At 34.3% G+C, this 69,424-nt stretch overlaps 3 protein-coding genes and 3 pseudogenes across 3 annotated transcripts; 4 read left to right on the forward strand and 2 right to left on the reverse strand.

Moving 5' to 3' along the window:
* Positions 1-1,332: 1,332 nt before the first annotated feature.
* LOC113893503 lies at positions 1,333-8,167 on the forward strand (annotated as a pseudogene).
* Positions 8,168-13,341: 5,174 nt separating this feature from the next.
* LOC113893504 (olfactory receptor 6C68-like) lies at positions 13,342-18,945 on the forward strand. The gene is made up of 2 exons (XM_027543457.1): positions 13,342-13,350; positions 17,971-18,945. Exons 1-2 carry the CDS (start codon positions 13,342-13,344, stop codon positions 18,943-18,945), a joined length of 984 nt encoding a protein of 327 aa, XP_027399258.1.
* Positions 18,946-24,813: 5,868 nt separating this feature from the next.
* LOC113893712 (olfactory receptor 6C1-like) lies at positions 24,814-25,752 on the reverse strand. Its single transcript, XM_027543586.1, has one exon. The coding sequence runs from the start codon at positions 25,750-25,752 to the stop codon at positions 24,814-24,816; it is 939 nt and encodes a 312-aa protein (XP_027399387.1).
* Positions 25,753-31,679: 5,927 nt separating this feature from the next.
* LOC113893505 lies at positions 31,680-32,587 on the forward strand (annotated as a pseudogene).
* A 5,101-nt stretch (positions 32,588-37,688) lies between these two features.
* LOC113893506 lies at positions 37,689-39,829 on the forward strand (annotated as a pseudogene).
* Positions 39,830-51,058: 11,229 nt separating this feature from the next.
* Positions 51,059-51,996, reverse strand: LOC113893713 (olfactory receptor 6C70-like). Its single transcript, XM_027543588.1, is given in 2 exon segments — positions 51,059-51,294; positions 51,297-51,996. Coding segments are annotated over 2 exon segments (936 nt in total).
* Positions 51,997-69,424: the final 17,428 nt, after the last annotated feature.

The raw sequence follows: 69,424 nt of genomic DNA on the forward strand, positions 1-69,424 counted from the left end.
GCAACGCAGGAGACCCAGGTTCAATCCCTGCGTTGGGAAGATCCCCTGGAAAAGGAATTGGCAACTCACTCCAGTACTGTTGCCTGGAGAATTCCATGGATAGAGGAGCAGGAGAGTTTACATTCCATGGGATCACAAAGTGTCAGACACAACTGTGTGACTTTCTTTTTTTTCTTTCAGACTATGAATATAAATCAAGGACCAAACATGGATGCCTAATTTCATCACACAATGAGGACCGGCAGTGGGACAGCCAGGGCACCCGGCATGTCATCTGGCTACATTGAGTGGCTGAAGGTCATGTCCCTGATAGTTAGGGCCTGGCAAAATGTGGTCCACTGGAGACGAGGATGGCAAACCACTTCAGTATTCTTACCTTGAGAACCTCATGAACAGTATGAAAAGGCAAAAAGATATAACACTGAAAGTTGAACCCCCCAGGTAGGTAGGTGTCCAATATACTACTGGGGAAGAGCAGAGAAATGACTACAGAAAGAATGAAGAGGCTGAGCCAAAGTGGGAAAGAAGCCCAGTCATAACAAACACTCTCTTCCAACAACACAAGAGATGACAACAATAATTTCATCCTTGTTATTCAACATTGTTTTATGGTCTTGAAACATCATAAGAAAATAGACGAACTATAAATAGAATTTGTTATAAATGCTATGCAGAAGATATAAAATATAGCTTTTAACAATTTAAATATGCATATTTTATGCATCATTAACCTGAATATAAAATTTTATAATGTGTGATAGCTAATCATTTACATCATAATATATTTAATAGGCAGCATTTTTTTCTGTATAGCAGTAAAATAAACCATGTCTGTGAATTAATGTTGTTTTAAGTTCATATAAAGAGGTACATAGTAAAAGAAAAAATATCATATATTACACATATATATGAAATCTAGAAAAATGGTACTGATGAACATATTTGTAACTCAAGACATAGATAATGGACTTGTGGACACAATGAGGGAAAGAGAGGATAGGATGAATTGAGAGAGTAGCACTGACATATACACTACCAGATGTAAAATATTAGCTAGATAAAATAGATAGCTAGTGGGAAACTGTTGTGCAGCACAGGGTGCTCAAATCTGCTTTGTGATGACCTGGACGAGTGGGAATGCGGTATGGGAGGGAGGCTCAAGTGGGAGGGGATATATGTATGTTTATAGCTGATTCATATTGTTCTTCAGCAGAAACTAACACAACATTGCAAAGCAACTATTCTCCAATTTAAAAAAAAATTTTAAAAGAAGTACACACTCTTCCACTAAAGTTATTGAAAGAGGTATGAATTCAAGAAACTTATAGAGAAATGATAGGATTTAGACAAGAATTTAAGATGGGTAAGGATATTTTTTTAAAAAATCAGAGGTATATTTTGTATAAGAATAAATATTTAAAAAGCATAATAAGAAACCAATTTCAATCTAAACAATAAAGAAAGGATGCCATTAAGGAATAAAGCAGTTTTCTAAATGAGGAAAGAGACACAATCAATTTAAAGATATACAATCATGGAAACACATAATTTTTAAAGTTATGTTATTCTTGGCTGCAAAGCAACACACCAAAAGTGTAATAATTCACCTAAAACTAACATATAAAATTTAATATAATTATCATTAAAATTCCAACAATTATGCTATTCATCACACAAAATTATTTGTAGATGCACCTGGAAGACTAAAACTCACAAACTTCCCACGAATGTATAAGTAAGAGCCATTGAAATAAATTTAAAATGTGTATTGGCCTAGAAATAATTAATGCATAGAACAAAAATATAGAAATGGTTTTGTGTAAATAAACTAATGTATTCAATTACAAAAATGGAATTTGCGTTCAGTATGAAAAGAATTAATGAATGAATGTTGTGACTAAAACTTATTCTTCTGCAAGTAAATATGTTAGACCTATTTTTCACAACATAAACAATGGATTCAATGACTTAGATATTACTTATTGATCTGTTAGTAGATTGGTAGGTTGATTGATGAATGATTATACACACATGTTCAGTGTGCATATGAATTTCTCATAAAAAAAAAAAAACATTTAATGCTGTGGTTAAGACATCACAATGAAAAAAGAAAAAAAAGAACATTAAATAAAGGAAAGAGATGTCATACTTTTGAAAATACTGAATTTAAAACATTATAATACACAATGGACTATGTCAATTTATCTCAATCAAATTGGGGATAAAAAAAATCTTTTTCTAACCTAGAGGTAATACAGCAAACAAATGCATAGAAAAAATTGTTTATCTTTCAGAGTAATCAAGGAACTGCAAGAGAAAAAGTTTTAAAATAGCTTTTTATATCTACTGCAACAGCAAAATTATAGCTTTTTATTACAGTAACTGTCAATGTTGAAATGAAACTATGTATTCATCAGTTCAGTTCAGTTCAGCCGCTCAGTCGTGTCTGACTCTTTGCGACCCCATGAATCGCAGCACGCCAGGCCTCCCTGTCCATCACCAACTCCCGGAGTTCACTCAGACTCACGTCCATCGAGTCAGTGATGCCATCCAGCCATCTCATCCTCTGTCGTCCCCTTCTCCTCCTGCCCCCAATCCCTCCCAGCCTCAGAGTCTTTTCCAATGAGTCAACTCTTCGCGTGAGGTGGCCAAAGTACTGGAGTTTCAGCTTCAGCATCATTGCCTCCAAAGAAATCCCAGGGCTGATCTCCTTCAGAATGGACTGGTTGGATCTCCTTGCAGTTGATCACAATTATTAATGCAATACTTTTAGAAAAGAATATGGCAATAAAGAACAGTAGCCATAAATATATTTTAAGTAAAAATAAAATATTTTATAAATAAAATTATACCATAAACTAAGTTTAAAAAAAAGCATATGCTAGATTAATATCTAAATTATAAGAGAGCTCTTACATATACAAACAGAAAGTATAAGTAATTAAATAAAGAATAGGAATACATAATTGCCTATGGGTAAATCAAATTTAGAGGCAAATAGTAAAGGAAAAAAAAAATAATAATAATGAAAAAAATAAAAAATAAATATATGGAAATTTGCTTAAACTCATTCATAGTCTAATACAAAATTAAGCGACATTGAGATACTGGGGATGTTGAAAACAGTTTTTATCCTCTTTCTTCTTTTTTATTATTTTTTATTTTTTTTTAACTTTACAATATTGTATTGGTTTTACCTCTTTCTTATTACAACCATTGGGAAATGACTACTCTCACAGTGTCTATCGAAATGTAAATTGCTATGTAAATGTAATTTATTTATAATTGTAAAATAAATGTAATTTTAAATGAAATATAAATTACAATATTGCATTACTATATTTACTTAAGCTGCTAAAGGAAACAAACTAGTCCATAGTGACAATTTATCAATGGTTGCCTGAGGAATAGGGAGGTGCAGAAAGACTAGGGCACAGGAGATAATAAAAATCCATCAACACTTAAGGATGATGGACATGTTCAATTTTTTTATTATGTAAATGTTTTCACTGGAGTGTACATATGTCAAAACTTTAAAAATGTGCAGTTTATTGTATTATGATTTTCCTTTGATAAAGCTCTTAAGAGAAATAAGAAAATGAACAGAATAACCTGATACTTGTCATCCTCTTTTCTCCAAGGACACTAGAGCCAAAACACTTTTTTGTATTTTGCTTTTGCCAAACAGAATTACTCCAAAGATTCATTAGTGACTTTTCAGCACAAGTCATCAAGGACCTTTTTTAAAGGCATTTATTTGCAAGGAGAACAAATTTAAAAAGAAGAAAAAAAAGGCAAAGCTGATATTCAAACCTTTGCCTCTGTTCAAAGATTCTGAAATACCAGCTCTTGCAAAAGAGGAGGGAGTCTAAGGCATTTCACTGCCATTAGGATCATTTTTTCCCCACCTTTTAAAAGTTAATCTATATACAAAACAATTTCTTAGGCTTTTCCTGGGAAAGTCAAACCAATTTTTAGAGACAGCAATTTCAGAGAGCTTTCTATATGTTCAAACACCCTGTGAGAGTGATAAACAATGCATGAGCCAAGCAGAAGTTTCTATGAAAATCTTCATCGAACTTTCCATTTTCAATTAAATGCCTTTAGGAATTTTAATCAACTTAAGGAAGTTATGATTGACTGACACAAAAGTAAGTGTGATGTTTTGCACCATTAGTAATATTTCTGTTTGTTTAATTTCAGCTGTAATTTTCTCAGACAAAAAGGAAATTCATGTGCTTGCATTAACCTAAGATCTATGAGATATAATTTCTGTATTTTACAAAGTCTTCAAAAATATGTATTAAATAACTTAATAGAAATAGGTGGATATATAAATGAAAATCCAAATGTAGTATATATGCAGAAATAGCATCAGCTATACCATCAATCTCAAGTTGGAAAATATATGTACGTGGGTGTGGTGTGTCTGTGTACTTCTTCCTTCATCACTCTAAGAGATTAGTTGCAGTAACATCACTCACTGGAAATCCCTCCTTGTGAATATTTATTGAAAGATAAATGAACCAAAATGTTTGTTGTATGTCAGTGTCAATTAGCTTATGGAATTATCTTTTTTTATTTTTATTTTTTTACAGTCGGCCTTTCTTGATTATCCATTTTAAATAATCAGTGTGTATATGTCAACCCTAAAATCCCAGTCATTCCCTCCCCCTGCCATCATTTCCGTCTGGGATGGTAAATTTATTCTCTAAGTCTATGAGGTATGTCTTATAAGACTATTTCAAAAAAATATAGTTTTTGAACATTGAGTAACGTCCATAATACATTGAATAAGGTTACATAGTGATACATATGCAGTTTGACAGATTAAAAAAAAAATTACAAGAAGTAGATAGATGGCAATAATCATTCCCTACTACTTCTGAATTAAATCTAATATATATATTGTATACAACCCAAATTCTATGGGAGGGTCCTAGTTTTCAAAACTATAAGCCTAGGTCAGCACTTCATCCCCATACTGGTGGCTGCCAACACATGGATTTAATGTTATTAATTGGTCAAACCATCAGATACAGCTCTTCTCCTACCTCAGTACGAATAAAATGCAATTTAAAAACAATGAAGAGAAACTCTTCAAAGACACATAAACTATGATTTCAAAGGGAAATTTTTTCACTCATTGATGTAGTATTACAATCTTTGAGACACTTATTCTATATTGAAAATGATCAATTACCCCACTTCAGTAATTAAATCGGGATGCCTGAAAAAATAACGATGCAGTAGCTTTTAGTATAAACTCAGCATCAATAAAACCCTTGATTTCTGGAATCAACATTGCATTTCTAGATAACTGAGCATAGAAACACAGAATCAATGAAAATACAATTACTTATTTGAAAAACCAGGGTTAGAGGAGAATGACCCTATAGCTTTTCCCACAGTTGCAAATATCACAGTACATCTAAATTATTTTTTTTAAATAGCTCTTCTTTAAAAAGGAAAAGCAAAATAACCAGAAAATGTCTAGCTATCAACTATTATACAAAAAATTGAATAAAAATACTGAGTATCAGAATTTTAGCCCAAATATGAAGAAACACTTTTGTTGTTTTGTTGTTGTGCTTGTTAAATATAGACACATAAATTTATTAAGAAAATAGTCTTAGGCATTGACAATACATGTAAGACTACATTAGTTGTTGTTGCTATAAGGGTGAGGAAGTTATGATCTCAGCAAACATATTCTCTAGCTAAGTACTAACATAGTGGCAAGTTTTGCTGTTTGTGGGAACACAGAAGTAGGTATGTAGGATAAGGCATCTAGTACAATTGCACAAAACTTTTCAGAGGAAATTTTACTTCAACTGAAAATCAATTATTAGATCTACTCAGTTAAGTTGCTGAATATAGGACAGAGTATATAAGCACGTACAATAATACCATGCACAGATTGGGTGGTTAATAAATGGAATCTGTGAGTACACAGGAAGGGTGATGAAAGTGACAAACCATGTGGATGATCATGACCTGTGATTTAGTCACACTGAAATTGACATGAATGGTTTGGTTGTAGGTTCAATACAGATGTAGATATGCTTGGTGTTCAAGCCAATATATTAAGTCATAAAAAATCCATTAGTAGAAGTAGAAACATGTGTTTATTAACTGAAAAGTGCTATATAAAATTATAGCAATTGTGGAGAAAAAAGGGAGAGGTATGCAATCAGAAGTGAAGCGGATTTAAATATGCCCAAGCAATCAAAACAAACAGATAATACAGGAAAACCACGTGTAATTTTAAAGTTCCTTTATCAAAGCACTTCTTTTAAAAATATAATAAAATTGTGTTTAAAATCCTGTATGTTGCACAGCAGTTTTTACAATGATACTATTGTTCATGGGAGAAAACACACTTATCCACAACAGGAAAAACAAATGAACAAAAAAAAAAAAAAGAGAGAGAAAACTCAGAGATTCCACATTCTGGTCAAGACTCTAGAGGGAGTCCAAATTGCAAATCATGTGTTAGTATTTTGGGGGCTTCCCAGGTGGTTCAGTGGGTAAAGAATACCCCTACAATGCAGAAGACTCAGGAGGGGCAAGTTCGATCCCTGGGTAAGGAAGATCCCCTGGAGGAGAGCCTGGCAACCCACTCTAGTATTCTTTTTTTTTTTTTTAATTTTATTTTATTTTTAAACTTTACATAATTGTATTAGTTTTGCCAAACATCAAAATGAGTCCGCCACAGGTATACATATGTTCCCCATCCTGAACCCTCCTCCCTCCTCCCTCCCCATACCATCCTGGGCAGAGAAGTCTGGTGGGCAACAGTCCATAGGGTCGCAAAGAGTTGGAAACAACTGAAGAGACAGCGTTCACGTTTTAGCATTTTGACAAGAATGGAATTGTTAAGCAAATGCACACTTTGATGATGTGTTTTTTCTTTCACTTAACTCTGAATATGGAAGATTTAGGGGAGTCAAATGACATTTTCCTACTCATGAAATTACACTATTTTAGCAATGTATTCAATCATATGCCTATTGTTATTGTTTTTTAGTAGCAAAGTCTGCCCAACTCTTTTGCAACCCCGTAGATTGTAGCCCACCAGGTTCCTCAGTTCGTGGGATTTCCCAGGCAAGAATCTTGAAGGGTGCTGCCATTTCCTTCTATAGGGGATCTTCCCCACTCAGGCATTAAACCCCTGTCTCTTGCATCTCGTGCATTAGTAGGTGGATATTTTTATCACTGAGCCACCAGGTAAGCCAATCATATGCATATTATGATTTAAAATATAATATGAAAATATAATGAAGATAGAGCTGCTTAAATTAGTATTTATACAGGGAATATGTTCTACATAATAATCTCTGAATAACTGTGAATACTGTTTGGAAAAAAGTCATCGGTGATGAAAAACTACCATAGCAACCTTTATTCTGCTGGGGTTGACAGATGACCCTGCGCTGAAGGTTTTGATTTTTATCTTTCTATCTCTCACATACATGCTGGGTGTCACTGGGAATCTGACCATCATCACATTCATCTTTGTGGATTCTTACCTGTGCCAGCCAAGTGTTTTTTACTGACCTCTTTGCAATAACAGATTTCTTTCTCCTGGCTACCATGTCTTATGACTGCTATGTGGCCATCTGCAAACCTCTGCATTATGTGACCATTATGAGCAGCAAAATCTGCCAGAGACTTGTTTTTTTGCTCTTGATTGGCTGGACTATTGGTCATAATATCCCCACTTAGTCTGGGGCTAAATCTGAAATTCTGTGACTCCAATGGCATTGATAATTTTCTCTGCAATGTCTCTCCCCTCCTGTAGTTATCCTGTTCAGACACATGGTTCATGGAACAAAGTGTTTTAATCTGTGTGGTGCTGACCCTCATTTTGACTCTTAAATATGTAGTTTTATCCTATACTTAAATTGTGAAGACAATTTTAGGATTCCCTTCAGCCCAGCAAAGAAAAAAGACTTCTTCCACCTGTTCTTCTCACATGATTGTGGTTTCCACCACATATGGCACATGCATTTTCATCTATATGAATCCTAGAGCCAAGGAAGAAGTGCCTATTAATAGAGTGGTTTCACTACTCATGTCTTCCATTTCACCTATGTTAAATCCATTTATTTATGCACTGAGAAATAAGCAAGTGAAAAAATCCTTCAATAACTTGATCAAATGAATTGCATCATTATTAAAGAAGTAAAATAAAATAGCAGTCATTAAATAAAGTTAACATAGAATATGAGTGGCTACCAAACCTTTCTATTGAAGCTTATAATTTTCTTTACCTTTTAATAATCTACATTTCAGTTTCATTTCTCTGTTTCTCTTAGATTTACTTATATTACACCTTAATCAAGTTAATTATTTGCTTTATTTTTTCTCAACTTCATGACAATTTGTCTTGGTAAAGAAAATGAAAATATATTTCTCATCAATTTATCTGTAGATAAATATGTTGTTGTGTTAAGTTTCTTCAGTTGTAGCCAACTATTTGCTACCCTGTGGACTCTCACCCACTAGGCTCCTCTGTCCATGGGATTCTCCGGGCAGGAATACTGGAGGGGGTTGCCATTTTCTTCTCCATGGAATCTTCTGACCCAGGAATCAAACCTGTGTCTCTTTTGTCTCCTGCATTGCCAGGCTGGTTCTTTACCACTAGTGCTACCTGGGAGGCCCAGGTAATATAATCCCATATAATTAAGTTTTATGGTATAATAAAAACAATTCATGAATATTCCATAAAACTGGTAGCATAATACCACTGATTGCTGTACTCAAATATGGATAAAATTCTACAAAAATTCCAGTGAGAACTGAAATTGTGTGATAAGATATTGAATAGAATGAATGAGGGCATGATGTAAAAGTACAACGAACCACTGAGAAAGATAGTTGTAACATTTCTAATGTTCTAGGAAAACACATTAAAAACAAAAATGTGTTGGATAAAATCTCTCAAATACTTTTTTTAATATTGGTAAAAGAGAAAGTTAAATGTGAACAATTATAATGCATCAAAGGCACAAAATAATCACAAAGGAAGATAAATAATCCCATTTATGACCCAGGAAAGGAAAATCCCATTTATGACCCAGGAAAGGAAAAAATGAAGAATGGAAAGGACAAGCTATTGGATTATGAATTAGAGGCTGGAGTTTAAAAGCCCATTTGGTGGCAGGAGTTGAAGAGTCAGAATCCAAATGGTGAAAATACTTACAGTGACAGAGCAGCATAAAGTCAAGACTTCAAAATTGTGATTTAAGAGGAAAACATTGGCCTCCCACGTAAAAAGACAGCAATTTTCTCTAAGAAATTTTTCTGTCTCTTCTTGAGTTATGAGCTACAAATGAAGACATGGAGACCATTATTATGTTTCTCTTTCTATCTGAGAAAGACTTTACAGCCCAAATTTTATATATATATATATATATATATATATATAGCTACTAATACTATATATAAAAAATGCAGTAGTGAATTCAATGCATGCAGTGAGATAGAGACACTTCATAAGAATTCATAGAAATCATATAAAAGCTACCCTCAGAAGAAATCAAATAATTCTTCAAACATAAATTATTCATTATTAAAAAAACAAATGGAACAAAAATAACATTTTACTGCTCATTATAAAATTTAGATTAGAATACTTAGCTATTCTAATTGCAAATTAGAATAACTTCACAGATGTACTATAGCAACACCACAACAACAAAAAATACGTGAAGATATAGTGCTAATGAACAAAGTTTTAGCAAGCCAGAATTTTAAAAATTAATTCAAGGTGTGGAAGACCAATCTATCAGTCTCCATAAAACATTTAAGAAGGCAAATAAAATGCATGTTTAAGAAGATAAAAGGATCAGATTACTTTAAAACCACAATAAATCACTATATAAACTTGTTATGATTGCAATTATACAAACAATATCTCTCCATATTGAATTTTATTAAAATGTCTTAATATTTGACAAAAATATGATTATGAAGTTATAAGATAAGCTATAAAATTCACTGATGAATATAGGTAGGCTATTTCAAATATCACCAAAAAATAGTCCAAATTATGCTATGATCAAGGTGTATTTCCATAATACAAGAGTAGAGATAGATAATAGAGATATAAAGAAATGTATACAGAAATAGGAATATATATCAATACATACACACATATATATTAAATATAGACCAATTTTGCTATAACAACAAAATAAAGAAAGAACATTATATTTAGGTTTTGATTAATTGATCAAATGATCACTGGATACAAATCACTAATCTCTCCTAATACACTTAAAGTAAAATGAGAATATAATAAACTACCAAAATAAAATAATTTCTAAAGAAATAAAAGTTACATACTTTTACTGTGCTGTGTACTCATCTTAATTAAAATCAAGAACAAATGAGAAAAAAGAAACAAGTGAGGGATGCTCACCTTCATCCCTGATAATCAGAATTTCATTGCCAGCTTGAAAATGCCATAAGATAAATAGTATAATAGTTGGAATTATTAGAATATAAGTTATGAAACTACTGTAGTTAGAAATTATGAAAACCATGTTTTTTCAAGTGTTTACCTGTTTGAGAAGTGAATGGACCTTACCGTAATTGCCATTTTAATATTTTACATGTTTTATTCATTACTTTGTCATTAAAGTACATAAAATAATGACATATTTAATTAGAATTGATGAAATCTAATTGAAAACTTACAAACATAATAAGAACATTTAGTTATTTGGATGAAGAAAGGATGAATGCAATCAAAAAGTTAGTTTTGACAACATTTATAGCGGCAATGAGCTCCTCCATCAAAGCAATCAATCTGACTGCTAAAGAATAGATTCTATCAGGGATTCAACGTGTTACAAAATAAAATACTAATTTTCCCACTCAATAGACAAATTTAACACAACTCCAGTTGGAATCAACTTTTTAAAAATTTTGAATTGCACAAATTATCTCAGTATGAAACAGTTAAATCTCATGAATGTGGAGCACATAAATGAAAAATGATTATTAGTGAATAGAAACTTACTTTAAATAGTATCAAACATATTATAGATCAGTAAAACCAAATTAATATGGTACTTGCATTAAAAAAGATAAAGCATTCAGTAGAACCTTTGAGAGCATGAAAGTATACACTAAAAAATAGCCTTTATTTTTATATAAAGTTTTACTTTACTTGTTAAATAAAAGTGGGATATTTTCAGTTCGTTAAGAAAATCATTGTTTATATAATAATTGCTTCAGTCACAAGAAAAGCTCAAATGAAAAATTTATTTTTTATTCACACAAACGGGTTGCATTCTAAATGATTTAAAATTTTAAGTGTGAAAATAAGCCATGAAAACAAGACAAAACAAAGCAGCAGTAACTGTTTCAGGTAATGAATGCTAATGAGCTTCATTGTGGTGGTTATTTCTCAATGTATATTTATAAGAAACTATCAGATTTTATACCTTACACATACATGTATATTCTCATTCGTACCTCAGTAAAGGTGAAAAAAATATGTTATAGAGAAATAAAAAAATGAATAAGACTATATGATTCCATTTACATAATAGTTTAGAAAATGCAAACTAAACTATAATTATAGAGACGGATAGGTATTTGAGAGCAGCAGCAGGGATGAGTGGGATAGAGAGAGTAAACAGGAGCACATGGAAACTGGAAAATGAAGGATTAGCATGATGGGCTGATACTTGGGAGTACACATATGTCAGAATATCAAATTGTACACTTTAAATAGTGAAGTTTATTGTATGTCAATTATATCTCAATAATGTAGTTAAAAATTAAAGAGCAAAAAACACTTCATAGTCTTGACTGTATAAAACTATACCAGAGGGATGGTATGGGGAGGGAGGCGGGAGGGGGGTTCAGGACTGGGAACATGTGTACACCCGTGGCGCATTCATGTTGATGTATGGCAAAACCAATACAATATTGTAAAGTAACTAGCCTCCAGTTAAAATAAATAAATTTAAATTAAAAAAAAACCTATGAACTATAAGGCAAAACTCAATATCAACACTTAAAGACTCAAAATCTTGAAATACATATATAATAACTATAAAAGAACAAGACATAAATCAATATAAAAATTAATTTACCAAATCTAATTATAGTGGCAAATATTTGCTATAAACTGATCTCATGATTTCTATAATATTATATAAATTTTCTAAAAGCAAAATATTTTTATTGAGAAATTTCACTTCTATAAATTATTCTCACACATTAAAATACATTTGCAAGAGCATCCTTTTGATAGAATAATTAGCAGCTTTGGACAATAAAAATAATTTTACACTTAGTTCAGGTATTGTTTTAAAACTGGCCAAAATTGCCATTGAGGTGACATTACTAAGCAAAAAAAAAAAAAATTAATACTCTGAGGTAAACAAGTTATGTTTAAATATATAAAATTGTGTTATTGTTTTCATGAAATACACATAACAAAATTTATCATTTTGACCATTTTTAAGTGTAAAATTCAGTGGCATTAAATCCATTCATATTGCTGTGCATACATGCGTGATTCTCAGTTGCTCAGTCTAGTTCGACTCTTGGCGACCCCATGGACTGCAACCCATCAGGCTTCTTTGTCCATGGGGTTTCCCAGGCAAGAATACTGTGGTGGGTTGCCATTACTTTCTCCAGAGGATCTTCCTAAACCAGGGATCAAATCCATGTCTCCTGCATCTCCTGCACTGCAGGCAGAGTCTTTACCACTGAGCCACCTGGGGAGCCCATATTGTTGTACAATCATAAAAAAATATTTTGCATCCAATTACAAGATATTGTGGCAAATTTTTAAGTATTCACAGGTAGTCTGTGCCAAGACAGAAATATCTAAGTATAAGTTCTATAATGTAAACATTAAACTAGTATAATTTTATAAACTTTTCCTTTCTCTTATCTGATTGGAATTGTCCAAAAATAAAACATTCATATAATTACGGATTTCATTCATATAATTAAACAGTTAATTTTTTCAAGATTTTTGTAATGATTTATGTAAGTGAAATGATACCGCTTTCCTGCTGATCTGGGTCAAACGCTGCTGTAGCATCCTCCTGTCTCCAAAGACACAGTGTTATGTGTTTTTTTGCCAAACTTCATTACTCAGAAGATTAAGTAATGACTCTTGATTGTAGATCAGCAAGGACCATTTGTTTGTGTTACTTAGTTGTATTTTCTGCAAATTAAAAAGAAAAGTGACATTTGACATTGACTGTAATAGCATTTCTCTCTGTCCTGCTGATTTAACATATATCCCCTCTAGCAGAGGGGAGAGTTCCTCAGCTCTTACTGTCATTTATTTTTGTTTCAATAATGGAGATAGTAAGAAAATATTTGGAGGTTTGGCTGGAAGATGTAGAAGGGAAGGGAAGGTGATTATCATATGTATCAGCAGTAGAGGTTACATACATATTCAGTAAAGGTAATGCAGGAACAAAAATGTGGACTATGTAGCAGGAGATGGTGGGCAAGCAGCAGGGCTTTGTTTGTTTGTAATAATTAAGCACACTTAACCTAAAAAATGAGTTTGAGCAAGCTCCGGGAGTTGGTGATGGACAGGGAAGCCTGGCGTGCTGCAGTCCATGGGTTAGCAAAGAGTCAGACACGACCAAGCAACTGAAGTGAACAGAACTAAGCTTAAGAAGAAACTAGCACACAAAATTTTCTTTTGGAGCAAAGACCTTACATTTTGCTCTAGAGTCTATAAAGTAAACCCCAGTTATCATAGCACTGGTTTAAAAAGATTCAAGGTGTCAAGAAAAGATATGAATTCAAGCCAAAAGACATCATTGCAACCCATAAAACTTCTCAGCATCTACTTAGTTACAGTGGAAAATCTTAAATACAAGATAGACATATGTGTGTGGATTTATCTCTGGGCTTTCTATTTTGTTCCACTGATCTATATTTCTGTCTTTGTGCCAGTACCACACTGTCTTGATAACTGTGGCTTTATAGTAGAGCCTGAAGTCAGGTAGGTTGATTCCTCCAGTTCCATTCTTCTTTCTCAAGATCGCTTGGCTATTCAAGGTTTTTTGTATTTCCATACAAATTGTGAAATTATTTGTTCTAGCTCTGTGAAGAATACTGTTGGTAGCTTGATAGGGATTGCATTGAATCTATAAATTGCTTTGGGTAGTATACTCATTTTCACTATATTGATTCTTCCAATCCATGAACATGGTATATTTCTCCATCTATTAGTGTCCTCTTTGATTTCTTTCACCAGTGTTTTATAGTTTTCTATATATAGGTCTTTAGTTTCTTTAGGTAGATATATTCCTAAGTATTTCTCCAAAGAAGACATACAGATGGCTAACAAACACATGAAAAGATGCTCAACATCACTCATTATCAGAGAAATGCAAATCCAAACCACTATGAGCTACCATTTCACACCAGTCAGAATGGCTGCGATCCAAAAGTCTACAAATAATAAATGCTGGAGAGGGTGTGGAGAAAAGGGAACCCTCTTACACTGTTGGTGGGAATGCAAACTAGTACAGCCACTATGGAGAACAGTGTGGAGATTCCTTAAAAAACTAGAAATAGAACTGCCTTATGATCCAGCAATCCCACTGCTGGGCATACACACTGAGGAAACCAGAAGGGAAAGAGACACGTGTACCCCAATGTTCATCGCAGCACTGTTTATAATAGCCAGGACATGGAAGCAACCTAGATGTCCATCAGCAGATGAATGGATAAGAAAGCTATGGTACATATATACAATGGAGTATTACTCAGCCATTAAAAAGAATACATTTGAATCAGTTCTAATGAGGTGGATGAAACTGGAGCCTATTATACAGACTGAAGTAAGCCAGAAGGAAAAACACCAATACAGTATACTAACACATATATATGGAATTTAGAAAGATGGTAACAATAACCCTGTGTACGAGACAGCAAAAGAGACACTGATGTATAGAACAGTCTTATGCACTCTGTGGGAGAAGAAGAGGGTGGGAATATTTGGGAGAATGGCATTGAAACATGTAAAATATCATGTATGAAACGAGATGCCAGTCCAGGTTCGATGCACGATACTGGATGCTTGGGGCTAGTGCACCGGGACGACCCAGAGGGATGGTATGGGGAGGGAGGAGGGAGGAGGGTTCAGGATGGGGAACACATGTATACCTGTGGCAGATTCATTTTGATATTTGGCAAAACTAATACAATTATGTACAGTTTAAAAGTAAAATAAAATTAAAAAAATAAACAGAGAGAACCATAAAAAAAAAAGATAGACATAAAACATGTTGGTGTATATACATATATATATATATATATATACATCAGATCAGATCAGATCAGATAAGTCGCTCAGTTGTGTCCGACTCTTTGCGACCCCATGAATCGCAGCACGCCAGGCCTCCCTGTCCATCACCAACTCCCAGAGTTCACTCAGACTCACGTCCATCGAGTCAGTGATGCCATCCAGCCATCTCATCCTCTGTCGTCCTCTTCTCCTCCTGCCCCCAATACCTCCCAGCATGAGTCTTTTCCAATGAGTCAACTCTTCGCATGAGGTGGCCAAAGTACTGGAGTTTCAGCTTTAGCATCATTCCTTCCAAAGAAATCTCAGGGCTGATCTCCTTCAGAATGGATTGGTTGGATCTCCTTGCAGTCCAAGGGACTCTCAAGAGTCTTCTCCAACACCACAGTTCAAAAGCATCAATTCTTCAGCATTCAGCTTTCTTCGGAGTCCAACTCTCACATACATACATGACCGCAGGAAAAACCATAGCCTTGACTAGACGACCCTTTGTTAGCAAAGTAGTGTCTCTGCTTTTCAATATGCTATCTAGGTTGGTCATAACTTCCCTTGTTAAGAGTAACCGTCTTTTAATTTCATGGCTGCAGTCAATATCTGTAGTAATTTTGGGGCCCAGAAAAATACAGTCCGACACTGTTTCCACTGTTTCCCCATCTATTTCCCATGAAGTGGTGGGACCGGATGCCATGATTTTCGTTTTCTGAATGTTGAGCTTTAAGCCAACTTTTTCACTCTCCACTTTCGCTTTCATCAAGAGGTTTTTTAGTTCCTCTTCACTTTCTGCCATAAGGGTGGTGTCATCTGCATATCTGAGGTTACTGATGTTTCTCCAGGCAATCTTGATTCCAACTTGTGTTTCTCCCAGCCCAGCATTTCTCATGATGTACACTGCATATAAGTTAAATAAACAGGGTGACAACATACAGCCTTGATTTACTCCTTTTCCTATTTGGAACCAGTCTGTTGTTCCATGTCCAGTTCCAACTGGTGCTTCCTGACCTGCATATACGTTTCTCAAGAGGCAGATCAGGTGGTCTGGTATTCCCATCTCTTTCAGAATTTTCTACAGTTTATTGTGATCCACATAGTCAAAGGCTTTGGCATAGTCAATAAAGCAGATATAGATGTTTTTCTGGAACTCTCTTGCTTTTTCAATGATCCAGCGGATGTTGGCAATTTGATCTCTGGTTCTTCTGCCTTTTCTAAAATCAGCTTGAACATCAGGAAGTTCACGGTTCACATATTGCTGAAGCCTATCTTGGAGAATTTTGAGCATTACTTTACTAGCGTGTGAGATGAGTGCAATTGTGTGGTAGTTTGAGCATTCTTTGGCATTGCCTTTCTTGGGATTGGAATGAAAACTGACCTTTTCCTGTCCTGTGGCCACTGCTGAGTTTTCTAAATGTGCTGGCATGTTGAGTGCAGCACTTTCACAGCATCATCTTTCAGGATTTGGAATAGCTCAACTGGAATGCCATCACCTCCACTAGCTTTGTTCGTAGTGATGCTTTCTAAGGCCCACTTGACTTCACATTCCAGGATGTCTGGCTCCAGGTCAGTGATTACACCATTGTGATTATCTGGGTTGTGAAGATCTTTTTTGTACAGTTCTTCTGTGTATTCTTGCCATCTCTTCTTAATATCTTCTGCTTCTGTTAGGTCCATACCATTTCTGTCCTTTATTGAGCTCATCTTTGCATGAAATGTTCCTTTGGTATCTGTGATTTTCTTGAAGAGATCCCTGGTCTTTCCCATTCTGTTGTTTTCCTCTATTTCTTTGCATTGATCGCTGAAGAAGGCTTTCTTATCTCTTCTTGCTATTCTTTGGAACTCTGCATTCAGATGTTTATATCTTTCCTTTTCTCCTTTGCTGTTTGCTTCTCTTTTTTTCACAGCTATTTGTAAGGCCTCCCCAGGCAGCCATTTTGTTTTTTTGCATTTCTTTTCTATGCGAATAGTCTTGATCCCTGTCTCCTGTACAATGTTATGAAACTCATTCCATAGTTCATCAGGCACTCTATCTATCAGATCTAGGCCCTTAAATCTATTTCTCACTTCCACTGTAAAATCATAAGGGATTTGATTTAGATCATACCTGAATGGTCTAGTGGTTTTCCCTACTTTCTTCAATTTAAGTCTGAATAATTTGGAAATAAGGAGTTCATGGTCTGAGCCATAGTCAGCTCCTGGTCTTGTTTTTGCTGACTGTATAGAGCTTCTTCATCTTTGGCTGCAAAGAATATAATCAATCTGATTTTGGTGTTGACCATCTGGTGATGTCCATGTATAGAGTCTTCTCTTGTGTTATTCGAAGAGGATGTTTGTTATGACCAGTGCATTTTCTTTGCAAAACTCTATTCGTCTTTGCCCTGCTTCATCCCGTATTCTAAGGCCAAATTTGCCTATTACTCCAGGTGTTTCTTGACTTCCTACTTCTGCATTCCAGTTCCCTATAATGGTAAGGACATCTTTTTTGTGTGTTAGTTCTAAAAGATCTTGTAGGTCTTCATAGAACCATTCTACTTCAGCTTCTTCAGCATTACACAGACATTATTAACACATAGAACACATTGTATATAATAAAATAAAAGATTAAATAAAAAATTATAAATCAGTTAAATAGTATATAACAAAAATATTTCTCTAAATATCACATACAGATTGGAGAGAAGTCAGAAGTCTGTGATGAGAAACAGAGAACAACTCTCATTCTGTTGGGACTGACAGATGACCCAGAGCTGCAGGTTCAAATTATCTTTTTATTCCTCACCTACACACTGAGTTTAACTGGAAACATGACCATCATCACACTCACATTTGTGGATTCCCACCTGAAAACACCAGTGTACTTTTTCTTTAAAAATGTGTCCTTGGAGATCTCCTTCACATCTTCTTGTATCCCCAGATACCTGTATAGCATAGCTACAGGTGACAGGGTCATTGCCTATAATGCTTCTGTAATTCAAGTATCTTTTACTGACCTCTGCGGATTAACAGAATTTTTTCTGCTGGCCACCATGTCCTATGACTGTTACGTGGCCATCTGCAAAAGCTTGCACTCTGTGACCATCATGAGCAACAGAGTCTGCAGGATTCTCATCATCTTTTGTTGGATGGCTGGTTTGTGTGTATTAATCCCACCACTTAGCCTTGGTTTAAATCTAAAATTTTGTGACTCTAACAAGATTGATCATTTTGGCTGTGATGCATTTCCTTTATTGAAAATTTCATGCTCAGATACATGGTTGAAGGAACAGATGGTTATAATCTGTGCTGTGCTGACCCTAAATATGACTCTTATTTGTGTAGTTCTGTCATATGCCTGCATCATCAAGACAATTTTGAGATTCCGTTCTGCTCAGCAAAGGAAAAAGCCCTTTTTGACCTGTTCTTCTCACATGAGAGTGGTTTCCATCACCTATGGCACATGTATTTTCATCTACATGAATCCTACAGCAAAGGGAGAAGTGACCATTAAAAAAGTGGTTTCACTCCTCATTTTTTCTGTTTCATCTACGTTGAACTCATTTATTTATACCTTCAGAAACAACCAAGTTAAGAAAGCCTTTAAGGACTCAATGAAAAAAATTGCCTTGCTCTCATCTAAGTATGAAAGAATATATTTTTTTTTCTAATTTTATTTTATTTTTAAACTTTACATAATTGTATTAGTTTTGCCAAATATCAAAGTGAATCCGCCACAGGTATACATGTGTTCCCCATCCCGAACCCTCCTCCCTCCTCCCTCCCCATACCATCCCTCTGGGTCGTGCCAGTGCACCAACCCCAAGCATCCAGCATCGTGCATCGAACCTGGACTGGCAACTCGTTTCCTACATGATATTTTACATGTTTCATTGCCATTCTCCCAAATCTTCCCACCCTCTCCCTCTCCCACAGAGTCCATAAGACTGTTCTATACATCAGTGTCTCTTTAAAGAATATTTTTAAAATATCATCTCAAAAGGATAGGAAGGAGACTTTTTAGAAGCTTATAGTTTACTATTAGCAAAATACATATTATTACACTGAACACACATATATATTAGATAAAATTTAATATTCTTTTGAAACTGTGGTAAAAGTTGTCAATAGAATGTATCAGAAATAATGATTTAACTGGTTAGAGCAATAATCTATAAAAACATGTGGATAATCAGGAGAATATAGGCAGGCATATGGGAGGAGACGTTGCACTATAGATCACAGAGACTTAAGGCTGAAGTCTCAGGATTACTGCAGTAAGAGCACTTGTGACACAATAGATGCACATTTAATGAAAGTTTAAATTAGTAAATCATACTTATTTTCATGGAAAGATTACATTTTTTCCTGAGAAGTATTATCTGCAGCTTACACAGCTGTGAGTCAAGGGAAAAACATTCCCCAGTATATTTGAACCTATGCCAACAGCTGACACCAATTAAGCTTTTATAGTCCAGATTCTATCATAATAATCTAAATGATTAGCTACAACAAGTTGAAAAATCCACACAAATGTAATTCCTTGGAAATCATAGCTTTTACACCAAATAAACTAATTACTATCAGGAAAGCAATGAAATACAGATATAACATCACAAATTTGGAACACTGAAAAAGCTATGGTCAACAGGAATTCTGTTAACTTAAATTATTCATTATTTACAAAAATGTAAACTAGCCACAAAGAGGGGAATTTGTACTCATCTGAATAAAATGAAAAAAAAATGAAGAATTTACAAAAGTAAATGGAAAATGTAACTTACTATGGGTAGAGAATGAAGTCAGTTAAGTAAGCTAAAGAGATTAAAAACCACTTCTTTGAAAAGTCCAACAGCATAGCTAAATCCCACTCCAATGAACGTAATGAGTGAAAAACAAATAATCGATATGTTATTGGGAGATCTGGGACAAACAATAATATAAGAAAACAAAATAATTAGGAAAAATATGAGGGAGAATAAATAAATGATTGCATTTGATTGATATCAAAGTCTTATTCAAATTTTGCTTATCTGAAATGGAGGTATTATATGTCATACAAAGAATTATATCAGTCATGGTTCAGTTTAATCAGCAAATTTTGTTTTCAATAATAATACACAATAAAATTGGATTCTTAAAGTGATGTCTTAAAATTGATGAAATTTGATATTTTTTTAAAAATCTCAAGTAAATTCTTACATATTCAGAAAACTCAAGAAACTCTAACAGGGAAATAGTGCAATTAATGAGGGAATTTGGTGTCTAGATGAAAAAATGGAAATTATTTAAAAATCAGTAGACAATCATAGCAATAAGCAATGGGAAATTTGTAATATGAGCATGTACATGTGTATTTATGTATTTTGGAATAAGCAACCATTAAGTAATTATAGATTATGTATTGTAGAATCACATATTACTTTATTTGTGTATAGCCATTAAGCAAGTAGAACATTGAAACAAGACAAATTTTAATACAGGATATCTGAAGCAGAAACTAAACTATGCAATCAGAAAGAAGAATGGGTAGAACAAGACAAAAAATAAAAATGAAACATTGATCATAAAATCACATGAAATATGAGTTTCAGTAAATATATATACGTATATATGTATACATATATTTGAGTATAAACAAACTTTTTTTCTAATACATTTTATTCTACAATTGAATGATAGATCATTAAATATCTGTTGCCAAGTGAAAGAAATGAAGTTGCAGTTTATTTTGTTAATATTAGTTCAATAAAAATATAAATGTGAAAAGATAAGCTCTTTGAATGTGTAAATATTGTACATTATACAATGGAATGTTATTCATCCATAAACAGTGGGAAATCATATCACTTGCAACAGCATGACTGGACCTTGAGGGTATTATGTTAAGTGAAATAAGTCAGAAATAGAAAGACAAATACTGTATAATCTCATTTTTTTGTGGAATTAAGAAACAAAAACAAAACACAGAAGTCAACCTCATAGAGAAAGAGATTATATTTGTGGTTACCAGAAGAGGGAGGACAGAGGCAAATGAAGAACATGATGCTAACACTGCTGTAAGGTATATTTGAAAGTTGTTAAGAGAGTAGTCCTAAGAGTTTTCCTCAAAAAGGAAAAAACATGTTTTGTATCTATATGAGATGGATGTTCACTATACTTATGTAGTAATCATTTCGCAATGTATGTAAGTCATTATACTGAATGTCATAAACTTGCCATCCAGTGTGGCATATCAACTGTATCTCAATAAAACTATAAAACATTAAATATAAAAATCCCATTAAAAGTAGAGCACTGTAAACTCAAACAAGTGGAGGGTATTTGAAAAAACTAAGGTGGAAATTAATAAAATAGAAAAATATTTGAGAAATCATCAAGATTAATGAAGGCATGCCAATAATGTGGCATTGGTATAAGAATAAACAAATACATCAGCAGAGAGAATAAACAGTGAAGGAATAATATATACAAGTATGGTAAAATGAGGCATGACAAAGCAGTACAGATACAGTAACATTTTCAAAAATCCTGGGCTGTAAGAAATATTTCAGATTTTTATTTTGGTTTTTTTTTGTTTGTTTGTTTGTTTATTCCTGGTAAACTTGTGAAAATCAATCTCAAAATTCAGGTAAGATAAGTAAACTTTTAATATGCATATCGGTCAGTTCAATTCAGTCACTCAGTCATGTCCGACTCTTTGCAACCCCATGAATCACAGCACGCCAGGCCTCCCTGTCCATCACCAACCCCCGAAGTTCACTCAGACTCCCATCCATCGAACAGTGATGCCATCCAGCCATCTCATCCTCTGTCGTCCCCTTCTCCTCCTGCCCCCAATTCCTCCCAGCATCAGAGTCTTTTCCAATGAGTCAACACTTTGCATGGGGTGGCCAAAGTACTGGAGTTTCAGCTTTAGCATCAGTCCTTCCAAGAAATCCCAGGGCTAATCTCTTTCAGAATGGACTGGTTGGATTTCCTTGCAGTCCAAGGGACTCTCAAGAGTCTTCTCCAACACCGCAGCTCAAAAGCATCAATTCTTCGGCACTCAGCCTTCTTCACAGTCCAACTCTCACATCCATACATGACCACTGAAAAACCATAGCCTTGACTAGACGGAACTTTGTTGGCAAAGTAATGTCTCTGCTTTTCAATATGCTATGTAGGTTGGTCATAACTTTTCTTCCAAGGACTAAGCGTCTTTTAATTTCATGGCTGCAGTCACCATGTGCAGTGATTTTGGAGCCCCCAAAAACAAAGTCTGACACCGTTTCCACTGTTTCCCCATCTATTTCCCATGAAGTGATGGGACCAGATGCCATGATCTTCGTTTTCTGAATGCTGAGATCTAAGCCAACTTTTTCACTCTCCTCTTTCACTTTCATCAAGAGGCTTTTTAGTTCCTCTTCACTTTCTGCCATAAGGATGGTGTCATCTGCATATCTGAGGTTATTGATATTTCTCCCGGCAATCTTGATTCCAGCTTGTGCTTCTTCCAGCCCAGCGTTTCTCATGATGTACTCTGCATAGAAGTTAAATAAGCAGGGTGACAATATACAGCCTTGACATACTCCTTTTCCTATTTGGAACCAGTCTGTTTTTCCATGTCCAGTTCTAACTGTTGCTTCCTGACCTGCATATGGATTTCTCAAAAGGCTGATCAGGTGGTCTGGTATTCTGATCTCTTTCAGAATTTTCCACAGTTTATTGTGATCCACACAGTCAAAGGCTTTGGCATAGTCAATAAAGCAGAAATAGATGTTTTTTTAGAACTCTCTTGCTTTTTCCATGATCCAGTGGATGTTGGCAATTTGATCTCTGGTTCCTCTGACTTTTCTAAAACCAGCTTGAACATCTGGAATTTCACTCAGGTATCAAAACCCACATTATCAATCAATTCTAAACCTCAGTATTTTCAAATATTTCCAGTTAACTGTAGAAATTATTGTTTCAATAAAAAGGTAGGAAATAGTAACTTCGTGACTCCCTCCAAACTGGAAAACTTCAGTATTTTTTAAAGTTGTCTTCTTTGTTTTTCAGCATAGTATGGATCTAAGTCTCTCAACTGAGTATAATACATGCATATCAAGAAGAGTTTAACTCAATGAATTACAATTACAGACTATCTAGAAAAATGATTAGAAAATGCAAGATGAGTTTGCATAAAATTCAATATTATTTGAAATTTTGACTTCATGGAAAAGTAAAAAAAAAAAAACTTTAGTGCCAGAGTTGCAAGATCTTGCATAATCATCTTTTAATTTCTAATCAATACATTTTAAATACATTGCTACATTATAATGCTTAAAACAGAGTGAAAATACAAATTTTTAACAAAAGAAAATCTCAAATTCATACACAGTAAAAGTTTGCCATTTAGCATTTTATCCCTATTAATTGTTTGCCATTTAATTAGGTAATTGGATGCATTATGTGTGTACAATATTAACTCAAAATAACTAATATGAGAAAGTTGTAAAAACTGTCAGCTATTGATTATTTACCAAAAACAGCTTGACATCAAGCATTAAATATACAACTGACTATAGCAAATGCAGTCATATATGGTTTCCAATAATATTTAATTCTTCAGTCTTTTACTATAAATCATTGTTATATGTGTTAATTAAACAGTTCCCCCAGAGGGACAATTTCACAGTTTTCTTGAAAGTATATATTTATAATTGTTCTCAAATTGATAAATTATATGGCAGAGAGATTTTAAGTTGCATAATGAGAAAAGTTTTTGATTTCTCAAGAAACTATAATTCCATTACTTTTTTAGTTGTGCTATTTTTCCTGTAATTACTGAGTAAGCCATAGTATGGAGAGAATAATATGTGTAATACTCTAATAAGATGGTCATGTTATGCTCATGGTCTTGTATAGTAAATTAAAAATAGTGTTTAACATGATTTATCATTTCCTGAATTTCTAGAAAGAATGAAATCATGAAACACAGGTCTCTCTTGAATATTCTTGCTCTGCCTCTTTCTGTCTGAATTTAATTTCCTAAGAAATATTGTGGAAGAAATGGAATTTTAAAAGTTTCAAAGAAGGAAATTACAGTTTCATAGTTACTGAGTGGAACACATGCATGCAATTGCACAGTCATGCCAGATCTTTGTGACATCATGGACCATAGCCCATCAGGATCCCCTGTTCATAGACTTTTCCAGGCAAGAATACTGGAGTGTGCCATTTCCTACTGTAGAGGATCTTATGCACCCAGGGATTCAACCTGTGTCTCTTGTGTATCCTGCATTAGCAGGTGGATTCTTTACCCCTAGTACCAACTGGAAAGTACAGAATGAAAAGCTGAGCCCAAAGGAAGGGAAGTGCATGAGAGAAGGATGAGAATTTTAATAGAAAAAAAATGTATACAATATGCTTGTGACATTGCTGTCAATGAAAGTATGAGTAATGAAAAAATAGCTCTATGGAGACAATGTGAAAATTAATAGATTTTGAAAAGTTCTGAGTTTTATTTAATTGCATTTAATTATGCCTCCAATTTATGAAATAGGACTTTTATTTTTTCATTTCCTTGAGAAAAGTACATTCTTCCTTGCCATGTCTATGAAGGCTCGCTTGACTTGCTGATTCCTCAAGGTATAGATAAATGGGTTTAGCATGGGGGCAACTGAGGTATTTAGCACAGCTACTCCCTTACTCAAAGAGACCCTGTCCTTTGCTGATGGATTCATGTACATGAAAATGCAGCTGCCATAAGAGATGGAGATGACAATCATGTGGGAAGAACACGTGGAAAAGGCCTTGGTCCTCTGAGTGGTAGAAGGGATCCTCAAAATTGTTCTGATGATATATGTGTAGGACAGAATTATTAATGCCAAAGTAAACATCAGAGTAAACACAGCACAAGAAAACACCATTATCTCTAGGAATTTGGTGTCTGAACAAGAAAGTTGTAAAAGGGGGGAAAAATCACAGGTGTAATGGTCGATAGCATTGGACTTGCAATAATCAAGCTGTAGGGAGAACATGAGTAATGGAAATGTGATTAAGAATGAAGCCAGCCAAGAAGCCAAGACAAGCAGTGTGCACACTCTATGATTCATGATGGTCATGTAATGCAGCGGTTTGCAGATAGCAATGTAGCGGTCATAGGACATGGCAGCCAGAAGATAAAACTCAGTGACTCCCAAGAGAATGAAAAAAAATAACTGAGCCATACAGTCATTATAAGAAATGGTTTTATCTCCTGTAATAATGGTGGCCAGAAACCTGGGTATAGTGACAGTTGTGAATGAAACTTCCAATATGGAGAAACTTCTGAGGAAGAAATACATGGGGATCTGGAGGTGGACATCCAGCAGCGTCAGGATGATAATGGTCAGGTTCCCAGTGATGCTGAGCATGTAGGTGATGAGTAGAAAGACAAAGATCACAACCTGAAGTTGTGGGTCATCTGACAATCCCAGGAGGATAAAATCTGTTATTTCCGTGTAGTTTTTCATTTTCTTCTTCTTCTGAGTAACTTTCAAGAGAAAACCGAAACCGAAGAACTTAAAGAAAAGAGAATTATACATGGACTACACTGGAATTTATTTCTGAATGTGTTATGCCATACTGATTTAACTTGGGAGATCTTTGAAACAACTTAATGCAAATAGAGAACTCCCTTTAAAAGAATTTCTTCCTATATGCCACTGTGTGTGTTTTCCATAGAATGGTTCTTTTAAAATCTCCATTTTACTGATTGGAACTATGCTAAAAATACTTCTAAAAATTTTATCCAAATCACACCCCCTAAATGGGAAGAGCAGGAATTTTAACCTAGGCTTTTCAAAGTGTTTGAAATAGTAGAAAAGAAATGCTACCTGTTGACTTTTTAAAAATCCTTCCCTAAAAGTTTTCTTTCCCATTGAGAATCTTGTCTTTTATTCAAACCTGGTAAAATTATATTATTTCTTTTTTTTTCTTTTCATTTTTTATTATTTATTTTCCCTCTTTCCTTTGTATACTCATTTATTTTTTTGTAATTTTATTATTTTTTCCATCTTTTTTTTTTACTTTAAAATATTGTACAATACAGGCAAAACAAATACAATATTGTAAAGTATATTATTTCTTAATCTTTCACCTAGTTTTTTATTGTTATTTGCTAGTTAACATATAGAAAATTCAAAAATGTCAGGAAAAAGATCACTTAGCTGGATCTGTCTCCCAAATGAAAGTCGTTGGACTTAAATCTTCAACAATGGAAACAGTTTCTAAGATTTCACTCTGACTCACATTTACCTCCCAAGCTCCTACTCCTTATCTGAAGCCACATCTAATGGATGCATCGTCATGACTTCCTCAGATATTAAAGCAGTGATCTCCAACCTCTGAGATCTAATGTCTGATGATCCAAGGTAGAGTTGATGCGATAATAAAAGAGATGAAGTACACAATACATGTAATGCACTTGAATCATCCTGAAACCACACCCTTGCCCTCAGTCCATGGAATAATTTTCTCCAATGTAAACTGTCTTTAGTGCTGAAATGTTTGAGGCCACTGTAGAGAGTCCAGAGTTCAGAGAAGGCAGAGTACATGTTTAGTAGACTGGATCTGTGTCATGGGCTAAGAAGACCAAACTGTGTGAAAAATCTAAAATAAAGCATAAAAAAACCCATCTTCCTGAAAAGATTTTTTTTGTTCAAAATGTTTCCTATGTAAATGATGCTATTTTTCTCTCTCCCTCTCTGTCACTTTAAATGTGTGTGTGTGTGGGTGTGTGTGTTTATCATTCTACTGCATGTTATACTTTTAGATTTTTCCTTTTATCTACATTAATATTCCTTAATAGAAGGTCTATTTTGCTAGTACTTTGGAGTAATCCAAGAAGTAGTAAGGAAATGCCATTAGTTTTGTCTTCCTATATAACGGTAATGATAACATACCTTCATTTTAAAAGGAAGCTAAGAGTTCTCTCAGTAAATAGAGTTTTTCCCCTAGGCCTGTGGAATTTAGGATAACAAGCTTCATATTCCTTTCAATCCTTTTGTTTTTTTTTTAAATGAATTTTAAAAATTCATTTTTTTAAATGAATATCTCATTGTCAAATCAGTCTTGTAGCTCACTGAATGTGAAAATCAACTTCTATAAACATATATCCTCAAGGCAATTTTCACCCTCAGCATTGCTAAACAGTGTTCCAATTCTCTATCTTTCCCTCTTACTTGACGATCATTTTCTGTGGTATGTTTATATGCTAGGTTATTTTGTCATAGAAGAGAACAGAATATTGGTGGTAATTTGATATCTTGGGTAAATTTTGAGTTTAAAACAACCTGAACTATTTCTGGAATGATCCACTTCACTCTTGACTGTGCTTGCTGACATCTAAGATCATGTAAGAACTTCATCCTGACTGCAGTAAAAACAAAAACCCATAAGAAGAATTAATTTAGATTATTTTCAGATTATTGCTTTAAGACTGCCTTCAAATAGTACTACAGTTAGTTCAGAATTCTGTTTCTCTGAGTCCTTTGGAGGGAAAAAATGTCCTTGCTTTTTTCTTAATGGAAAAAGGGAGTCAGATCAAGTCAATCAGATCAAAGCACCAACCAGCATGAATAGGAACAATGAAGGAAAACTGTAATCACCTAAATTACTCTCAAAATCTATAGGTTTTCATAGAGATGCTCTAATTCTTCCCTGATTGACTCAGTTTGTTAACTAGTATCTATATTTGAAGATAATTTTAACTCAAAAAAGAAAAGAACTTATAATAATATGGCATCAGGACTTAATATATAACATGTGAGATTATTTGAGGTTTGCATTTCAAGAGAAATATATGAAAAATACAGCTTTTTCTGAGTTTTAGCTTTGTTTTTTGTTTCTCCACTGGAAAGATGGGGATAATATTTCAGGGAATAATTGTGAGGGCTAATTTACGTTATAAGTAAAATTCAACTATACAAAGCTTTTAAAGCATGTACTCCACATAGAAAATATTGCTCTTTATTATTTCCTAAAAGTGAAATCAGTTATCATATTTGAGGAAAAGGGTCCCGCTTGGAAACAAGAATATTCATTTCAAGGAAACTCATTTGAGAGACAATGCTGATTTATGCATATATCTCATTGACTCATTGCGATTCTTATGTTACTTTTGAAGAAACTGAGCATGAAACTTTAAGTAACATAATGAAGATAATACTACTAGTTAATGCACAAATTGGAACTCTAAGCTCTTTTTTCTGAAACTGAAGCATGTGCTACTTATTAAATCTATATTCAACTAGGGGGACCAAATTCAGAAAGTAGTTTTCTGAAAACTAATAAAGAACTAAATTAGTAGGACAAACAGGGAGTGTAAACATGTTCACTTTTCATAATCCTGGACATATACTGAAAGAAATGCAACCCCAAAATATTCTACTCAACTGGATGATAGGTTAAGCCAAGAATGACTGAATCAACACTAATCAAAAGAATGCTTTATATGCCTTTAACATTGCAAACTTACTTCTTCTTGTCATACAAATGCATCACATGAGCCGGTTTCAATTATTAAAAATTTACTGGCAACCATTTCAGTTTTAGGTTAAGCAATCCAGTACTTCTAAGAGTCGTTCTTTCTCAACACATTGGAGTTATCTTATTTCTCTAGATAGTATTTTTAATACATCTTCCATTGTAGCCATGGGAGCAAAAATAGTGAAGAGAATCAAGATATGGAGTTACTGTGGTCCTTTCTGGTTAGGATTTTTATGTGGATTTTAACCTGCATGAGCCGCATGTTGTTTAATCCACCACATGGGCAAGGCTCTTGGGAAATACTCTAATGACTCAAATGTGCCAACAAGGGCCAAGAAGAAAATGTTCCAAGGATTATAAATATGCTATCAACATTTGTACCACTATTGAGACAGAAAACTTGGAAGACTATGTCCAAACTGCTAGAAAAGTATGAGAGATAGGATAGAAGTAATGGAATATTTTGCATTTTCTCTATATGAAAATATCTAAACCTGAAAAATTTTGGAAAATATTTCTTGAATTTTCTAAGGCAGGATTCCTCTGAAGAATAGGCTTTTTTACTTCTTGTTTGCTGAAATACTGGGAATGTATCTCATATCTAAATGTTATACTTTCTTTTCTCATATAATAAAATGTCTCCATAAAATAGCTTTGAAAAGGGGCAATTCTCCAAGAAGACCTAAAAATTCCTAATGACTATTCTTAATTCTTAACAACGGATAAAATATGTCATGCATAAATTAACAGAATGACTAAAAGATAGATGAATGCACTATAACAGTCGGAGACATCAATACCTATCTATCAGAAAGAAACATATCCAGCAGGTAGAAAATCAGTAAGGACATAAAGGAACTCAAGAAGGTCATCAACCAACCAGTTAAAACTCACACCTATACAGTACTTCATCCAGTAACAGGAAAATCTACGTCCTTCTCAAGCTTCATACAGAATTATTGTCAAGACATTTTGGACCATCAAATGCATAAGTGAATTTAAAAATGAGAAATAATAAAGCAGAAGTTTCTATGAAAATCTTCATCAAACTTTCCATTTTCAATTAAATGCCTTTAGGAATTACTATTTTAATCAACTTAAGGAAGTTATGATTGACTGACATAAAAATAAGTGTGATGTTTTGAACCATTAGTAATATTTCTCTTTGTTTAATTTCAGTTGTAATTTTCTCAGAGAAAAAGGAAATTCATGTGCTTGCATTAACCTAAGACCTATTAGCTATAATTTCTGTATTTTACAAATTCTTCAAATATATGTATTAAATGTCTTAATAGAAATAGGTGGATATATAAATGAAAATCCAAATATAGTATATATGCAGAAAGAGCATCAGCTATACCATCAATCTCCAGTTGGAAGATATATGTACGTGTGTGTGGTGTGTCTGTGTACTTTTTCCTTCATCACTCTAAGAGATTAGTTGCAGTAACACCACTCATTGGAAATCCCTCCTTTCGAATATTTATTGAAAGATAAATGAACCAAAATGTATATTGTATGTCCAAGCAATCAAAACAAACAGATAATACAGAAAAATCACATGTGTAATTTTAAAGTTCCTTTATCAAAGCACTTCTTTTAAAAATATAATAAAATTGTGTTTAAAATCCTGTATGCTGCACAACAGTTTGCACAATGATACTATTGTTCATGGAAGAAAACACATTTATCCACAGCAGGAAAGAAGAATGAACAAAAAAAGCGAAAAAACTCGGAGATTCCACATTCTGGTCAAGACTCTAGAGGGAGTCCAAACTGCAAATCATGTGCTAGTATTTTTGGGGCTTCCCAGGTGGTTCAGTGGGTAAAGAATACCCCTACAATGCAGAAGACTCAGGAGGGGCAAGTTCGATCCCTGGGTCAGGAAGATCCCCTGGAGGAGGGCCTAGCAACCCACTCTAGTATTCTTGCCTGGAGAATCCCATGGGCAGAGAAGTCTGGTGGGCAAAAGTCCCTAGGGTCGCAAAGAGTTGGACACAACTGAAGAGACTGAGCATTCATGTTTTAGCATTTTGACAAGAATGGAATTGTTAACCAAATGCACACTTTAATGATGTGTTGTTTCTTTCACTTAACTCTGAATATGGAAAATTTAGGGGAGTCAGATGACATTTTCCTACTCATGAAATTACACTACTTTAGCAATGTATTCAATCATATGCATATTGTCATTGTTTTTTAGTAGCAAAGTTCCATCCGACTCTTTTGTAATCCCATGGATTGTAGTCCACCAGGTTTCTCAGTCCATGGGATTTCCCAGGCAAGAATCTTGGAGGGTGCTGCCATTTCCTTCTATAGGGGATCTTCCCCACTCAGGCATTAAACCCCTGTCTCTTGTATCTCATGCATTGGTAGGTGGATATTTTTACCACTGAGACACCAGGTAAGCCAATCATATGCATATTATGATTTAAAATATAATATGAAATTGACTGCAAGGAGATCCAACCAGTCCATTCTGAAGGAGATCAGCCCTGGGATTTCTTTGGAAGGAATGATGCTAAAGCTGAAACTCCAGTACTTTGGCCACCTGATTCGAAGAGTTGACTCATTGGAAAAGACTCTGATGCTGGGAGGGACTGGGGGCAGGAGGAGAAGGGGACAACAGAGGATTAGATGGCTGGATGGCATCACCAACTCGATGGATGTGAGTCTGAGTGAACTCTGGGAGTTGGTGATGGACAGGGAGGCCTGGCATGCTGCGATTCATGGGGTCGCAAAGAGTCGGACACAACTGAGCGACTGATCTGATCTGATCTGATCTGATGAAATTGTAATGAAGATAGAGCTGATTAAATTAGTATTTATACAGACAATATGTTCTACACAATAATCTCTGAATAACTGTGAATACTGTTTAGAAAAAAGTCATCAATGATGAAAAACTACCATAGCAACCTTTATTCTGCTGGGATTGACAGATGACCCTCCACTGAAGGTTCTGATTTTTATCTTTCTATCTCTCACATACATGCTGAGTGTCACTGGGAATCTGACCATCATCACATTCATCTTTGTGGATTCCCACAAAATTTTTTTTAACAAAATTTCTACTTCCTAGAGATCTCATTAACAACTTCCTGTATTCCCAGATATTTATATATCATCACAACTGGTGACAATGTCATTATCTACAATGCCTGTGCCAGCCAAGTGTTTTTACTGACCTCTTTGCAATAATAGATTTTTTTTCTCCTGGCTACCATGTCTTATGACTGCTATGTGGCCATCTGCAAACCCCTGCATTAAGTGACCATCATGAGCAGCAAAGTCTGCCAGAGACTTGTTTTTTCCTCTTGGTTGGTTGGACTGTTGGTCATAACCTCCCCACTTAGTCTGGGGCTAAATCTGAAATTCCATGATTCCAATGTCATTGATCATTTTCTCTGCAGTCCTTCTCCCCTCCTGTAGATATTCTGTTTAGACACATGGTTCATGGAACAAATTGTTTTAATCTGTGCGGTGCTGACCCTCATTTTGACTCTTAAATATGTAGTTTTATCCTATACTTATACTGTGAAGACAATTTTAGGATTCCCTTCAGCCCAGCAAAGAAGAAAGACTTCTTCCACCTGTTCTTCTCACATGATTGTGGTTTCCACCACATATGGCACATGCATTTTCATCTATATGAATCCTAGAGCCAAGGAAGAAGTGCCTATTAATAGAGTGGTTTCACTACTCATGTCTTCCATTTCACCTATGTTAAATCCATTTATTTATGCACTGAGAAATAAGCAAGTGAAAAAATCCTTCAATGACTTGATCAAATGAATTGCATCATTATTAAAGAAGTAAAATAAAAGAGCAGTCAATAAATAAAGTGATTTATTTATTAAATCAGTACCACTGACTACTGTACTCAAATATGGATAAAATTCTACCAAAATTCCAGTGAGAACTGAAATTGTGTGATAAGATATTGAATAGAATGAATGAGGGCATGATGTAAAAGTACAATGAACCACTGAGAAAGATAGTTGTAACATTTCTAATGTCCTAGGATAACACAGTAAAAACAAAAATGTGTTGAATAATATCTCTCAAAATTTTTTTTAATATTGGTAAAAGAGAAGGTTAAAATATGAACAATTATAATGCATCAAAGGCACAAAATAATCACAAAGGAAGATAAATAATCCCATTTATGACCCATGAAAGGAAAACCCCATTTATGACCCAGGAAAGGAAAAAATGAACGATGGAAAGGACAAGCTATTGGATTATGAATTAGAGGCTGGAGTTTAAAAGCCCATTTGGTGGCAGGAGTTGAAGAGTCAGAATCCAAATGGTGAAAATACTTAACAGTGACAGAGCAGCATAAAGTCAAGACTTCAAAATTGTGATTTAAGAGGAAAACATTGGCCTCCCATGTAAAAAGACAGCAATTTTCTCTAAGAAATTTTTCTGTCTCTTCTTGAGTTATGAGCTACAAATGAAAACATGGAGACCATTATTATGTTTCTCTTTCTATCTGAGAAAGACTTTACAGCCCAAATTTTATATATATATATATATATATGTGTATAAAGCTACTAATACTATATATAAAAAATGTAGTAGTGAATTCAAAGTATGCAGTGAGATAGAGACACTTCATAAGAATTCATAGAAATCATATAAGAGCTACCCTAAGAAGAAATCAAATAATTCTTCAAACATAAATTATTCATTATTAAAAAAACAAATGAAACAAAAATAACTTTTTACTGCTCATTATAAAATTTAGATTAGAATACTTAGCTATTCTAATTGCAAATTAGAATAACTTCACAGATGTACTATAGCAACACCACAACAAAAAAAAATATGTGAAGATATAGTGCTAATGAACAAAGTTTTAGCAAGCCAGAATTTTAAAAATTAATTCAAGTTGTGGAAGACCAATCTATCAGTCTCCATAAAACATTTAAGAAGGCAAATAAAATGCATGTTTAAGGAGATAAAAGGACCAGATTACTTTAAAACTAACCATGATAAATCACTAGATAAACTTGTTATGATTTCGATTATACAAACAATATCTCTCCATATTTAATTTTATGAAAATGTCTTTATATTTGACAAAATATGATTATGAAGTTATAAGCTATAAAATTCACTGATGAATATAGGTAGGCTATTTCAGATAGAACCAAAAAATAGTCCAAATTATACTATGATCAAGGTGTATTTCCATAATACAAGAGTAGAGATAGATAACAGATAATAGAGATATAAAGATATGTATACAGAAATAGAAATATATATCAATACATACACACATATATATGAAATATAGACCAATTTTGCTATAACAACAAAATAAAGAAAGAACATTATATTTAGATTTTGATTAACTGATCAAATGATCACTGGATACAAATCAATAATCTCTCCTGCTTCTGCTGCTGCTAAGTCACTTCAGTTGTGTCCAACTCCGTGCGACACTGTAGACTGTAGCGCACCAGGCACCCCCTTCCCTGGGATTCTCCACCCAAGAACGCTGGAGTGGGTTGCCATTTCCTTCTCCAATGCATGAAAGTGAAAGGTGAAAGTGAAGTCACTCAGCCGTGTCCGACTCTTAGCAACCCCATGGACTGCAGCCCACCAGGCTCCTCCATCCATGAGATTTTCCAGGCAAGAGTACTGGAGTTGGGGTGCCATTAATCTCTCCTATTACACTTAAAGTAAAATGAGAATATAATTAACTACCAAAATAAAATAATTTCTAAAGAAATAAAAGTTACATACTTTTACTGTGCACTCATCTTAATTAAAATCAAGAACAAATGAGAATAAAGAAACAAGTGAGGGATGCTCACCTTCATCCCTGATAATCAGAATTTCATTGCCAGCTTGAAAATGCCATAAGATAAGTAATAAAATAGTTGGAATTATTAGAATATAAGTTATGAAACTACTGTAGTTAGAAATTATGAAAACCATGTTTTTTCAAGTGTTTACCTGTTTGAGAAGTGAATATACCTTAATGTAATTTCCATTTTTACATTTTACATGTTTTATTCACTACTTTTTCATTAAAGTACATAAAATAAAGACATATATTTAATTAGAATTGATGAAATCTAATTGAAAACTTACAAACATAGTAAGAACATTTAGTTATTTGGATGAAGAAAGGATGAATGCAATCAAAAAGTTAGTTTCGACAACATTTATAGCGGCAATAAGCTCCTCCATCAAAGCAATCAGTCTGACTGCTAAAGAATAGATTCTATCAGGGATTCTATGTGTTACAAAATAAAATACTAATTTTCCCACTCAATAGACAAATTTAACACAACTCTAGTTGGAATCAACTTTTTAAAAATTTTGAATTGCACAAATTATCTCAGTATGAAACAGTTAAATCTCATGAATGAGGAGCACATAAATGAAAAATGATTATTAGTGAATAGAAACTTACTTTAAATAGTATCAAACATATTATAGATCAGTAAAGCCAAATTAATATGGTACTTGCATTAAAAAAGATAAAACATTCAGTAGAACATTTGAGAGCATGAAAGTATACACTAAAAAGTATCCTTTGTTTTTATATAAAGTTTTACTTTACTTGTTAAATAAAAGTGGGATGTTTTCAGTTCATTAAGAAAATCATTGTTTATATAATAATTGCTTCAGTCACAAGAAAAGCTCAAATGAAAAATTTATTTTTTATCCATACAAACGGGTTGCATTCTAAATAATTTAAAATTTTAAGTGTGAAAATAATCCGTGAAAACAAGACAAAACAAAGCAGCAGTAACTGTTTCAGGTAATGAATGCTAATGAGCTTCATTGTGGTGGCTATTTCTCAATGTATATTTATAAGAAACTATCAGATTTTATACCTTATACATACATGTATATTTTCATTCGTACCTCAGTAAAGGTGAAAAAATATGTTTTAGAGAAATGAAAGAATGAATACGTACTATATGATTCCATTTATACAATATTTTATAAAATGCAAACTAATCTATAATGATTATGATTATGATTTTTATATAATTTTATAAACTTTTACTTTATAATGATAGAGATGCATAGATATTTGAGAGCAGCAACAGGGATGGGTAGGATAGAGAGAGTAAACAGGAGCACAAGGAAACTGGAAAATGAAGGATTAGCATGATGGGCTGATCTTGGGAGTACACATATGTCAGATATCAAATTGTGCACTTTAAACAGTGAAGTTTATTGTATGTCAATTATATCTCAATAATGTAGTTAAAAGTTAAAGAGCAAAAAACACTTGATAGCCTTGACTGTATAAAACTATACCAGAGGGATGGTATGGGGAAGGAGGCGGGACGGGGGTTCAGGCCTGGGAACATGTGTACACCCGTGGGGGATTCATGTTGATGTATGTCGAAACCAATACAATATTGTAAAGTAATTAGCCTCCAATTAAAATAAATAAATTTAAATTAAAAAAAACTATGAACTATAAGGCAAAACTTAATATCAACACTTAAAGACTCAAAATTTGAAATACATATATAATAACTATAAAAGAATAAGACATGAATCAGTATAAAAATTAATTTACCAAATCTAATTATAGTGGCAAATATTTGCTATAAACTGATCTCATGATTTCTATAATATTATATAAATTTTCTAAAAGCAAAATATTTTTATTGAGAAATTTCACTTCTATAAATTATTCTCACACATTAAAATACATTTGCAAGAGCATCCTTTTGATAGAATAATTAGCACCTTTGGACAATAAAAATAATTTTACGCTTAGTTCAGGTATTGTTTTAAAACTGGCCAAAATTGCCATTGAGATGACATTACTAAGCAAAAAAAAAAAAAAAAAAAATTGATACTCTGAGGTAAACAAGTTATGTTTAAATATATAAAATTGTGTTATTGTTTTCATGAAATACACATAACAAAATTTATCATTTTGACCATTTTTAAGTGTAAAATTCAGTGGCATTAAATCCATTCATATTGCTGTGCATACATGCGTGATTCTCAGTTGCTCAGTCTAGTTCGACTCTTGGCGACCCCATGGACTGCAACCCATCAGGCTTCTTTGTCCATGGGGTTTCCCAGGCAAGAATACTGTGGTGGGTTGCCATTACTTTTTCCAGAGGATCTTCCTAAACCAGGGATCAAATCCATGTCTCCTGCATCTCCTGCACTGCAGGCAGAGTCTTTACCACTGAGCCACCTGGGGAGCCCATATTGTTGCTCAATTATAAAAACATATTTTGCATCCAATTACAAGATATTGTGGCAAATTTTTAAGTATTCACAGGTAGTCTGTGCCAAGACAGAAATATCTAAGTATAAGTTCTATAATGTAAACATTAAACTAGTATAATTTTATAAACTTTTCCTTTCTCTTATCTGATTGGAATTGTCCAAAAATAAAACATTCATATAATTAAGGATTTCATTCATATAATTAAACAGTTAATTTTTTCAAGATTTTTGTAATGATTTATGTAAGTGAAATGATACCGCTTTCCTGCTGACTTGGGTCAAACGCTGCTGTAACATCCTCCTGTCTCCAAAGACAGTGTTATGTGTTTTTTTGCCAAACTTCATTACTCAGAAGATTAAGTAATGACTCTTGATTGTAGATCAGCAAGGACCATTTGTTTGTATCACCTAGTTGTATTTTCTGCAAATTAAAAAGAAAAGTGACATTTGACACTGACTGTAATAGCATTTCCTCTGTCCTGCTGATTTAACATATATCTCCTCTAGCAGTCGAGAGAGCTCCTCAGCTCTTACTGTAATTTATTTTGTGTGTGTGTGTGTTACTTATATTTATTTTAATAGGTATATATTACCACAGCTTTTAAAATCTGTATTTCTTTTTTTTTTTTTTATTCCTTTATTTCTCATGTGTTCCCCATCCTGAACCCTCCTATTTATTTTTGTTTCAATAATGGAGATAGTAAGAAAATATTTGGAGGTTTGACTGGAAGATGTAGAAGGGAAGGGAAGGTGATTATCATATGTATCAGCAGTAGAGGTTACATACATGTTCAGTAAAGGTAATGCAGGAAAAAAAATGTGGACTATGTAGCAGGAGATGGTGGGCAAGCAGCAGGGCTTAGTTTGTTTGTAATAATTAAGCACACTTAACCTGAAAAGTGTGTTTGAGCAAGCTCCAGGAGTTGGTGATGGACAGGGAAGCCTGGTGTGCTGCAGTCCATGGGTTAGCAGAGTCGGACACAACCAAGCGACTGAAGTGAACAGAACTGAACCTAAGAAGAAACTAGCACACAAAATTTTCTTTTGGAGCAAAGACCTTAAATTTTGCTCTAGAGTCTATAAAGTAAACCCCAGTTATCATAGCACTGTTTTAAAAAGATTCAAGGTGTCAAGAAAGGATATGAATTCAAGGACGCAATTTTCTGATTTCATTTCTAGATAAGGAAAAATCTTGAAAGCCAAAAGATATCACTGAAACCCATAAAACTTCTCAGTATCTACTTAGTCACAGTGGAAAATCTTAAACACAAAATAAATATAAAACATGTTGGTGTGTGTATATATAGATATATAGATATATATAGGAGAAGGCAATGGCACCCCACTCCGGTACTCTTGCCTGGAAAATCCCATGGATGGAAAAGCTTGGTGGGCTGCAGTCCATGGGGTCACTAAGAGTCAGACACTACTGAGCGACTTCACTTTCACTTTTCATTTTCATGCATTGGAGAAAGAAATGGCAACCCACTCCGGTGTTCTTGCCTGGAGAATCAGAGGGACGGGGAGCCTGGTGGGCTGCTGTCTATGGGGTCGCACAGAGTCAGACACGACTGAGGCGATTAGCAGCATGTATGTATATGTATATATATATGTATATATATATGTATATATATATGTATATATATATGTATATATATATGTATATATATGTATATATACACACACATACACATTATTAACAAATATAACACATTATATATAATAAAATAAAAGATTAAATAAAAAATTTAAATCAGTTAAAATAGTATATAACAAAAAGAAAATTTCTCTAAATTTCACATACAGATTGAAGAGAAGTCAGATGTCTGTGATGAGAAACAGAGAAAAACACTCATTCTGCTGGGACTGACAGATGAGTCAGAGCTGCATGTTCTAATTTTTATCTTTTGATTCCTCACCAACACATTGATTTTAACCATAAACCTGACCATAATCACACTCACATTTGTGGATTCCCACCTGAAAACACCAATGTACTTTTTCTTAAAAAATGTCTCCCTGGAGATCTCCTTCACATTTTCTTCTATCCCCAGATACCTGTATAACATAGCTACAGGTGACAGGGTCATTACCTATAATGCTTGTGTCATTCAAGTATCTTTTACTGACCTCTGTGGAGTAACAGAATTTTTTCTGCTGGCCACCATGTCCTATGACCATTGCGTGCCCATCTGCAAACGCTTGCACTATGTGACCATCATGAGCAACAGAGTCTGCAGGATTCTCATCATCTTTTGTTGGATGGCTGGTTTGTGTGTATTAATCCCACCACTTAGCCTTGGTTTAAATCTAAAATTTTGTGACTCTAACAAGATTGATCATTTTGACTGTGATGCATTTCCTTTATTGAAAATCTCATGCTCAGACACATGGTTGATGGAACAGATGGTTATAATCTGTGCTGTGCTGACCCTAAATATGACTCTTATTTGTGTAGTTCTGTCATATGCTTGCACAGTCAAGACAATTTTGAGATTCCTTTCTGCTCAGCAAACGAAAAGCCCTTTTTGACCTGTTCTTCTCACATGAGAGTGGTTACCATCACCTATGGCACATGCATTTTCATCTACCTGAATCCTACAGCAAAGGAAGAAGTGAACATTAAAAAAGTGGTTTCACTCCTCATTTTTTCTGTTTCATCTACGTTGAACTCATTTATTTATACCTTCAGAAACAACCAAGTTAAGAAAGCCTAAGGACTCAATGAAAAGAATTGCCTTGCTCTCATCTAAGTATGAAAAAAATATTTTTAAAATATCATCTCAAAAGGATAGGAAAGAGACATTTTTGAAGCTTATAATTTACTATTAGCAAAATACATATTATTACACTGAACACACATATATATTAGATAAAATTTAATATTCTTTTGAAACTATGGTAAAAGTTGTCGATAGAATGTATCAGAAATAATGATTTAACTGGTTAGAGCAATAATCTATAAAAACATGTGGATAATCAGGAGAATATAGGCAGGCATATGGGAGCAGAGGTTGCACTATAGATCACAGAGACTTAAGGCTGAAGTCTCAGGATTACTGCAGTAAGAGCACTTGTGACAAAATAGATGCACATGTAATGAAAGTTTGAATTAGTAAATCATACTTATTTTCATGGAAAGATTACATTTTTTCCTGAGAAGTATTATCTGCAGCTTACACAGCTGTGAGTCAAGGGAAAAACATTCCCCAGTATATATGAACCTGTGCCAACATCTAACATCAATTAAGCTTTTATATTCCAGATTCTATCATAATAATCTAAATTATTAGATACAACAAGTTGAAAAATCCACACAAATGTAATTCCTTGGAAATTATAGCTTTTACACCAAATCAACTAATTACTATCAGGAAAGCAATGAAATACAGATATAACATCACAAATTTGGAACACTGAAAAAGCTATGGTCAATAGGAATTCTGTTAACTTAAATTATTCATTATTTACAAAAATGTAAACTAGTCCCATGGAGAAGGCAATGGCACCCCACTCCAGTACTCTTGCCTGGAAAATCCCATGGATGGAGGAGCCTGGTAGGCTGCAGTCCATGGGGTCGCTAAGAGTTGGACACGACTGAGCGACTTCACTTTCACTTTTCACTTTCATGCATTGGAATAGGAAATGACAACCCACTCCAGTGTTCTTGCCCGGAGAATTCCAGGGAAGGGGGAGCCTGGTGGGCTGCCATCTCTGGGGTCGCACAGAGTCAGACACGACTGAAGCGACTTAGCAGCAGCAGCAGCAGCAGCAAACTAGTCCCAAAGAGGGGAATTTGTACTCATCTGAAAAAAATGAAAAAAATGAAGACTTTACAAAAGTAAATGGAAAATGTAACTTACTATGGGTAGAAAATGAAGTCAGTTAAGTAAGCTAAAGAGATTAAAAACCACTTATTTGAAAAGTCCAACAGCATAGCTAAATCCCACTCCAATGAATGTAATGAGTGAAAAACAAATACTCGATATGTTATTGGGAGATCTGGGACAAACAATAACACAAGGAAACAAAATAATTAGAAAAAATATGAGGGAGAATAAATAAATGATTGCATTTGATTGATATCAAAGTCTTATTCAAATTTTGCTTTTCTGAAATGGAGGTATTATATGTCATACAATGAATGATATCAATCACCGTTTAATCAGCAACATTTTGTTTTCAATAGTAATACACAATAAAATTGTATGTCTTAAAGTGATGTCTTAAAATTGATGAAATTTGATATTTTTTAAAAATCTTGAGGAAATCCTTACATATTCAGAAAATGCAAGAAACTCTAATAGGGAAATAGTGCAATTAATGAGGGAATTTGGTTTCTAGGTGAAAAAATGGAAAATATTTAAAAATCAGTAGACAATCATAGCAATAAGCAATGGGAAATTTGTAATATGAGTATGTACACATGTATTTATGTATTTTGGAATAAGCAGTCTATAAGTAATTATAGATTATGTATTGTAGAATTAAATATTACTTTATTTGTGTACACCCATTAATCAAAGTAGAACATTGAAACAAGACAAATTTTAATACAGGATATCTGAGGCAGAAACTAAATGATGCAATCAGAAAGAAGAATGGGTAGAACAAGACAAAAAAATAAAAATGAAACATTGATCATAAAATCACATGAAATATGAGTTTCAGTAAATATATATACATATATATGTATACATATATTTGAGTATAAACAAACTTTTTTTTTCAAATACATTTAATCCTACATTTGAATGATAGATGATTAAATATCTGTTGGCAAGTGAAAGAAATGAAGTTGCAGTTTATTTTCTTAATATTAGTTCAATAAAAATACAAATGTGAAAAGATAAGCTCTTTGAATGTGTAAATATTGTACATTATACAATGGAGTGTTATTCATCCATAAACAGTGGGAAATCATATCACTTGCAACAGCATGACTGGACCTTGAGGGTATTATGTTAAGTGAAATAAGTCAGAAATAGAAAGACAAATACTGTATAATCTCGTTTTTTTTTTGTGGAATTAAGAAACAAAAACAAAACAAAGAAGCCAGCCTCATAGAGAAAGAGATCATATTTGTGGTTACCAGAAGAGGGAGGGCAGAGGCAAATGAAGAACATAATGCTAACACTGCTGTAAGGTATATTTGAAAGTTAAGAGAGTAATCCTAAGAGTTTTCATCAAAAAGGAGAAAACATGTTTTGTATCTATATGAGATGGATGTTCACTATACTTTTGTAGTAATCATTTCACAATGTATGTAAGTTATTATGCTGAATGTCATAAACTTGCCATCCAGTGTGGCATATCAACTGTACCTCAATAAAACTATAAAACATTAAACATAAAAATCCCATTAAAAAGAAGAGCACTGTAAACTCAAACAAGTGGAGGCTATCTGAAAAGACCAAGGTGGAAGTTAGTAAAATAGAAAAATATTTGAGAAATCATCAAGATTAATGAAGGCATGCCAATAATGTGACATTGGTATAAGAATAAACAAATATATAAATATTTGAGAGAATAAAGAGTGAAGGAATAATCTATACAAGTATGGTAAAATGAGGTATGACAAAGCAGTACAGATAGAGTAACATTTTCAAAAATCCTGGGCTGTCAGAAATATTTTAGACTTTATCCTGGTTATTTTGCTTGTTTATTCCTGGTAAATTTGTGAAAATCAATCTTGAAATTCAAGCAATATATGTTAACTTTTAATATGTATATATTTCAGTACAAATATTTAAATAAAAAATAGCGTAGAATGAAAAGCATACAGCTAATATCACAATTAATAGCAAAAAAATTAAAAAGGGCAATGTTTTCTACCTAAGATCAGGAATAAGAAAAAGAGAGCCATAGCAAAATTTCATAAAAATAAAAATTAAACACATGGAGATTTTTTTAATAAGTGGAACTATTATTAAATAACATGCTTGTTTATGTAGACAAGAATACCAAAAAAAAAAAAAAAAACTGCTAGAACTAAGAAAACATAGCAAGGGCACAGAATAAAATGTCAGTGCACAAAACTTAACTGTATTTCTACATACTAGCAACAAACAATCTGAAAACAAAATTCTGAAAATTCAAAATAACCTAAAATGCCTTTAGAATGAATTTAACAAAAGGCATCTAAGCAATGACATCACTTTGCTGACAAAGGTCCATAGAGTCAAAGCTATGGTTTTTCCAGTAGTCATGTACGGATGTGAGAGTTGGATCATAAAGAAGGCGGAGCACCAAAGAATTGATGCTTTCAAATTGTGGTGCTAGAGAAGAGTCCCTTGGACAGCAAGGAGATCAAACCAGTTAATCCTAAAGGAATCAATTCTGAATATTTATTGGAGGGACTGATGCTGGAGCTGAGCTCCAATACTTTAGCCACCTGATGCAAAGTGCTAATTCATTGGAAAAGACCCTGATTCCGGGAAAGGGTGAAGTCAAAAGGAGAAGAGGGAGTCAGAGAATGACATGATTAGATAACACCACCAACTCAGTGGACATGAATTTGAGCAAACTCAGAGAGATAGTGAAGAACAAGGAAACCTGGTGTGCTGCAGTTCATGGGTTCGCAGAGTCAGATACAACTTAGTGACTGAACAAAAACAAAATCTACACAGAAAATACAAAACATCACTAAGATAAGTCAAACCTAAGGAAATGGAGCTGCAGACCACTTCCTTGGGTTGAAATAGTTTATGAGTGTTGTTTTTTTTTTTTTTAATCCATAGATTCAAAGCATCCTCATTCAAATTCCAAGCAGGATTTTTGTCAAAATTGATGAATTGATATTAAAATTCACACAGAAACTGCAAGGACCCAGTAAAATCAAAATAATTTTAAACATGATTAACATATTTGGGGAGTATACACTACCTGATTAATGTAAGCTACAGTAATTTCATCAGGTTTTGCCGGGTGGCTCAGTGGTAAAGAATCTGCATGCCAATGCAGGAGACATGAGTTCAGTCTCTGGGTTAGGAAGATCCCCTGGAGAAGGGAATGGCAACCCACTCCAGTATTCTTGCCTGGGAAATTCCATGGACAGAGGAAGCTGGCAGGCTACAGCCCATGGAGTCTCAAAGATTTGGACATGACTTAGTCACTAAACACCAATTTCATAGAAGGTGAAACTTCCGGAATGGCTGTGTGAGAAGATCAGCAAAAATTCTCCCTGAAAAACAAGAATAAATATGGACCAAAATTGGCAGATTTTTTTCCTACTGATGCTTTTTAAAATATTCATTTCCGAAACACACGTTTAATGAACTCTATCTGCAGGGTTCATTATAACATGAAAATTTGCAGTCACAAAGTAAGGGCTCTGAGACAGGAGAAGGAAAAAGAGAGAGAGAGCTCAACATGTTTAAAAAATCAAGAAACCTGAGTGAAGGTTACATGTTCTTGTAACTTTTCTTGTATATCTAAAATGATTTCAAAAATTTAAGATTTTCAAAATATTAAAGAAATATATGCCAACTAAATCCAAAGATTGTGAGACTGGATTGAAAGATAAGACTCAACCATATGCTACTTACCGGAGACAATCTGTAGGAAGAGATAGAAGGAAAAATATGGATAGAGAGATTTACCCATGCAAATACCAACAAAAGAAAGCTGATTGAGGTGTATAAATATGAGATAAGGTAGACTTCAAAGACATATTATAATCAATAAAGAGATACTTTTCATGATATACAATGTTCAACTCAATAAGATTACATAAGTTATTTTTTTGCAGTTAATGTTGAAATACATGAAATTAAAATTGATAGAATAAAAGATAAAAATAGAAAGATCCAGAATTATAAAGATTTATAGCTGATGAAGCAGACACCTGTACTGAATTCAGTGCAGATATAGGAAGTTTGAACAACACTGAAACCTACTATTATGATTGACATTTAGAGAACTCCCTATCAGTAATTGTATCATATACATATTTTTTAATTTCACAAAGAACACTCATAACATAGAATATTTGTTGGAGCTTTGTCTCAACAAATATCCAAATATTGAAGTAACTTAGATTACATTATATAACCAAAATGGAATTGAACTAAAAATTAACATTTCAATAAAAGATTACTAGAAAGCCATGAAACATTTGAAATTATGTAACCACTTACACATAGCTTGTGGATTAGTAGGAGAAAAGAAGGTGGGAGGATAGAAACTGTATTGAACTACATGAAAATGCCGTATTTGTAAGAAAATTCAAGTTTTAAATGCATATATTTTCAAAAAGAAATATTAACTACTTAAACTTCCATCAGTATGTACATTGGGGACTACCAATATAAGATATTCAAAGCCAAAGATGGTTTTAAAAACTAATGAAGTATTCAGAAAATGAATACTATACACCAGGAATTTTTCTGCTGAAACTGGTAGAAATTATTGAAGTGATACTTAGTTCCTGGTGTTTATAAGTCTGAAAAGTCACAGTTTATGATTCACTTCTACAAACGTTTCCTACTTTAAATGTTCTTAATAAATCTGCATGCTGCTGCTGCTGCTAAGTCGCATCAGTCATGTCTGTGTGACCCCATAGACGGCAGCCCACAAGGCTCCCCCATCCGTGGGATTCTCCTGGCAAGAATACTGGAGTGGGTTGCCATTTCCTTCTCCAATGCATTAAAGTGAAAAGTGAAAGTGAAGTTGCTCAGTTGTGTCTGACCCTCAGCGACCCCATGGACTAGTAATGTATAAAAATAATATATCTATGTGTATACATACAGATGTCAACAACAGCTAACTGTTTACCATGTATGATCATACATGTATTTTCTTTGTATTTATTTTTACAATTAAAATTAAAGTCGTTCCCTGTAATTAAAAGAGTCTATGATGAAGTTCATGTTTATTTCTGTTTCTAAGAACTCTGTCCCCATTGTTCCTTCAGGAGTATTTCTTTCCCCCAAAGTTAATTACATGCTAAATTCCTTAATGACTTTTGAACCAGTCACCAAGGACCTAAGTGTTTATTCACTTAGTTATGATACATTAAAAAAATGACAGTATTTCAAAGGAATCATATCATCAAGCTCTCTAAAAAACAGAGTGAGATCTTGTGCATGCCAGCCTTTTTACTTAGAGTACAAGTAAACATTGTTCGATTTCAGTGGGACCAAAATCTTGAGGAAATCTCAAAATGTTTTATTTTTTTTATTATTATTTTTTTAATTAAAAAAATCAAAATGTTTTAGAGATAGAAAACTTGGGAATCTTTGCCTGTGAATGTGTTAGTGTTGTTTCCTAAAGAAACAGTGATTGGCAGCGTACCTACCTATTTCTACTCCTTGGAATTTGACACATTCCTGCTCAGCTACTGTCACCTTGAGGCATTTGGGAGTGAAATGACTATCTGAAGCTATCATTACCAGAAGTGTGTTCATCTTGGTCACTTATCCTCAACTTATCAGAATGATAGACTGATGCTTGCCTCTGAGAGCTAAGATGATTTCATATTTTCTGAAAAGATCTTTTTACGAAGTTAAGACAAGTAATGAAATAAATATATGAAAATCGTGTTGGCCTGCTTATGCACTGGTAAAACTAAGTTATCTCAGTGTAACATTATTTTTGAACATCCAAAGCAAACTTTCTTGGTATCCCAAGCACATGTGAAAAAATACAGAGACTAACATACATGGTAGTTGTGTCTTGAGCTCTAACATTTTAGAGGAAAATCTTGGTGAGTGAGAAGAAGCAAAATAGTGAGTTAAAAGTGAATTGAAGAATAATTGGAAAAAAGGGGCTATCAGACTACCAGTGAAATCACCTACATCAACAGTCTCTTCTGCTTCTATGGCTGAGACAGAATTAAACAAGTGTATTGCAAAGTAAAACAAACTGAAAAAAAGAATTTGAGAATGTGGAAAGAGTTATAAAAATAAGCTCTCTCATACAGTAAAAGCAATTTTGAGAAAACATTCCCTTAATCAACCATGGAATACATATCAGTTAGAGGTGAGGATAGATATCTGTTCACAATTCATTGTTAAGTTCAAGATGAAAATCTCTGCAAACCACTTTACTAGAAGTAGTTTTGCTAATACCCACTGATAACATGATTTTGATACTATTTTTTCAATATTAATCTCAATTTTATAAACAGACAGGCTGAAATCAGGAGCCTGTGATGAGAAACCATACAAGACTAACAGCATTTATCCTGATGGGATTGACCAATGACCCACAATTCCAAGTTCTAGTATTTATCTTTCTGCTTAAGTTACATATGTTGAGTATAACTGGCAATCTAACAATCATCTCCCTCACCTTAGTGAATTCACAGCTTAAATCTGCCATGTGGAACCTTCTCCAGGATAGATCACATCCTGGGCCATAAATCTAGCCTTGGTAAATTCAAAAAAATAGAAATCATTCCAAGCATCTTTTCTGACCACACTGCAGTAAGATTAGATCTCAATTACAGGAGAAAAACTATTAAAAACTCCAACATATGGAGGCTGAACAACACGCTGCTGAATAACCAACAAATCATAGAAGAATACAAAAAAGAAATCAAAATTTGCATAGAAACGAATGAAAATGAAAACACAACAACCCAAAACCTGTGGGACACTGTAAAAGCAGTCCTAAGGGGAAAGTTCATAGCAATACAGGCATACCTCAAGAAACAAGAAAAAAGTCAAATAAATAACCTAACTCTACACCTAAAGCAAGTAGAAAAGGAAGAAATGAAGAACCCCAGGGTTAATAGAAGGAAAGAAATGTTAAAAATTAGGGCAGAAATAAATGCAAAAGAAACAAAAGAGACCATAGCAAAAATAAACAAAGCCAAAAGCTGGTTCTTTGAAAGGATAGCCAGACTCCTAAAGAAACAAAGGGAGAAAAATCAAATCAATAAAATTAGAAATGAAAATGGAGAGATCACAACAGACAACACAGAAATACAAAGGATCATAAGAGACTACTATCAGCAATTATATGCCAATAAACTGGACAACGTGGAAGAAATGGACAAATTCTTAGAAAAGTACAACTTTCCACAACTGAACCAGGAAGAAATAGAAAATCTTAACAGACCCATCACAAGCACGGAAATTGAAACTGTAATCAGAAATCTTCCAGCAAACAAAAGCCGAGATCCAGACGGCTTCACAGCTGAATTCTACCAAAAATTTAGAGAAGAGCTAACACCTATCCTACTCAAACTCTTCAAAAAAATTGCAGAGGAAGGGAAACTTCCAAACTCATTCTATGAGGCCACCATCACCCTAATACCAAAACCTGACAAAGATGCCACAAAAAAACAAAACTACTGGCCAATATCACTGATGAACATAGATGCAAAAATCCTTAACAAAATTTTAGCAATCAGAATCCAACAACACATTAAAAAGATCATACACCATGACCAAGTGGGCTTTATCCCAGGGATGCAAGGATTCTTCAATATCCACAAATCAATCAATGTAATACACCACATTAACAAATTGAAAAATAAAAACCATATGATTATCTCAATAGATGCAGAGAAAGCCTTTGACAAAATTCAACATCCATTTATGATAAAAACTCTCCAGAAAGCAAGAATAGAAGGAACATACCTCGACATAATAAAAGCTATATATGACAAACCCACAGCAAACATTATCCTCAATGGTGAAAAATTGAAAGCATTTCCTCTGAAGTCAAGAACAGGACAAGGGTGCCCATTTTCACCATTACTATTCAACATAGTTTTGGAAGTTTTAGCCACAGCAATCAGAGCAGAAAAAGAAATAAAAGGAATCCAAATTGGAAAAGAAGAAGTAAAACTCTCACTGTTTGCAGATGACATGATCCTCTACATAGAAAACCCTAAAGACTCCACCAGAAAATTACTAGAACTGGTCAATGATTATAGTAAAGTTGCAGGATATAAAATCAACACACAGAAATCCCTTGCATTCCTATACACTAGTAATGAGAAAACAGAAAGAGAAATTAAGGAAACAATTCCATTCACCATTGCAACAGAAAGAGTAAAATACTTAGGAATATATCTACCTAAAGAAACTAAAGACCAATTTTAGAAAACTATAAAATACTGGTGAAAGTAATCAAAGAGGACACTAATGGATGGAGAAATATACCATGTTCATGGATTGGAAGAATCAATATAGTGAAAATGAGTATACTACCCAAAGCAATTTATAGATTCAATGCAATCCCTATCAAGCTACCAATGGTATTCTTCACAGAGCTAGAACAAATAATTTCACAATTTGTATGGAAATACAAAAAACCTCGAGTAGCCAAAGCTATCTTGAGAAAGAAGAATGGAACTTGAGGAATCAACCTACCTGACTTCAGGCTCTATTACAAAGCCACAGTCATCAAGACAGTACGGTACTGGCACAAAGACGGAAATATAGATCAGTGGAACAAAATAGAAAGCCCAGAGATAAATCCAGGCACCTACGGACACCTTATCTTTGACAAAGGAGGCAAGAATATACAATGGATTAAAGACAATCTCTTTAACAAGTGGTGCTGGGAAAACTGGTCAACCACTTGTAAAAGAATGAAACTAGACCACTTTCTAACACCATACACAAAAATAAAGTCAAGATGGATTAAAGATCTAAACGTAAGACCAGAAACTATAAAACTCCTAGAGGAGACCATAGGCAAAACACTCTCCGACATACATCACAGCAGGATCCTCTATGACCCACCTCCCAGAATATTGGAAATAAAAGCAAAAATAAACAAATGGGACCTAATTAAACTTAAAAGCTTCTGCACAACAAAGGAAACTATTAGCAAGGTGAAAAGACAGCCTTCAGGATGGGAGAAAATAATAGCAAATGAAGCAACTGACAAAAAACTAATCTCAAAAATATACAAGCAACTCCTACAGCTCAACTTCAGAAAAATACATGACCCAATCAAAAAATGGGCCAAAGAACTAAATAGACATTTTTCCAAAGAAGACATACAGATGGCTAATAAACACATGAAAAGATGCTCAACATCACTCATTATCAGAGAAATGCAAATCAAAACCACTATGAGGTACCATTTCACGCCAAGTCAGAATGGCTGTGATCCAAAAGTCTACAAGCAATAAATGCTGGAGAGGGTGTGGAGAAAAGGGAACTCTCTTACACTGTTGGTGGGAATGCAAACTAGTACAGCCACTATGGAGAACAGTGTGGAGATTCCTTAAAAAACTGGAAATAGAACTGCCTTATGATCCAGCAATCCCACAGCTGGGGATACACACTGAGGAAACCAGAATTGAAAGAGACACGTGTACCCCAGTGTTCATCGCAGCACTGTTTATAATAGCCAGGACATGGAAGCAACCTAGATGTCCATCAGCAGATGAATGGATAAGAAAGCTGTGGTACATATACACAACGGAGTATTACTCAGCCATTAAAAGGAATTCATTTGAATCAGTTCTAATGAGATGGATATAACCTACAAGGGAAAAGAGGCTGAAAAAAAAAAGAACATATGTAACTTAATTATTTTGCTGTTCACCTGAAACTAATACATTATAAATTAACCATGCTTCAATTTAATAGGAAATTATTCTTGTTTACTAAGCTGACAAAAATTTTTAAATTGATTCAAAAAACACTTTACAAAATAATACTCTACAATACACTTTTAAAGAATAAGGTCTCCTGGAGCTTCTTAAGCATATTTAATAATTCAGTTAAAGAATTTTTAAAACTATGGCTTTTAAATGAATCATGGAACATTCATTTAAATTACTTAAGAAATACAATACTCCAAAAATTTATATTCCATAATACAACCAAATCCCTCTATTCATTTTATTCTAACATTTTATTAGAGAAAATAAGTTTTGCAATTTTATATTTCTAACACAGAAATACTTCATTTTGAAGAACAGAAAGTTAAATTCAGATGTATAGAATGGAAAGGGTTTCTAAGCTCAAGTAAGCACAAGTTATATAATAAATTAAATATTAGAGATCAATTCTTGTACTAGAAGCATCAAAAGAGCTTGTGTTCAATGTTTCTTTTATGCTTTCATGTTGATTATTTCAATAAACAGTATTACTTGTCTGAAGCAGAAAATATCTTTCTAAATACATCTCTGAAGGCTTGTTTAACTTGCTGGTTCCTCAGAGTATAAATGAATGGGTTCAACAAAGGAGCAATTGAAGTATTTAATACAGCCACTCCTTTGCTTAAAGTGATCCTTTCATTTGCTGAGGGCTTTATGTAGATGAATATGCAACTACCATAAGTGATGGATACAATAATCATGTGAGAAGAGCAGGTAGAAAAGGCTTTTTCTTTTGTTGAGCTGAAGGAAATTTTAGAATTGTCTTGACGATATAAAAGTGAGAAAGAATTACCAATAGCAATGTGACCACGAGGATTATCACAGCTAAAAAAAATGCAATCATTTCTAGTAAATGTGTGTCTGAGCAAGAAAGTTGTAGGATAGGAGAAATATCACAAATGAAATGATCAATGACATTTGAATCACAGAAATCCAGGTGAAGACCCAAAATTAGTGGAGGGAAAATAACCAAGAATCCAGTTGCCCAAGAACTGAGTACCAGATGATGACAAATTGTGCTGCTCATGATGGATGTATAACGCAAAGGCTTGCAAATGGCAACGTAACGGTCCTAGGACATAGCCGCCAGAAGGAAAAATTCTGTGAGTCCCAAGAATATGTAAAAAAATAACTGAGACATGCAACCAATATGAGAAATCATCTTTTCTCTGTTTACAGTGGTGATTAGGAATCTGGGGATGCAAGCACTTGTGAATGAAATTTCCAGGAAAGAGAAATTATGGAGAAAGAAATACATTGGGGTCTTGAGATGGGAATCCAACAGAGTGAGGGCAATGATGGTTAAGTTTCCAATCATGCTCAACGTGTAATTTAGAAGCAGAAACAAAAAAATTAGGATCTGTAACTGAGAATCATCTGTCAGTCCCAGAAGGATAAACTCTGTGTGCCTTGTATGGTTCCTCATTTCTCCTCTGTAATTTCAAACAATTTATTGTAATAAAAAGGTATAAAAATAAGAAACTACAGGAATAGTTTTATCTTTAAGATATTATATATTAAAGGATACATGTGCACAAACATACCCATTTGCCTGAGTTTGAAGATATGCTCTAGAACTGTGCTGCAAATACTAATATTACCAAAGTCAACTCAGTTTTGGAAATTGACCTATAATACCCATAATAGTTATTTTTCACCCTTATTTACAAACTCCCAGTCAATTACAACTGCTTCCAATTTGTCCATTGTTAAATAATTAAATAAATCCTCGGTTCAGATTTCAAAATTAATTCATTCATTTTAATTAACTTTATCAAAATAAAATTATGCAAGTGAAGTGAATTAAAACCTACAGTTAAATTCTGAAACTTTAGATTTAATATTAAAGAGACATTTGATTCAAGCCCAATTAGTCACCTAGAGAAGCAACTTCTCTAGGAACTACTGATGAAGGCATAGAAAGGACAACAAGAGAAAAAGAGAATATAAGTGTGTAGTACCCCAGCAAAATAAATACAAGTCGAATCTAGGAAAACTTGAAATTGAATATAAAGCAGATATAATCACATTTACAAAAAATTAACAATGCATTTAGAACTTCAACATTTTGCCACATGTAATAGAGAACAAATAATAAAAGAGAAAACACAGAAAAGACAATCACAATCTCCACCCAGTTACACATATTCAGAGTCTAACATCACTTGCCATTAAATTATCTTTTAATCAGATATTAAATTAGAGTGCATATATGTTTTTCATAAAAAGGAAATCTTTCAATAAAATGTATTTTTATTCTCTAATTTTTTATAAAAGCAAAAGAATTTTAGTGAAATCAGAGTACTAATTGGTTATATATTTTAGAGGCATATTTTCAACTAAAATATACCCAATGATGCACTTCATTTTCCTCTTACTCTGAAGAAATGTTTGTCAACCATTTGTGAAATAGGTAGACTATTTCCAAATAAACATAGTATATAAGCACTGAAAGAAACGGAAAATAGACTGCATCATAGAGTATACAATGTTTTCTTCATTTTAAAATAAAATAATGTACTTTGCATTCCTTCTCAGCAATTATTTTGCCAATCAATATCTTTGCCTGTTCTAAAACTTTTCTTTTTCTTATTGAATACATAATGTTTTTCCTTCTACATGATTTAGCCTGTTACTTCACATAGGAATTCACAAACCCCACATTATTTAGATAAATAATTTTATTAATAATCATTAGCACATCTTTGTTTTTCATTTCATGTATATTAGCATATTCTTCTCCTCTTAGATTAATACTCCAATGAATTAGCTCCAGGCTGTTAATGGAAAAGGCAGCTCTTAGAGAACCATAGATGAATCTCAACCTTCCTTCCTTGACCTGGTCTTCATTTGGCCCTGTTTATTTTGTTAACATGCTCTTTCCCTAATTTCTTTTTCCTGAAAAATATATTGAACTTTCTTGTAGGTTAATTGTTGGTATCAGAGTAATTTCAAAATCAAGCAGCAGATATTTGTTCTGCAACCAGTGCAGATTTGAAAATCCATAATTATCAGTGATAAATTGTCATATATCAAAGTGTTGGTCAGAATTAGTACTCCTCAGGGAGTTAATTTTTCTGTTTTTTCAAAAATGTATTAAAACGTGAAATAAACTCTCCAAGAAAAACATCCCCCAGCCTCGTAATGTTTGATTGACATCTAGAGTTTCCAAGGTTCTCTTTGTCTAGAGCAGTAGAATAATTATCATTCCCTTCACATTCCCACAGTGTCTGGTGTAAACCATGAAGTACTGGAAATGTAAGTGCAAATACATATTGCAAGCTTCATGTTCTTGAATTTAGAGATTCATAAATAGATGAGAAATAATCAATGCTTTATTCAAAGAGAATTAATATCAGCTTTAAATCACTGTTATTTATTTATATGTTATTTACATGGTAGCAATAATTATTCTTAAATATTTGAAAGAAAAGTAAGACACTACTTACTGCCATTAGTAGAATATGTTGGTATCTTTTTTTTCTCTAGACTATATAAATAAACATCAACCATAATAGAGTCAAACATATTTATTGGAAAATAATATTAAATAAACTCTCATGTTAATTCCAATTAGAGATTAAAGTGTGACTATATTAGTAATGGAACTTTCTTCACTATCACATGATACTGAATGTATGTCTTGAATAATAAAATTTCTAGTAAACTTCTCTCTGTTACTATAAAATTTATATCTGTTCAACCAATCCCACCTTACCAACATCCATAATGATTATCACAGCTGAGATGACTAGCTAGTTTAGTACTTGGGAAATATCTGCCAGGTTCAAATTATTTAAAGAGTGAGTGCTTCTTTACAAGAAACCTAAGGGGATTGTGTCTCTAAGGGAAAGTAGACAAGATGAAACAACACTCAAAAACCCACACCAAACACCATTTATCCCTTGTCTTTATCATTTAATTAAAAATAAGCTTATTGATTCAAGCATGCTGATATGAAGTATTATGAGACTCATCACATTAAAAAAATACTCATTTCAAAACAATCATGTATACTCTGCAAACCAACAGACGTGCCAAGATACAAGGATAAATCCTCTTGAGGTTTTTGTTTTTTCCAAAATGTGAATTGTCACTAGAAGATCAGCATGTTGCTACCTACCACAAATACTTATTGTTTTTTTAAAAAAACAACTCTATTCAATATTAAAAAAACTGAACTTCTGTTTATTACTATGATTTGAGAATGGATATTTTATTTGGTGATTTGAGGGTGTGCACTTACATTCAAGCTTTTTGAAATATTACTAATTATTATAATGTCCACCTTTTGTTGAAAATTTAGTATGCATGAATCACTGCTAATTTTTGTGTTTACAGTATTTAAATTAGTCATCAATAGACAAAGTACACATATTTATGACCTTTGCTTTTGTAAAAACTAATACTTAGGGAAGTCATTTCACTAATTCACACTCGTGACAAAGTTTAAAAACTACGGAGACATGATCACAATCAGATTCATGATTCCAAAGTGTAGCTTGTTACCCATTATGCAATACTTCAAATTAAGTAAATGGGTGGTTAGTTGACAGGCAGACTACAGCTAGATGATGATGATGATAGGTAGGTAGGTAGATAGATAAATAATCTAATGGTTTAATCCATACCCAGAATTTGAATGCTTAACTTTTTTTGAGTGAATAAATATATGATAAAAAGATTGACATTTTCATACCACTGTCAACGGAAAAAAAAAAGCACATGAGTGTTGTGAATTAAGTTTTACTTGAGGCAGAATGAGGACAATAGCTCTGGAAACAGTATTTCAGATAGCTCTGAAAAACAGCTCCAGAGAGGTAGGGATGAAGGTCATCATTATATATGATTTTAGTGAAGAGTGATACCTGCAGTTAAGTACACATTTTGAGCAAGGCTTGCTGCTAGTCACAAGGAACAGATGCCATCAATAATGATTTTAGTGCTGTCTAGACAACCCACTCAAGTACTATTGCCTGGAAAATCCCATGGATGGAGGAGCCTGGTAGGCTGCAGTCCAAGGGGTCGCACAGAGTTGGACACGGCTGAAGCAACTTAGCAGCAGCAGCAGCAGACACAAGGAGACACATACACACAAAAAATGAGCTCATAAAATCTTTTGAAAATATCTATCTGAAGGCCTGTTCTATTAGTTTAGTTCCCCTCCCCACCCAGAGCACAGAGTGCCTCATTCCTGATCTCCACCCTGAAGTCCTTTCAGGGGTGTTGAAGGTCAGCAGTTGTAGTGGCTCATGATTTAATCCTTGTAGAGGTAAATTGCAAATGCCAGTTTGCAGTTGGCATCATACATGCAAATATTTTGTCAAGAAAATGGTTGCTCCCTTTTAAACAAAACTTGTACTTTTCAACCATATCATTAATTTATGTAAAATTTAAAGTATCATGTTACCAAAAAAATAACACTGAAATTGAATTAAAAAATCAAATGAAATAACAATATTATGCTGTGAATAAAAGAACCACAAGAGTTAAAAACAAAGAAAGAAATAAAAATAATTTAGTGTGTGATGATTTAAAATATCATGCTCTGATCATGGACCCTCTGTGGCACAGTCTAAAGGGTAAAAGGATTACAAACATAGCTTTAAATTCATACAGTTTGTGTTTTATCACTGATAGTACTGACTGAGTAATTCTGATTTCACCTTGTCTGAATTTTAGCATTGGGTAAACTAGTAAATATACGAATGTTGAGAACTAGGAATTTCACTGAAGGGATAAGGGGTGGGAAGAGAATCAAATATGATGAGGAAATAATTCAGTAATGCTGAATTAAAATTAGAAGCAGTAGTGTAAACTAATGAATCTTAACATGTTTTTTTCCTAGCTTTGTCTTTTGAAAGATTGACAACACTACTATGCTCCAACACTGAGTGGGAAATTCCAAGATGACACAGAAGACTTCTTGAAGATCAAATTTGCAAACCAGTGAATGCCGAAAAATAATTACCTTAGAAGTAAAGAATCATAACACCTAAGAATTCATAGTAACACCATTACTAATATACATAATGGTATGGCTAGTAATGTGTATATGAATTTATAATGAAGAGGGGAAACTCTATAGAATTATAATACCAAATTTTTCACATATAAAGAATTAAAAAATTTTTAAATCAACATTTCCAAACCTCATGGAACATGAAACGCTTTACATTTGTTTTCCATGATACCATGTTCATCTAGTGTTTGTCCCTCCTACCTCACTATGGCCTGTTTCTATATATTTTCTTTTGATACCACCTTATTTTGTTGACTTCTGCATGTTGGATACAGATGTTAATGTAAAGAAAATAAATAATAAAATAATAGGAAGAAAATGTAAGCAAATATATGACATCAGAATCAGTAAAGCCATAATGGCAAAAGATTCAGAAACAATAAAACAAAAGGAAGCATATTTTACTACAATTCAACTAAATTTTCAGTGTACCACCAGCACCATAAGTACTGGTTTGGCCAAAACGTTCAATTTTTTTTTTTTTTCTGTGAGCTGACTCTACTAATGCTTAGTTATCTTTAACATCATTCAAAACAATTTTTTTTTTTAGATTGTGTTGTGACAGCTATTATATCAATGTTCATTAAAAAAAACATCAAAATAATGAATTTTTGTGAGGCACTTTAATACGGAAGATGGAAGAAAAAACCATTTTCAGCATATTATGCTTTATTATATCAAGAAAGGTAAAAATGCAACTGAAGCACACACACAAAAAGGTTTGTGCAGTGTATGAAGAAGGTGCTGTGACTGACTGAAGGTGTCAAAAGTGGTTTGCAGAGTTTTGTGCTGGAGATTTCTCACTGGATGACATTCCACAGTCAAGTAGACCAGTAAAGTTGACAGCAGTCAAATAAATACAATAATGGAGAGCAGTGAATGTTACACCAACAGGAGACAGCTGACATACTCACAATATCCAAATCAAGCACTGAAAATCATTTGCAACAGCTTGGTTATGTTGAAATGAAGTGAAAGTCACTCAGTCATGTCTGACTTTTTGTGACCCCAGGTAAAGTAGCCTGCCAGGCTCCTAGGTCCATGGGGATTCTCCAGGCAAGAATACTGGAGTGGGTTGCCATTCCCTTCTCCTGGGGATCTTCCCAACCCAGGGATCAAACCCAGGTCTCCTGCTCACACTATAGGTGGATTCTTCACCATTTGAGCCACTAGGGAAGTCCATATTGGTTATGTTAATCATTTTAATGTTTGGGTTGCGCATAAGTTAAGCAAGAAAAAACTTCTGACCATATTTCCACATGTAATTCTCTACTTAAAAATAATGAAAATTAAAACAAATTGTGGCAGATGATGAAAAGTGAATAGTGTACAATAATATGGAATGAAACAGATCATAGGACAAGCAAAATTAACTACCACCAACCACATCAAAGGCCTGTTTTCAAAGAAGTTGATGTTGTGTATATGGTGAGACTGGAAAGGAGTCCTTCTATTATGAGCTTCTTTTGAAAAACCAAACTATTAATTCCAACAAGTTCTGCTCCCAGTTAGATCAACTAAAAGCAGCATTCGATGAAAAGTATCTGGAAGTAGTAAACAGAGAACCCATAATATTCCATCAGGATAATGGAAGACTACATGTTTCCTTGAATACCAGGCAAAAACTGTTGCAGCATGGCTGGGAAGTTCTTATTCATCTGACATATTCCCTGGATATTGCACCCTCAGATCTCAATTCATTTCAGTCTTTATGCAACCCTCTTAATGGAAAAAAATTCCAATTCCCTGGAAGACTGTAAAAGGCACCTTGAACAGCTCTTTGCTCAAAAGTATCAAAAGTTTTGGCAAGGTAGAATTATGAAATTACTTGAAAAATGGTGGAAGTAGTGAAACAAAACAGTGAATATGTTGTTCAGTGAAGTTCTTAGTGAAAATAAAAAATGTGTCCTTTATTTTTGCTTAAAAACTGAAAAAACTTCTTAGCCAACACAATAGTATTAAATGTTAAATAACAAATAGTGAAACAGGATTTACAACATAAGACTTGCAAAGATTGATATCCTTGAATGTATACAAATATCCTAGAAAAACATAAGGAATCACTTTAATTCAAAAACAGTGAAAGGACCATAACAGCCTGTTCATAAACAAAGCATAAATTATCAATAAATATTTGAAAACTATAATTATTAGCAATTAAGAATGTGAATTAACATGAAAAAGTATGATCTAGATCATCATTTTGCAAAGATTTAGTACCATGAAGATACTTCCTTACCTTGGTGTTTTTAATGCACCTCCCATCTCATAGGACTGTCCCAGTTCGTAAGTGTATTTGTTAGCTTTTGTTTTGCTTTTCTATATTATATTTTACATTCATTAGTGATTTTTAAGCATAGTCACCAAGGACACTTTTTTATTTATTTTTTTCCCAAGGACACTTTTTTCTAACTTTATTTATCTTACCTGTTACAGGTTGACCACATAAAGAAAGCATCCTCCATCATATCTTTAGTGAAACTTTTCAGGGAACCATTCTCTGTTAAAAAATTGTTGGACCAAAACATCAACTTCTCAACAATCAGAGAATTTCTGATTTTCTTTAGCCTTTTTACTAGTCTTTCCTTTTATCTAACTCTTCAGATTATATGGAAATAGATCATTTATAAATTTAGACTCATATTGTCATTCACAGTAAATGCTACACATATGGATATAAAAATTGATACTGCCTGTTTTTGTATTTCCATTGCTGTCTTTGAGTGCAAGTGAGAAAGAAACACTAGACTCTATCTATGTCACTACTAACAATTCTTGTTTAATTGTGAGACTACGTGGGGAGAAAACAAAAACTGAAGCCTGAATAAAAGACTAAAATGTAAGTATGTGTATATTTCTCAAATCAATATTTTTCTATTCTGAAACTTGGAAAACTAATTAAAATGGTTCCTATAAATTTCCTAAGGATACATAAAAACATTTATATATAAACATATACTTATATGTAAGATATATATAACGTGTGTGTGTGTGTGTTTTTTTTAATTTGGATAGTTCACAGGATGTGAGAAATTCATTTCAATACTTGAAAGTCATCATGGATGTCTCTGGGCCTGTGGTGAATGAGGAAGTCTCTAGGCCTATCTTATAAATTGGTTAAGATTGGGACAATAGATGTTATATTATACATAAACACACACACACATAAACACAACCTCGAATATATAAGTAAATCTTGTATACAAATAGTGTGCTTGTATATAACATCCAGGTAGGCAATTTTTTTAATGCATTCTTATAAACTCTTTTAATTAGTGTGGTATGCTTTGAACATTTATAGGCAGTGCATCATCATTTATGTTTGGACTTTGGCGTATCACTTTGTTACTTGATATTTGTTTGTTCCCATTGCTGTTCATTCTTTTGTTTCTCCTTTCCTGTATTCAATTGAATAACTTTACTGTTCAATTTTAATTTATGTAATTTATACAATGTGCTTTTTACTGTATCAACTCTTACAAGTTTGTGCATGGTCTGTGAATGATAATCTACACAGTGAACATTTCACAAATGACTTGGAAACAATATTTACCACTGGGGGTAGAATGTAAAAAAAACTTTTTTGCCTTTACACTTCTACTTCTCATGAGAGTTATCACATATCTTGACTATTTACATTGGCAATCACATCAGATAATACTATGATTTTTGCTCTCAACAACTGTATGAAAGGATTTGTATCATACAGGCTTTTTCCTGTTTTTCAGAGTTTGATAGAAACATACAATTAAACCACCTGAGGCTGCAGTGCTCTTTGTTGGATGATTTGTGTACCTGTTTAATATTAGGGATAGAGATATATAGGTTAGATATTTCATCTTGAGTTAGCTTTGGTAGACTGTATCTTTCATAGCATTGATTCATTAATTTAAGCTGTCAAATCTACTTTGTAGAGACATGATATTTTTCTGTTTTAATATATGTGTAATCTGCAATGATGTCATACCTCACATTGCTGATAAATTTCACCTTTTCTTTTTTCTTCCAGACCAGCCACAATAACAGTTTATCAATATTAAACATCCTCTCCAAGAATCAGCTTTTGATTATATTCATCTTCTCTCTTGTTTCTCTTTTCCATTTCACTGATTTTTTTTTTTTTGCTTATTATTTCTTTTCATCTGTTTGGATAACTTTTCTTTGAGTTTTTTACATGTAGATCGTATAAAACATCAAAGCTGGTAATGAGAAATCACACAGTCATAACAACATTCATCTTGTTGGGATTTACAGAGGACCCACAGCTGCTAATTCTGATTTTTGTCTTTTTATTTCTTACGTATATAATGAGTGTTACTGGAAATCTGACCATTATCATTCTCACATTCATGGATTCTCATCTTAAAACACCTATGTATTTTTTTCTTCAAAAACTTTGCCTTCTTAGAAGTCTCATTCTCAACAGTGTGTATTCCCAGATTCCTGTACAGCATATTAAGTGGGGACAATATCATTATTTGTAACACCTGAAGAAGTGAAGTGAAATTTGCTCAGTCGTGTCCAAATCTTTGAGACTACATGGACTGTAGCCTGCCAGGCTCCTCTGTCCATGGAGTTCTCCAGGCAAGAATAATGCAGTGGGTTGCCATTTTATTCTTCAAGGGATCTTCCCAACCCAGGGATCGAACCTGGGTCTCTCACATTGCAGGCAGATGCTTTATCATTTGAGCCATCATGGGCTTAATGCCTGTGCTGGTCAAATATTTTTTGTTGGACTCTTTGGAGTCACAACATTTTTCTTCTGGCAGTAACGTCCTATGACCACTACGTGGCAATCTGTAAACCCCTTCATGAACAGTGGAGTCTGCATCATCTTTGTGCTCTGCTGCTGGATCTCTGGGTTGATGACTGTCATCACACCATGTAGTATGGGCCTCCAGGTAAAATTCTGTGACTCCAGTGCCATTCATCATTTTGGGTGTGATGCAGGTCCCCTCCTAAATATCTCAAGCTCAGATACATGGTCCATAGAACAGATGATTATAATCTGTGGGGTGGTGACATTCATCATCACACTGATAGGTGCATTCATCATTACATTGATAGGTGTTTTCCTTTCATATATATGTGTGTGTGTGTGTGTGTGTGTGTGTGTTCAGTTTAGTTTCTCAGTCATGTCTGACTCTTAGCGACCCCATGAATCGCAGCACACCAGGCCTCCCTGTCCATCACCATCTCCCAGAGTTTACCCAAACTCATGTCCATTGAGTCAGTGATGCCATCCAACCATCTCATCCTCTAGTGTCCCCTTCTCCTCCTGCTCTCAGTCTTTCCCAGCATCAGTTCAGTTCAGTTCAGTACAGTCGCTCAGTCATGTCCAACTCTTTGCAACCCCAAGAATCAGAGCATGCCAGGCCTCCCTGTCCATCACCATCTTCTGAAGTTCACTCAAACTCATGTCCATCGAGGCGGTGATGCCATCCAGCCATCTCATCCTCTGTCGTCGCCTTTTCCTCATGCCCCCAGTCCCTCCCAAGTTCAGAGTCTTTTCCAATGAGTCAACTCTTCGCATGAGGTGGCCGAAGTACTGGAATTTCAGTTTAGCATCATTCCTTCCAAAGAAATCCCAGGGCTGATCTCCTTCAGAATGGATTGGTTCAATCTCCTTGCAATCCAAGGGTTTCTCAAGAGTCTTCTCCAACACCACAGTTCAAAAGCATCAATTCTTCAGCGCTCAACCTTCTTCACAGTCCAACTCTCACATCCATACATGACCTCTGGAAAAACCATAGCCTTGACTAGAAGGACCTTTGTTGGCAAAGTAATGTCTCTGCTTTTGAATATGCTATCTAGGTTGGTCATAACTTTCCTTCCAAGGAGTAAGCGTCTTTTAATTTCATGGCTGCAATCACCATCTGCAGTGATTTTGGAGCCAAAAAAATAAAGTCAGCCACTTTTTCCAATGTTTCCCCATCTATTTGCCATGAAGTGAAGGGACTGGATGCCATGATCTTAGTTTTCTGAATGTTGAGCTTTAAGCCAATTTTTTTTTCACTCTCCACTTTCACCTTCATCAAGAGCCTCTTTAGTTCTTCTTCACTTTCTGCCATAAGGGTGGAGTCATCTGCACATCTGAGGTTATTGATATTTCTCCTGTCAATCTTGATTCCAGCTTGTGCCTTACATATATATCTCCCTACAAACTTCCCTGAAAAAGTACATTTAGTTACAACTCTCAAAATTGTATACCTACAATTCAGAGTCAGCTCACAGGTGTATACTCCCTATGCCTACTGATCTCTAGGTATGGCCAACTATATGAAATGCCCATTATTTGGCTAAACTCTTTCATGTGCCATAAATGTAAGACTTTGTCCCTGAAGTTGACAGTGTCTCTCAGGTGCTATTTTGCTGAGTCATCACAAGTGCAGTTTGCCCTGGATTCGCCTAAAGGTAGCCTTTCATTTCTGAAAACAAAATTTTCATATAAAAACATATAAAAATTATATGTTTATAATTAAATAGAATTGCCATAGGTTGTATGTAAATGGTAGATTATAAGTTCTTACAGATTTAGTTATGTACTTTTGGTTGAGGGGAAAAATCTCTGATGTTACTTTTATAACATACTTTATGCTGGTAAATACTATGTCATTTTTTTTCCTTTTTATGTTCATATTTTTATAGTACCATGAGTTGTTTAAGGAAAGTGGATAAAGGCTTGTTATGCCTATTTAATTGCCTTAGACACTGTGAAAAAGAAAATCAAACATTTTATCATTTGACTTTTATTATCCTGCACCATCAGTGTGTCTAATGCTATTGTTGCATTTTCTTGTCCTCAAAGACACTGTTCCCACTGCTACCTTGTGGAAAGTTGATTGCCAAAACTTATATTAACATTCCTTAGTGACTTTTAATCATGGGTCTCCACAGACACTTTTGTTTGTTGACTCTATTGACTCATTATAGGTGGGATACATGATTAAATAGCCATAACATTTGGTGCCAAATACGTTTTCCTGATTGGTTGATGAACCAACAAGTTCATCATATCAACTACTCCTAATCAATTGTTCTCCCATTTTATACCTTTAACCCTTTAGAAAAGACATTCCTTTATTTGAGCTAGTAAGAGAAGAACATATATTCTCAGTGTAAAATGGCACAGGGCCTCTCACAGAGGGAGCTCTGTATGATATAGAAGGACTCTGGGCATTTTCAGGGATTTCCTAGCTGAATGAGATTCCCTGAGAAAACAGAATTCACATGTCTCCTCTAGCATATTCCTGTTCAGCATGTGTATCATTATGAGTATCTTCAAATGAACTGTCAACAGGTGCCATGAAATAACTTAATGGTGACAGGGTAAGTATGAAAATGTTTGCTCCTTCAGTCATTTACACACTATGTGTGCATGTTTTCTGGCAGAAGGTGGGAGGTGGATGGGGAACGTCATGATAGATTTCTCTCTTTAAGCAAAGTGTCAGACATTTTTAATTGATATTTAAAATTTTTACTGGAGTACAGATTTACATTGTCATGTTAGTTTCAAGTGTACAGCAAAGTGAATCAGTTACTGTGCTCATTGTGTTCAGTGGCTCAGTCATGCCCAACACTTCCAAAACCACATGGACTATAGCCTGCCAGGCTCCTCTACATGGGGTTTTTCAGGCAAGAATACTGGAGTGGGTTGCCATTTCCTCCTGCAGGGTATCTTCCTGACCTAGGGATCAAATCCATGTCTCCTGCGTCTTCTACATTAATAGACAGATTCTTAATCACTGAGCAGTCTGGGAAGCCCTGAATCAGTTATACACATACATATATCCCCCGCTTTTTTTTTTCTTAGATTCTTTTCCCATATATGCCATTACAGAATATTGAATAGAGTTCCCTGTGTTATATAGTAACACAGGGAATGGTTGTCTATTTTATATACACTACTGTGTATACATCAATCCCAATCTCCCAATTTATCTCTCCCCCTCCCTGTGTTAGACTTAAATAACCAACCAATAAGGTGAATACTAATGTTAGCATTTGATGGGAATATCCCACAGTCATTTTTCTAGAATGATGGCCCCTAAAAATCATTAGCAGATTTGGTTGGGGAATAACACATACACACATACACACATCAATAGCAGAGATTTTATTCATTTTTTAACCTTTTTCAAAATTAAAATGTTTTGTTAAAGTTAAATACTTAAAGCAGGATTTTGTGAATTTGAATATGTCAGCATTATTAAATATTTATCTATGAACAGCTGGACTCAGAGAAAAACAATATATTGATTACTAAAGCTAAGATCATTTCAAGACCCAAGCAAATCTGAATCAGATATGAAGGGAACTACTGGGTGGTGAACTGCATTCATGAAAAGAAGGAAACAAGACAGGGACTCTGAGTGTGAGCTACAGTCACCATCAGATGACAATGAACTGTTCAAGAGAGTATCACCCTTTCATCCAACTTTATCTACCCTGAACCTCAATTAATATCCCTCCCTTTGATGGAGTCTCTCAGCCAGTGCACCTGTAGTAGCAGAAGACAGGGTTTAGCTGCTTAAACCAAAGAGAAAGATCTGGCTCAAAGCATTGGAAACTAAGTGAAGACAAACACTACATGATGTCACATACATATGGAATCCAAAAACAGAAACAAAAACACACCAAAAAACCCCAAGCTCAGAGACACAGAGGACAGACTGGTGGTTGTCAGAGGTCGGGTGGGGGCAGGGGAACAATGAATGAAGGGGCTCAAAAGATGCAACCTTCAATTATAAAGTAATAAGTTCTTGAAATGTAATTTACAGCTGGGAGACTAAGATAATTACTGCATTACATATTGAAACTTACTATGACAGTAGATATTAAAAGGTCTCATCACAAGGAAAGTATTTTAGGTAACTAAGTAAAGTGGTGAATGTTGGTTAGACTCATTATGATGATTATTTTACAATGTATACAAACACCAAGTTGTTATGCTGTACACCTTTAACTGAAATGGGGTCTTCCTGCTTGCCACTCAAAAGTCAGTAAATAGGCCATGTTGGTAGAAAGAAAAGTTTGTTTTATTTTGGATGCCAGGAACAGGGTGGGGAAATGATGATACATGTCCAAAGACTGAGTCTGTCTCACTGACCATCAACTAGTTAGAGCTTTTATACATGAGGAAGAGGGGCTACTGGCAGAAAGAGCACAGTTAGCTCTGATAGTCATATTGATATTGGTCACTGGTGATTTGATCAGCATTATCTTGACTGTTGGCTTAAAGCTCAACATTCAGAAAATGAAGATCATGGCATCCGGTCCCACCACTTCATGGGAAATAGATGGGGAAACAGTGGAAACAGTGTCAGACTTTATTTTTCTGGGCTCCAAAATCACTACAGATGGTGACTGCAGCCATGAAATTAAAAGACGCTTACTCCTTGGAAGGAAAGTTACGACCAACCTAGATAGCATATTCAAAAGCAGAGACATTACTTTGCCAACAAAGGTTCGTCTAGTCAAGGCTATGGTTTTTCCAGAGGTCATGTATGGATGTGAGAGTTGGACTGTGAAGAAGGCTGAGTGCTGAAGAATTGATGCTTTTGAACTGTGGTGTTGGAGAAGACTCTTGAGAGTCCCTTGGACTGCAAGGAGATCCAACCAGTGCATTCTGAAGGAGATCAGCCCTGGGATTTCTTTGGAAGGAATGATGCTAAAGCTGAAACTCCAGTACTTTGGCCACCTCATGTGAAGAGTTGACTCATTGGAAAAGACTCTGATGTTGGGAGGGATTGGGGGCAGGAGGAGAAGGGGACGACAGAGGATGAGATGGCTGGATGGCATCACTGACTCAATGGACGTGAGTCTGGGTGAACTCTGGGAGTTGATGAGGGAAAGGGAGGCCTGGCATGCTGTGATTCATGGGGTCGCAAAGAGTCGGACACGACTGAGTGACTGATCTGATCTGATCTGATCTGGTCTTGATTGTTTTAAGTACAACTAGTCTTCAGTTCCAAGGTTGGTTTGTTTCAGTGTCCTTGAGGCTAATTCTTAGAATGTAATGGCTTATGTCATGGCTACATGGCTCGTCATCATGTAGTTACTTCTTCACTTGGTGAGGATTCAGTATTTGTAAGACAGCTCATGGGACATGGCTCAGAATATTATCCACAGCCCCAGAGAAGGAATTAAATGTCCTTGACAATGCTTAATGACTGAACTATTGTTATTTGGTCTCCTTTGACTTTTCCTTTGTTTCTTCATTTTCTCACTTCTCTGATTAAACTTATTCATTGGCTAAAGTTTTTACACAGACAAAAGGCAGGCTGAGGACATGAGGGTGAAGGACCATACGGTCCTGCTCTGTTTCACAGTTGAAACTAATATAAAGCTAAATATTGACTATACCTTATTTTTTTTTAATTCCTTTGGTTCTGTGGGGGATGCTAGGAAAATGACAAACTGTTTTGAAAATTATCAAATATAAAAAAGAATCAAAAAAGCTCTGGTAGTACATGTCTCAAGGCTTTTTGAAAGGAATATACTAAAAACACAAGAACGTGCATTACTCACAGAAAATCCATCTTTCATTTAGTAAAATAAGAAAACTTGGAGCACTAAAGACATTACTTGCAAGTTAGAAACCTATAATTATCTATCAATAAAATGGAGGACATATGAAAAAGAACTCTCACATAGATTGATCTTAACCCAGAATAATACAGTCCTTAGTCTTCAGCCTTAGTATTTCTGGAGAGAAATATTAAACAAACATGGAAATATCAACATACTAACAGGAAAAAAGAATAAAATGGAAAATTAGCCAGTTGCACTTTGTAATCTCCATCAGTTCTGATATTACACATGAACTGAGTGGTTGCATATAAACTGAGTGGCATACATTTAGTTTTTGTTCTAAATATCCCATTTATACCAGTTGTAGCAACATAATTATTATAACTGTCCCTCTTTGCTTCTCAAGTTTCCTTTGTTTGACAATAAATATTATAGTAACACTACCTTTTTTAAAAGATTAGCAATACAAATACTGTTCATGAAACCAAGATATTCAGGTAAATGTGCATCAATAATCAGAATGCAGTGATTCAAGCCTAGGACTCTGGAGTCACTCTTTGTGGCTACTTAATATCAGAAAACCTTAAAAATAAACTTTATCTCTCTGTGCCTCAGTTCTCCCACTTTTAAAGTGGAGACAATATACTCCTGGATAAGGAAATGGCAACCTACCCCAGCATTTTTGCTTTGAGAATCCCATGGACAGAGGTGCCTGCTGGGTTACACTCCATGGGGTTTCAAACAGTTGGACACAACTGAGTGACTAATATCTTAATATATCTCCTACTTCATAAGATATTTTATATAGATAACATATGTAATAGACAATTGCATGGAGCATAGAAAGAAAGATAAGTGTATAGTAGTATCAATTCAGTTTAGTTCAGTCATTCAGTCGTGTCCAACTCTTTGTCACCCCATGGACTGCAGCACACTTACTCCTTGGAAGAAAAGTTTTGACCAACCTAGACAGCATATTAAAGAGCAGAGACATTACTTTGCCAACAAAGGTCCATCTAGTCAAGGTTATGGTTTTTCCAGTAGTCATGTATGGATGTGCGAGTTGGCCTGTAAGGAAAACTGAATGGTGAGGAATTGATGCTTTTGAATTGTAGTGTTAGAGAAGACTCTTGAGAGTCCCTTGGACTGCATGGAGTTCCAACCAGTCCATCCAAAACGAGATCAGTCCTGAATGTTCATTGGAAGGACTGATGTTGAAGCTGAAACTCCAATACTTTGGCCACCTGATGCAAAGAACTGACTCATTTGAAAAGATCCTGATGTTAGGAAAGATTGAAGGCAGGAGGAAAAGGGGACCACAGAGAATGAGATGGTTGGATGGCATCACAACTCAGTGAACATGAGTTTAAGTAAACTCTGGGAGTTGGTGATGGACAGGGAGGCCTGGCATGCTGCAGTGCATGGTATCACAAAGACTCAGACACAACTGAGCAACTGAACTGAATCCAACCATTTCATCTTCTGTGGTCCCCTTTTCCTCCTGCCTTCAATCTTTTTCAGCATCAGGGTCTTTTCCAATGAGTCAGTTCCTTGTATCAGGTGGCCAAAGTATTGGAGTTTCAGCTTCAGCATCAGTCCTTCCAATGAATATTCAGGACTGATTTCCTTTAAGATTGACCAGTTGGATCTAATTGCAGTCCAAAGAACTCTCAAGAGTGTTCAACATCACAGTTCAAAAGCATTAATTCTTCGGTGTTCAGCTTTCTTCACAGTCCAACTCTAACATTCATACATGATACCAGAAAAAACATAACTTTGACTATATGGACCTTTGTCTGCAAAGTAATGTCTCTGCTTTTTAATATGCTCTCTCGATTGGTCATAACTTTTCTTGCAAGGAGAAAGAGTCTTTTAATTTCATGTATTCAGTCACTATCTGTAATAACTTTGGAGCCCAAGAAAATTAAGTCTGTCACTGTTTCCATTGTTTCTCCATCTATTTGCCATGGAGTGAGGGGACCAGAAGCCATGGTCTTTGTTTTTTGAATGTTGAGTTTTAAGCCAGCTTTTTCACTGTCTTGTTTCATTTTCATCAAGAGACTCTCTAGTTCCTCTTCTCTTTCTGCCATAAGTGTGATGTCATTAGCATATCCTAGGTTATTGATAATTCTCCCAGCAATCTTGGTTGCCTCTTGTGCTTCATCCAGCCTGGCATTTTGCATGATGTACCCTTTATATAATTTAAACAAGCAGGATGACAATATACAGCCTTGACATACTCCTTCCCAATTTGGAACCAGTCTGTCATTCCATGTCTGGTTCTAACTATTGCTTCTTG

Source organism: Bos indicus x Bos taurus, chromosome 5 (assembly GCF_003369695.1).
Source record: "Bos indicus x Bos taurus breed Angus x Brahman F1 hybrid chromosome 5, Bos_hybrid_MaternalHap_v2.0, whole genome shotgun sequence".
Taxonomy (NCBI): Eukaryota; Metazoa; Chordata; class Mammalia; order Artiodactyla; family Bovidae; genus Bos; species Bos indicus x Bos taurus.

Excerpts from the sequence above, each read along its gene's own strand:
- LOC113893712 (XM_027543586.1), bottom strand. The coding sequence starts at position 25,752 with ATGAAAAACTACACGGAAATAACAGATTTTATCCTCCTGGGATTGTCA.